Source organism: Mastigoproctus giganteus, chromosome 12, assembly GCF_048544385.1.
Source record: "Mastigoproctus giganteus isolate SK-2022 chromosome 12, ASM4854438v1, whole genome shotgun sequence".
Taxonomy (NCBI): domain Eukaryota; kingdom Metazoa; phylum Arthropoda; class Arachnida; order Uropygi; family Thelyphonidae; genus Mastigoproctus; species Mastigoproctus giganteus.
In genome coordinates, this window is record NC_143586.1 from 137,775,246 (window position 1) to 137,847,334 (window position 72,089).

Here is a 72,089-nt window from a genome sequence, read left to right on the forward strand (position 1 = left end):
CTGATAGGGAAATAAATTATAGGGTTTCAGAGAAAAGTGGTTGAAAGAAAAATTCTTAAAAGATAAGAAAAAAATGCGAATTTTGCTAGTTTTATACAAGTTAACTGGTTCTCTCCTTCAGGCCACTCATTAGAGAATGGTTTAGAGTTGGCATTTGAAAGGATGATGGGGAATATTCTAAAATTGTGGTGTTTATGTAGAAAAAGAGGGTTCTCTAAAGAGAAATGTGAGCTGTTGTTATTAGCAAAATGTGAGTGGGTCTGTAATTAATTAAGAACACTAGTTATACACTGAAGGAAATGATTACAGAAAGATAAGATCTTGGGACACTGCAGAATTCACTGAGAAGGTTGGAGTGGATTGTTTCGGATTTTTCAAAAGCAGTTCATGAGGCGTAAATTTCGTACTGCAGTTGTAAATTGTTTTTTCTGAGACTGATATCCCTATGAGGAAGGAGTCATTTTGGCCTTTTTTTGTATCGGTGTGAGAATAACAACACCCTCAGACCAGTGAAGAAAAGACTGGTTCGTTCATTGGCTATTTTGTTTTGCCAAAATAGCCTAGTTAATCCTTTAGAGCTTTAGTTATCTTTATGCATATTCTCAACAGACTATCCAATCTGCAATGAAATGTCTTTAATATATCAAAAGAAAACATTGAGTTTATTCAAACGTTTATATTGAAGCTGTCCATAGCATTAGCAGATAGAAGAGTCCCGTGGGTTAACAGTGATAAAATCCATATAGGTTTTCAATTATTGACCTAGTGAATGGAGACATCTTTTCCTCCACCCAAACTGAATCCAGTTACGATTGGTCACTTCCTGAGGCATGGACTATTAACTATTGCTGAGGACCTACTCACTGAAATGAATTGCAAATAATTGATGCGAAGTTTGAGATCTAATTAACTATGGACTGAAGCCAAGAATGAAAAGTTTAGACAAAAGAATAGTTCTTTGGAATTTTGCCTTCATCATCTCCACTTTATAGACCTGCTATACCAACGCTTTAAGAGAAAATAAGTTATTATTTAAGAAAGAAAAAAATTTGAACCTTTGCATTTATCTTTTAAAAGAAATCCAAGTTCTTACAAGAAGGTGGTTGTATTTGAGGCACGAGGATAACTCATCTTTATTAGAATCTCCTTTGGGTAGAAATGTGCGATTATTAGGATTTTCACACGAGATGCGTGTGGATTATTAGGATTATCTTGACACAGCACTCCCGCTGTTGAGTTAATACAGCAAAGACAACTTATAGGTGTCCGAAATACACGTGATGAACATGTCGAACTAGATCTGAGAAGGAAATTTCATTTTAATTTGATCCTTCGTGTCTGTTTGACAGCAACAAAGTTGAGAAATTCTCCAGTGAGAATAGTTTGTGGCAAAGTCATATCCAGAGAAGCGCATCGTAAACTAGTTAGTGAAAACAAATGAAAATGCTCATATTTCACTATATAATAACGATCATCTTATAAAAATGTGCTGCTCTAATTTTGAAAAGAACGAAAGACCATCAGAAGCTTGTTCATATCAAATTATTCAACACTTTAGCAATCCCTTCTGTCTGGGAAAAAATCAAAGCATGGAGTGAAATGTATTTTATACCAGAGTGAGAAATCTGCCGATTCCAGGGATTAAAATAAAATTAAAGTAGCTCAGCTTCATCTTTAAATAAACTTGTAGTGGACGCTAAAAAGGTGTAAGGGTAGAGAGAAGTTGGGGGGATTTCAAGGATCCAGAAGTACGGATGTTATTTGTAAAACAAATAGTTTCTCCAGTTTTCGAAATTACTTTTGGATTTTAAGAGATTTGTTCTTCTAGGATGACTGCATTGATCATTGAGAAAATTAACATCGAGTCTTGTTCCAGAAGCAATGGAACCCTAATTTTGTAGTCATGATAGATATTAAACCAAAGTATTTATTTTTTTATAGGATTTTTTCTGATTTGTTAAACCAACTGCACCTGGGCAAATAGTGTCAATGAACCCCAAGGTTGTATTTAGGTGTATCTTTGGTCTCTATAATGTCCTCTATTTCGCGGCTAACTTTGTCTCTCCTTCTATCTGTGATCTTGAAACTATCCGTATCTTTTTTATGACGTTTTAATAAAACACGACTTCTAAAATCATTTTTGCCGATCATATGATTGGAACTTAAAAGATGCATCTCTTTTACTGATCTTTGAATGCTTGACCTTTGACTATGTTGCCGATTTCGTTAAAGAATCTGAAAAGTAGCTTTTTTTTCCATACATTTTTGGATGGTTTTGGTTTTTCTTCTTCTCTGAAGCTAACCACTTTCTCTCGATTGCATGGAACTTCCCACTTGTACCAAGAAGAACTAAATCGGTGAAATAAATTCTTAAGTCATCCAGTTCAGTTGTTGATTTATCCTGTTATGCATGTGACCAAGCGGTGCTAGGCTTCGAAACGGTAAGGTACGAGCCTGAATAAAATCTACTGAATAAAGCAATTCGTCTCCATATCTATGGACTTCGTAATTAAACTTCAACAATTGTGAGCCTTAATGTTGGTGAAAAGGAATCTGGAGAAGCTGCGGATTGAGTTACATCGTTAGACGAGCTCACGGACAAATGTTGAAGAGCTGTGTTCTAAAGATTGGTTTAGAAGAGTACAATCCGAATTTCTTCCTCTAGAGAACACTATAAACTAGCATAAATATCTGACCAGGTGGTTTTGACAGGGGTTTTGTAAAGTTCAAAGAAGAAATGGACAGTCAATCAATTTTTGACGGGCATTTTATTTTCTTAGTAGATGAAGGAAAAAAGTTCCTTCCTTACACCATTTAATTATTCGAATACTAATACCAAAATTTTCTGATTTATTACTTTTTTGGTATTTTTCTTCTGTTCTGTGGCCACTTGGTGACAGAACTTTTTCCTCCTGAAAGATTTGAAACTAGAACCTTACCAATTGATAAGCCAAGTCTTTACCAAATAAACTGCGGAGTCCCCGGTATTTTGAGCACATCTTTTGGGAAACAAATGGTTGGATAACAGCATAATTTTGAATGAGGAGTAAAGTATTTCATTCATATAAAAAGGGTTTCAGTAACGCATTCAGAAGAATTGATAGAAATGTGGAGATTAACTAAATAAGAGATTCTGTTTACCAAATATCTACCAACCAGCATCTATTCAAGTTCTGCTTTAAATTCACTGAATTGACAATTATTCTTTTCATTTATTTATTCCACTTTCGATGAGCCTTTTCCATTTCAGCATATACAGAAATAAAATACATCAACCGTGTTCAACGGAAGCCATTAACTACAGGATCTTGCCTTCGTAAACCCAGATCTACGCCCCGATGAGTGTAAATAAGCGAGGGCAAAAGGTTAGATAGTTTGATTACTTTCTAGATGTCAAATCTTCATTTAATAGCCTCCATCTGCGCAATCAGTCACGTTTGAATTATGTGTGCAGGGGAAAACTGTTCGCAGCTATTATCTCTCTTTTATATTCGCTCTTTGGTATCTCTCGGTGGTGGGATGTGGGATTAGTACATGAACGTGCTCATCAATAGTTATTACTACGAATCCTTGACATCTTTTCCGCCTACAGGGGTGGGAAGGGATTGCGAACACTGCTTTCCACACGCGCACACGCACAATAGTAACATATCGCCGCTGCATTTTCACTCATTGCTTGGCGACCAGTGCAAAATAACTGCATACAGCAGCACCACCACATACCGGACAGCCACAAGAGAGCGCTTGCATCAATTCTGGTCACGTTTTCACAAGTTTCTGTCGAAAAACAGTTTATTCAGTTCCGTAAAATTACACACTCCCTCATACAAATTCCGCTCACTACGAAGAGAGGCGAGAGTGTTGCCCAATAGGAAATTCTGACCACATTTGGCAGGCTTTGTTCCTGCTATTGAAAGGGATAGAGGTAGGATGCAGGTGGCTGCGGCTAATTGGGTCTATAGAACGAGTCAGTCAGCCCTTGCGCTAATGCATTTCTTGCCAAAGATCAGACACGGAGTTATCTGAGAGATTTTGCCAAAATTGGTCATCCTAATGGCTCTTCTTTTAAAGTTTAAATGGCGCTGGAATCGACATTATTTTAGGGGATTTGTTTCGTCCGATGGATCAAGCAGTAAGGTTTTAGATGCTTCATAGCGAATTTGTGTGTTATGTCTTATTATCGTGAGGTTGAAAAAAAGCAAGAATTTTTATTAAGAATCGCACACTTCCAATTCTTTGATATAAAGAGTTTTAATATAAGTTACAATTTTAGCCAGTTTCAATTTCAATTTAATTTTTTTTAAATAGAACATGTCTGGGGACATAATAACCAGAAGGAATGTAAAAAGAGTAGATTACATAAACAATTGGAAAAATTAAATGTATAAATCAGCAGTTGGCTCTATGAAAGACAGAACAAATCATAGAAATGCTTTGCCTTCTGCAGTTTCAATTATAGAACTTAGAATTCTGAAGACCAAACACTAAAGAAACTACTAGGATTTAACTCCAAAATATTAGGCACAAGGCTACTGTTTGTCCCCTCAATAATGGAACACCTGTTCAAACAGAACATCACCCCTTTCTCATTTGATTACTAATCTGATCAGTTAGTCGCTCCTCTGAGTTGTCGTCAGCTCAAACGTCTGAAATTTCTGTGAAACGACAACTTTGAACTTCTTTGACGTATGATGATGATACGCATTACTTATAATGTGTGCTACCTACAGTCTGAACAGTGATTATACTAGTTGATGAAGGACAGAAGCTTAAAAGCATCAAATTGGATGAAAAGAACTTAAAATCACAGAAGTAGATTAAAGATGCCGAAAAGTAGCCTCTTGGATACTTCGGTTGATCGGCGGGTTTCGCTGACCATCTTCCATTAACCGTCTTTCTCTTGGTCAGAGATTTAAAAGTGAGCATGGAAAAACGTATTTTTGGGATTTTTGATCTCAAACCAGTTTATATGTCTGCGCAGTTAGCGCAGTAGTTATAATCACTGTCCTCCTCACACCCGGTGGAAAAAGCTCTGGTTCTCATCCTGGAGAAACTTTTATGGGTCATTTTTTCGCTCTATGGTTGAGTGAGTCCTTCTCAGGCGTGGTGATGTTTCGTCCAGCCAAACCGACCAGAGAAACGTGCAATTTATGGGTAGAAAAGATAGCTCTTGGGTGGTCCTAAAATAACAGATTCTTCTTTTCAAAAGAAAAAAAAAAGTAAATCCAGTTTATAAAATATTGTTCAGATGAACAGCCAATCATAATGGTAATCCAACTGTTTAGAGTTTTGATTTGAAAACTTAACATAGTTGGGTTGATGAGAAAATGCTCCTTTCCATTTCCAATATCGGGTTAGTAATTTTTGGAATACTCAAGAAAACTTCGTAATCATGGTGTGAGGTCAGCTAAACTCAGAAAATATCTTGATATAAATGTAGCTTGAAATGGAAATAGAAATGCAGCTTGAAATCGAAATTATTTATCATTTACTAGACCATTGAAAAAGATTCTAGTTCTAGTTCAGTTACTAGATGTATTGCGAAGAAAAATTATTACAGAGAGGTAGACAGAAAGTTGGCCTGTATATACAGGAATATGATTCTACCACTGCAAGCCATTAAACCAACGATTTCTACAACGATTTTCTCCACTCGTATTTTCATTAAATTCATTACATCCGCGTTGGTCATTATTGATCAAACGCTTTGGATCCTCAGCTATCATTCGCAATATAAAACTCAACAGAAAATCCATCACGAATTATGGCTGTAGATATTTTGTCATTGTCCAACCTGCCTAGAATATGCAGGCAGTTTGGTCTCTACCACTAAGATGGGTTCCTTGCCACACAATGGTCTAAAAAATAAGGTCATAAACCACCTAAAGTTTGGGTTTTGCCTCCTTAATTTGGTAATCCTCACCTGAAGGAAGACAGCTGGCCATTGGCATCGTCACCAATCAAAGAAGATAATCTGTATAGGCCAAATAGTTGGATTGGTCAGTTCGAATCCAGTAATGTGGTGTTATAGTGTAGATATGAACGTTGCTATTCAACGTTTTATTTACTCTTAGGAGTAGAGCAAAAGCTGGCGTTTACCTTGAAGGAGATATACCCTACTTCCTTGTATGTCCTTATTTCATTTAACATAAAAAAAAAGATGGAATGATCAGAGGGATTCTATCGAAGAGAAACAGAGTCCACATCGAATAAAAATCTCACATAAAGCATGTCACTGGAGGTTTTAATTCTATGAATAGATATCATTGACTGGTATGGGAAGTAAACTGGACTCTGTCTGCAAGACGATCTGATAGCTAGTTTTATCTTCACAGAACCGAAGTCCTTAAAAAAAAAGCTGTAAGGATGTTGGTAAATTAAGAAGTTTGGATCAGAGAAAATAGACAGAGAGACGAAAGGAAATAATTATAAAAAAGAAAGAGTCGATTGAAAGGATTTGAGTTCTAGAATTTCAAATATTAGGGGATAATCAGCAATAAATGGAGTTTATATCCCAAACAGTCACTACGACGGAAGTAGAAACTATTTCCCGGAACAAACGACCTCGGAATAGTCATCAAAGTGATATTGATTGGAGACCTTCGCCTCTTCTCGGTGCAATCAAGGGTATGCAGTGAAATGAACGGTATCGCTCTACTCGTAGAGTTTCTTGTTTGTCTGTGGGGCTCCTTTTTCTGGTGTTCAACATCACCAGGGACGTGATCAGAAGTTGTCATTTAAAACAGGCTTTTATATGTTCTCTCAGAGTTTAGCCTCCTATAAGAAGTGGTCTTTTTATTTGTTTTTTTATCCCAGACACGGCTGCTGCCCTTAGCCATGTGGTAGCATGTCTGTTAGAACCTGGGACCTCGCTACGAAAAATACATGACACGTTATTGTCGTATATTCTCGGGTAAAGTCGAATTTAAGCGCTAAAATATTGTCTAAAAATATTGGCGTACAAATATAGTATTCATTTTACATTAAATGTACAATAAAAAAAAATAACTTCTCTGATATGAATTTATCATGTAAATTGATTCAGATCTGCTATTGTCTTGGCGCATTATGGCCTTAGCTGCCAATGCGCCATAAAAAACCAAACCAAACCAAACCAATCAGATCTGCTAAGAGTTGGTGATTCTTCCGGAAACATAGGTTTTTCATCCCCCAGAGTAAGCAGATCAATCCTAGATTTCCCACAAACTACAGTTCGCAATGTACTGACACCTCATGGTCTCAGCTGCCTTCCCACTTATTCTAAACAAAGACAACCACTTATAGTACAGTAAAACTGTACAAATGACTCTTAGAGAAATTCTGTATTAATTTTATATGATCGTGCTTGTCCAAAGAGGGGCATTTATTTGGACAACTGGAACCGAAAGATGGTGGAAATATTCCGCTAATGTAAAAATTTGGTTTAATTAATGATCTACGCTTTTTTTCGAAATCTGATGTGGCCCGGTGATGTTGAATATTTGTTTTCTCATTTTGAATCCTCCCAGAGCTGTTGAAATATTTTAGCATTATTAGATGACACATTGTAAGAACAGGATTTATTAAACTGATTATGTGAAAAGAGTACTTCAAACTTCCCCGGTAGACTTGATAATCTCCAGATGTTTGGGGACATCTGGACTTAAACTGATCGTTGTTGCTTGTATTGAGATCGGTGTTCGGATTTTTGTTGGATTTGTGTAGATGGAAAATAGGATTTTTTATGTATTCCAATCTTTTTAATTTAATCTGCAATGAACTTCATTACAGTGTGGTTTGTTTCTACATCATTAATATTGTCAGAAACGCCATATAAAACGCAAAATTAATTACATGACGATATGGTGTATAGAATTACACTAACCTCCAAAACTGTATATGGACACCTAGACAACTGGACTCTCCGGGATAAGCAAGTGACTCGAACCGGTATATAAGCAAGGTACATGAACCACACAACTCAGTAGTTCTCATCATGGCACGTTTAGCAGAAGAGATTGATTTCGAGAGGGGTGTTATTTTCGGATATCACACTGCCTTTTCGATTTGGGCAATAGCCCACAACACTTTGGCCGACAGTAATGGTATCATGAAATCGAAGCATAATACTGCCACCATGTCTAACAACGCACAGAACCTCAGTCCACGTGATCAGAGGGCCTTCGGAAGGATGATACGATATTCCAATCAGATCTCCCCAAAACTTCAATCGGGAGTTTAAGGTGTCAATAGGGGTAGACTCCCTTACGAATACATTACGTACTAAACTCCACATCCTCGGTTTTCATGGAAGAGTGGTGGCGTATAAACCATATCTCACCAACCACAATTAGGATTCTTGCCGTGAATGGTGCAATGGTTCAATGGAATGATGAATCACGCTCTACCATGTCCAGTCAGTTTAACGGTGTGGATATGGAGGATGCTTTGAACGTCTACTGCATTGTGCCAACAATGAATTTCGTAGGAGGTGGGGTTATGTTGTGAGTGTTGTTGCTCAGGATGTGAACTATGTCCTTTAGTGGTTGGGTGGAGTGTCACAGGCACCAAAGATGGACCTTAAAACTATTGAAGTGACGTCAATGTGAAACCGACGTGTGTCCGGATACTTTTTGGAAGGTAGTACTCGTATATATGTGAATCAGGATGTTGATGATGGGATGTGACATTAATTAACTGAGTGGATCACGTCAAGCTGCTCAACCAAAACATGATTTATTGTCTCGCTTTACATATCTAAGAAATGTCTATACAACTCGTTTTAAATACATGGCACAACAATACAAGGGGTAGAATAACAACTACACATCTCTACAAAGTGTCGTAAGGTGGCGTTTTATAACCAACCAGCTTTTCCTTTTTTTTTTTTCCCTTTAAAGAAAACAGAGGTTACTAGAGCCTCAAACACAGATCTCTATCGAGGTTAAATTGAACCGATCCCTGAAGAAGAGAGTCTGTAGCCTTGGTGCTAAGGGGTAGCGAACAATTGCCAGGAACCAAACATTCCTTGAATGTGCAATAAAGCAGCTTACGCAGTACCAAAAGAGATTTTCATTTCCTATGACCACAGATCTCTCTTCCACCTCCTCCATCACCGGAGGTAGGAAAAAAGTGTGTAGTGAAAATGAGATTGCCACTTTTCTCTGACATTGTTTAGTGCAATAAGTTACACAGTCACTGAGCACTCCAAAATGTCTCGTTTCTCTCATTGAACAGCTCATCAGTAACCTTGACGACATCAGGTGCAGCACAGTGTCTTCCCCTTGAATGTAGAACAGTCCACATCCCTCCCTTCCCTCCCCCCTCTTCCAGTGTAACCACAAATATCGTCTCACACTCGGTGCCCGAATCCTTTGGTTGCACATGAAGTTCGCAATGCCCACATACATACAAAGCACACCGACCAGCAACAGTTCACGGTCAGATGTCTATTTACAGTTATTACCGGCCGTCGTATGGTGAGTCACCGCTGCCATATCCGCTGGAGCCATCATCTCGAACTCCGGTCTCCAGTTCCTGTGTCTGCCTTTTGATCTGGGCGAGGCTGTTATAGGTGTATGGCATAGAGGCAAACAGCACCCGCTCTTCGTAGTCGTATTCGCACAGGATCTTGTTGTCATACAGGTAGAATCGGTCTCCCACACAGAACCTACAGAGGAAACACAGAGGTTACTTGGATAATGACTCAATTTCCAGTGTGCTTGGCATTGGGAAAGTGAATGAGTAATTTAAACTTGCAAAATATGCGACAGACGCGCTCAGTAAAGATAAAATTGAAATTTTACTCTTATATTAACTATAGTTTGGGCTAAACATCCAAAAACCTACTCATCTAAGCATAATGGTAATCTAAGCTAAGAACAGCATCCTCAATTGATTGGCTCTACTGAATTGTGGTTAATTAAATGGATATATTCGAAATCCAGGTTTAAAACTATCTTAATTTATTTGATAGATAGTATGAATAAATGTGTTTTTTTCCCAATATTATCCAACGCTGCTTACATCCAAATTAGATCATTGTAATATAAATGACGTTGCGTATTACCAATCAAACGTATCACGTGTGTTTCAAATCAATCCATTTTGAACGGGTCATAAAACTGCACTGCATTGCTCCCCTTCGAACACCCTTTTCTTTGTCTTGATTCTTCCGCAGTGACAATTAAAATCATTGTTATTAAACGTTGGTCTAGAAATTACTTTGATGTTTAATGGACTGATGTTTGAATACACTATCTTTCTGACTTCTTCAAACATCTGATCTTTGTAGAATGCAGACTTTCTAAGCAAATCTAATCTTCATAGACTTACTAAAGTTCAGATCTTGTTGATTTCTAATAGTAGTTCTCAACATCTGTGTTAAGCTTCTGACTGGCGCTCCCTCTGAAGACGGGGGAGCGCCAGTGGAGGCTCATCTTTCCACGGAAAATTTGGAGGCTTCCTTAAGCCCAACACTAAAATGCATTGTAGCTAAGACCAGCTGCTGTATGTCCTAGACTGTGGAAATGCACGCAATCTGATAAAGACACGTGTCATCTACCTTCTTTTTATAAATATTGTACGGTTGTTTTTCTTGCTGTTTGTACGGTATTTCTTTTTAATTGATGTTTATCGACATCTAGCAGTTTCTGGTGATTGATCTTTAAACTTTCTTTCTTTGAAACTCGACTTTTCTTCTGTTCAGTGGAGTAATTTTCCTTAGATATTTTGATGTTCATAGCTCTGGCTGGCTTCGGTTTTCTAGTCACACGGACCCAGCTGGTCGAGATGTTGAGTCTTTTGTATTTATTAATGACTTCTCACAGGTTTTTCATTTACCTACCAGAATACCAGGCGATTCTAATCACAATCATGGTGATTTTCTTACGAAAAACCCTTCCAGGTGCATAGTCGAAGATGTGGATCTGAAGTCATCACCAAGTTGTGATGTTCTCTTCTCCATTGGAGCCTTTCTCTATTGGCCATTCTCAGCTTAGTGTTGTTTGGCAAAACAAGAATGCAAAATGGGATGATTTGCAAGCTTTCTGTTATTCCTTTCCTTGGTTGGATTGCTGTTTTAAATATTCTGATGTCAATATTTGCTCAGATCGTGTCAGTGATATTATTCTTGTAAGAATGAAATCCTTTATTCCACATTAAAATCTCGTTCTTTATTTTAAAAACCTTAGTTTTTTTCCAGTAAACATGCTAATGCTGTTCAAGGTAAGGATGTTGCACATTACATTTGGCTTGCATCCAAATATCTCGGTTAATTTTCTGCCTATACCAAAGCTTGCAACAATTGTAAGGCAGTTATTAATCCTTCCAAGTTATATTTTGAACTCGCTCAGAGTAGAAAACTTGCTTCTTGTCCAAAAGGTAGTTGAGCATTCTGGTCTCTTGCCAAAGCTATTGGCTGCAACTTTTTCCCATCTGTACTCGAAGCTCAGTTAAAACCTGATGGTTCTATTGCCACCTCAGCTAAAGATAAAGCCGACTTACTAGCATCCTACTTTTCTTCTAACTCTTGTACTGACCTACTTGGTAAACCACTTCCTAACATTCTCAGTACACTGCACTCATGCCTCCTGTGGTCTTCCGTCAAAAAGGTGGTCACAAGACCTTTGAACAATTTTGATGCCAACAGAGCTCCAGGTCCTAATTGGATTTTTCCACCGGTTCTCAAAACCTGTGCTCCCGCGCTTACTCCTGGTCTGTGTTGCCTTTTTACAATTTCCTATTCCACTGCTGTTTGGAAATTTGTTCATATTATGCCAGTTCCTAAAAAAAGAGGTGACAAATCCCTTCAATCCCCTCAAATTATCGTACCACTGCACTTATCTCTAGTCTTTCTACAGCATTGGAGAAATCTGTTAACCACCATCTCTTAAACTCTCTAGAAACCTTCCATCAGATCAATGTTCTCTAGTATGTATTCCGTCAGTGTCAATCCACTGGCGATATATTGGCTTATGTTACCCATCTATGGACAAATTCAATGGAAAAGTTTGGTTAAATTCAAGCAATTGCTCTCGACACTTCTAAGGCTTTAGATCGTGGTTGGCGGCGCCTCCGTAGCCAGGTGGGAAGGAGCAGCAGTGCGTAGCACACGCTTCTTGATTAGACCGGGGTTCAAGCCCGTCCCCACCAAATACGGGGGCGCCTCCGTAGCCAGGTGGGAAGGAGCAGCAGTGCGTAGCACATGCTTCTTGATTAGACCGGGGTTCGAGCCCGTCACCACCAAATACGGAGTATGCGGAAAGGTCAAGGAATGACCACCGCATATCCCGGAGCAATATGGCCTTAGTTGCTAATGCTCCGAAACAACAACAGCAACAGATCGTGGTTGGCATAAAAGTCTTCTAAACAAGCTTCCATCTTATGAATTGCCGCCTTTTCTTTTTTGTAATCGGGTATCCAGTTTTCCTTCTGACTGCTTACTGAGGGTCATGATAGATGGCTCTCTGTCTTCTAACTTCTCCACTTATGCTGGTGTTCCCTAAGGAATGCAAGCATTAGTGGAGAAGTTCTTTCAGTTCTTTCTCCCACTCTTTTCCTTTTATATATTAATGATTCTCTTCCACTGACTAGAAATGATATCTTTTGCTGATGATAGCACAATGCATTCCACATTTCAGTTTGAAAAACCTTGCCCTGCACAAACAGCTTTAGCTTCTCGAATATCCACTATCATTTCCTTAAATGCTGATCTCCAGGTCATTCTCCAATGGGGAAAAGATAACTTAGTTCATTTCAATCCTTCTCAAACTCTGTCTTGTCTTATAGTTCCCAAAAAAAAAAAGGATTATACTGCGCTTATGTCTATCTTTGATGACACTCAGATTTCTAGACAAGATCATATATCTCTATTAGAGATTACCCTGATTTCTAATGTCTCTTGGCATAAGTACATCAAAAATATTGTTTCCACTCATCTCAAAAACTAGGTTTTCTCTTTCGCGCTCGGCTATTTTTCTTCTGAACAGCCACTCACTCTGTAAAAAAATCTCAAATGCACCCTACCGTGGAATATTGTTCCCACACCTGGGGCGGTGCCTCATAACCTCTCTCAGGCTTCTAGATTCCATTCAAAAGAGGGAAGTCAGGTTAATTAATGACCCGTCTCATACAAAGTCTCTCCACTCTCTATTTCATAGACGTTTTGTTTCTGCGGTACTGTTTTCTATAGATATTTCCATGGGCAATGTTTTTCTGAATTGGCTTCTGTCCCAACACGTGACGCAGCCAGTTAGGATCCATTTAATGTTCAACTTTAAACTCACAGAACCAACTGTTCTTCTTCCTCATTTATCCCTTCAACTTCCGCTTTCAAGAACAGCCTCCCTTCAAATAAAGTCATATCTAGATGGAGATTTCAACCTCCCCTTCACACGTACTTCCTGAAAATTACGATCTTCAGAAGTTCAAGCCTAATGTCAACAAGTATTGTATTCTGCCTTTCTTCTCGTCCTCGAAAGCACGCACGGTACTAAGTACTATATGTTCTGATACCTTTGGTGTGTTTGGGAGTTGCATTTAAAAAAAGACATCTAAAAGCCTGTACAATACATCGGATTCTATCTCTTCAGTTTTAATTAAAATAAATCACCCAAACAACTGTCAATATAATCGACGAATGGCCAGAGTAATCTACTTGCATTAACAGAAAATTAAGATTATACTTTTATAATATTTGAGGATTAAGGTGTATAAAAACTTGATTTTTTAAGAGAGCTCCTTAAACTTCTGGTATCATGTGCCAACACAAAGTCATATCTAGATAGAGATTTAAACCTCCCCTAAAATCTGTGACTAGATAGGGGCCCCTGTGTTGGCACATGCCAATATGAATTTGATAAAGTTTGGATATGTTTACTCTCTGTCGATTAGTAACAAGGGATGTGGGATATTTCGTGGTCAACTCGCTCTTCTTAAGAGAGAAAATTCTCCGAGTTGAATTCATCAGAGGGAAGTTTTGAACCCAAAAGAGAGTGCGCCTAATATATCCCTCTTATGAATAAAATAGAATATCCAGCACATTTTCTCATCTCTCAAATAGGTGTGATTTTGAATTTAAATGTCCGCATTGACAGGAAGTCAGATATTAATATTTTAATAAATTCGAGGTGGGTGATAAAAATTCCTTTTTTGTCCATATATGAATAATACGTATAAAAATGCACCGAGTCTACATAATATCAACAATTTCAAAACATTCTTAAATGTGATACCGTATTTACTCGTTAATTTCTACAGCGAATTGTTTTCTTTTATTAAAAAAGCGGTTTTCATGTTACAAGTGAAAGGGCGGTCTGTTATGCCGCGTGTCAATTGGGTAAAACTGATGTTGTCTACAAAGAATATACTAAAGCGATTCCTTGCAAAAGTTAGGCTAGGAAGCACTTACCTGTGATTGCACTGCTGACAGGCAAAACATTCCAGGTGATAAACATTCCCACGTGCTCTCATGACCATCTCAAAGGCTGGAATGGTTTTGTTGCACGCGGAACACAAACCCGTAGTACCGAACAGTCTGAAAGAATAAATATTTGTTGTTCAGTAAGTAAATGAACAAAAATAACGAAATAAAAATAATTTAAGGTCAATATTATTTAATTGAAACGAAGGATTAACTTAAATTAGCAATATAAACAGTTTAAGTACTCAAGTTTTGTTTACTGCTAGCGTACAGGCATCTAATAGGAACAAAAGCCCACACATTCCATCCTTGGCCTCTTAGAACTCACCACGGATCTAGTACTTCTGAAAACCATCACACGGGGGGCCTCTCTTGTTTACACTAAACATCCACCACATATTTGACCTTTTCGCTTGGTCTAGGGCTAAATGAGCAAAGCGAAAAAGGGCCCACTGCTTCGGTGAGTGGAGTTGTCATTACTCACGACAATTGCCCTGTTTTTTTCCTGATATTCGTGGCTTGTGTTGTGTCACGTACCAAATCACGTTTTTTGTATTTCTGACACTGTACACTACAACAGAGCCTAAATACAGATCCCTTTCCACATGTAAGGAGCCTTTTTGTATTCTTATATTGGTTGTGAGTAAATCTCTTAGACCATTTTAACGGAGGACGGGGGTAATTAATTCTTCGGTGTTTATCTTTCGTCTCATATTTCGTAATTCGAAGGAGTAAAACGATTCTCGCAAAAAGAAGTTAATAGAGTGGTTTCCAGTTGCCTTCGTCATTCTGGTACATATTTAGTTATCCATTAACTTATGCAATAGGGAAATCTATTAATTACTATTTCATACGTCATGTAAAAACCCTCTGTTAATGATCGCCAATATCAATTCCATCATGTCGATTCATGTGACTCTCACGGCACCCATCTTTGGGACCTCGCGTGTTAAAGTTAGGACTGCATTAAACATTTCAGACATCTGGTTTAAAGGCCTAATGATCTGACTTTTGCAGCTGCTGAAGAGTTTCTCATCTCTTCAACGATGGCTGGATTGGTTTAAAGGGAAAATCCTCGCCCATTTATTAGAAATCCCATTCATAGTTTTTTTTCTGATGATAGCGCACTACATTTGACTTTCTCGTCGATAAATTTGGCAAAGTTTATGAAACAAGACCTAAATGTTGATGTATAAGTCACTCTTCACTTGGGGCAAAAAAGTTAGCCAACTTAAATTCTTTGTAAATCTAATCTTGCCGTATTGTTTACAAAAGAATCTTCTTCCACAAATCTGAGCACTGCTGATTCGTGGACATCATCAACAGCGCTCAGATTTCTGGAGATGAACGCGTTTCTTTTGCTTGGATGGACTGTGTCTTGTAATATCCCTGGCATAAGGAGATTACAAATATTACATCCACTGCATCCAAAAATCTAGTATTTTTTCTTTATTTTTTCCTATCGCTCTGGTTGTAGTTATTTTGATTTGGCCTCAACTCTCTACAAACCACCCCGAATCATAGTCACTGTTCAATAGCTGTTAATTAGAACCAAAATTCTCCAGAATAACCATTCTGATTTATTTTTTTAAAAATTATATCATCTGGAATGATCTTCTTCGTCCTTAATTCTGATAATTACAAGCTACAAAGATCCGGTCCAATTTCAACAAGGTTTTTGTTTTTCTGGTTTTTTGGCAGTAGCATTAGCCTACTAAGACAACTTGTACCAACAATCAAAAACTCGCTGGCTAAAAGAAAATTTTCTACAATCTAGTCTAAATCTCCTCCCCTGTAATTTGAATTTATTCCTCCGAGTTCTGTAATTCTCCATAACAGTGAAAATTCTGCCATCCTTCATTTTACCAATCCCTCTTCAAGCCTTATAAACCTCAATGAGGTCCCCTTCTAAGATGCCCGGTTGTTGCTCTGTAGCCTACATAATCGAAGTCTTTCCTCGTTTGGTTGCCCTTTTGCCGATAGCACCATGCGAATTACCCTTCTTTGGACCCTTTCAAGAAGCCCAATGTCTTTTTCAGATGAGGTCTCCATACTTGGACTCAGTATTCAAAATGCGGTCTTCCTTGTACAGTGGAATTACAAATGACCTCTCTATCTCTACAGGATATTATTCGATAAATCATTGAGAAGACACCATGGGCTTTCCTGGCAGCCTGTTTATACTGTTCAGAAAACTTCATATCTGCCTGTATCGTAACTCCGAGACCCCTTTCTTCCTCCACTGTTTTTAATTCGACCTCACCAAGTGTAAAATTATTTTGGGGTTGCTATTTCCCATGTGTAAGACCTTATGAACTGAAGGTTTCTTTTTGAATGGTCCCAGTTCGAATCCGGTCATCAGATAGAACATGTCATTCAACGTGCGCAGTTTCTTGTAATTTTGGCGTGTGCTGTAAAATTGCAGTCTTTCTGCACTACCAAACGGGCTATTGTCGAAGTTCAAACGTCCTTAACGACTCTGATTTCCTCCTGTAAAATATCGCGAAACCGCGCAATTCATTTGCAGTATGGATGCGTGTAATAGGAACACCGAATGACCCCACATGATTCGTGCAGGTACTTCCCATTACTCGCTTCCGCCGTGGCTGGATAATAACCCGCAGCAGGCATCGCACGGTGTTGACATTTACTTGGAACGCAGGGGTCGAGATGTGTGTTCAGCATCACATAGTCGCATTACGAAAATAACGCAATATGAGTTGTCGTGAAAGTTTGACATTACTCAGTCAATGCAGACCCGCCTCCCGGACATTCCCCCCGTAAAGGAGACCACATGGTGGGCGAAGCAGTTAGAGACAGACAGTTGGCCTCCCGTTCCCTTCCGTCATACTCGGCGTTCCGGTTTATGTATATGTATGGAAATGTTCTCTCTCTGTGTCTTTATCCTTGTAGAAAAGTGCATTTCAAGAGCTGTACTCTCTATTTCATTTAATCGATCTCCAATAGAAAAATACGGATCGAAAAACTATCGATGTCAAAGTTCCGGTTCCCAAATATGATATGGTTTTAAAAATTAACTCTCAGGTGCAGAGATACTGTTAGTTGTGTTAGCATAAAGCATCTATTGCCTTTACCATGTCCGTCCGTCCGTTTTCATGTAATAATTCGATTCCTGGTGGACAGGATTTTCATAAAATTTTATATTTGGCTCTTTTAGAAAGATTTGTGAAGTCATCCCAAATTTCATTAAAATTGGACCGATCTGACAATTATTTTGTTGTCCGTGTGTCGGTCCGCATGTAACAACTCGACTCTCAACTGATGGATTTAGATTTTTTTTTTTTATTTGGCTCTTTTATAACGGTTAACGTTCTCATAAATATCTATATACCGTTTATTGTAGCTGAATTGCTGTATATTATGTTTGTCACCGTGGGATGATTAATGGAATGAATGGGCAACATGGCGGATGCAGAAAAAGACCGCATTCTCGCATCATTTAGCAATTTTAATACAAATAATATAGTATAATAATGAACTTGTGCAGTTCCTAACGTTTATTTTTTGTATTATCTTAGTGCAATCAGCCTGATACAGACATTAGGGCTAACAGTGTTCAATGATTTTTTACACCACATTATAAATTATTATATTTATCACTTAAAGTTTGTCTAAAGCTTAAGTGAATTGTGTCTATAAATTGTGTGTAGTCAGTATTCTGTTGCTGAGTGTTTATGGATAAAAACCTCTAGTTTCGGGGGGGGGGGGATAAGAAAACTTTGTTCGAGACCAACTAACAAGGATTAGGCTTAGTTTCTCTCTCTTACTGGCCCTAAACCGGATTTATTCATCGCTGAACGAGGAAACCATATGTGTGTGTCCAGCATCAGGATATTTGTCAACGCTGTCTTGTAATCAGTAGAGAACTGCAAAGCCAAACTGCTCTTTCCAACATATCCTGCCTTCGTGGACATCACAGTTCATAGGAGCGCTGTCCTCCCCTCAATGATAGGAAGAATTTTTATGGGCCTTTTTCAAAACGTGGCTGAGTTAGTCGGTTTGAGGCGAAGGTAGCATGGTTTTTTTTTTCCTCGCAGAAACTCGAGTACGTGCTGGAAATTTTAGAAATGTTTCTCTAATCATTAAGATACAATTTTTGCGCGGTGAACAATTCGTGACCTTCTAACCGTATGAGCGAACCCAGTCCGTACCTACAGAACATACCATGATACCACCCGTAGTCCCTGGTGTGGTGGACACGGGACAGTCTGGATGCATGGCTTCATGAGTTTCACTCCACACTATCTCCTTGCCATTGGTGCAAAAAAGCGTAAATCGAGACTCTTCAGATTTCATGATCTTTTTTCGCTCTTGGCGTTGGCGGCACCGTTCCAGTCGAACCTTTGCCAAATCTCTGATTCTGTTAGAAATGGGTCTTTCTTTGCCTAAATTGAAAATTTCCATCATTTGCTGCACACTGCACCTTAAATTCTGACATACAATTTTTTAAATTCCTGCGGTCTCGTTCTTGGAATAGACTATCTGCTGCATATCCTTCTTTTAGAGCTACATTCTCCTTTCATCTTCCACTCATTGTATCCTTCTGAAATGGTTGCTTTGGACATATCATTGATATATGTAGTGATATATCTGACCCTTGATGAACCCCTTCATCTTTGCAAAATGACTAGGCGAGTACTTCATAAGGAACTTGGAATTTCTGATTTAGGAAGATTCAGAGGTGGCAGCAAATCTTTGAATCATAGGGAATGCAAATTTTGAAGTTTGCCATGGTGGTGTCGATAGCATTTTCTGTCTACGCACAATGACTAAACGCTCGTTTCTTAGGAAAGTGATCAGGGGATGGGATTCATCCCCTTGTACCATAAGCCATCTTGGTACCATATGATTCTGTTATGAATCACTGTTTCTTTAATTTCCTTAAGCAGCTGGAAAAGTTGATTGGTTTTAAAGATTAATTAAGGGAAGGATTCTTTAAGGAAGTTTATCTCCTTAGAGAAGGGACAAATCTTGACTTTTCCAGCTTAAGATTGGAGAAGATTTAATTTTCTCCCTAGTTCAGTAGAATTGCACAGGAAATTTGTCATTCATTTGTTTGATTTTTCTCATGATTAATCTAGGGTCTGTATGTTTTATGATCGTGAGAAACAGAACAGTAAGTTAAGAGGGATTAGATAATTGTGGGAAAAACGCCATGCTTTATTTTTTTACATCATTACAAGATTCATTTCACCAGCAGTTGGAAGTCCTGCGAATTCCGGAATCAGACCTGAGTAACAGTGGTTGAAGCTACTCTCTGATTTGTAATTTGCTCGTAATGATTTGTAATCAATCATCAGTTGATTAATATTGGATAATTTAATCATCTGTAATGTATTTGCTATTTGGAGTTTACAGAGTATTCGGAAGTGACCACTATTATGCGGTTTATGTAATGTCCCTCACTGCACAAGGGGCAGCAGCTAGTTTAAGCAGATTCTGCTGAGGTTGATCAGCAGAAGTATATTCTTATTACATAAGTGTAAGACCCTATACAAGCATATTCGTTAAGTGGAGATTCTGATTGTTGTCCACGTGTGTCTCTCTGGAGAGATCCCCATGCTGTGAAACAAGATCTTCAATGTCATTTATAGGACCAAAATGATTTAGCAAGATACAATAAGCGCTTCTAAAGGAGTTGGAAAACAAGCATAGCAAAATACGAACGGCAAACTCTTTTAAAGGAGTTTGTAGTGAGATGGGACTTGAGGGAAATGTAATTGCAGTACACACTCATCTTGAGTGAGGCCTCCATCAACGTCCATGCATACGACGTAACTATCTTTCTACTTAATTATTTGTGAACTAGTGGACGAAAAAGGTAATGAATTTATATCCATGGTGTTCTTGGTCTATTAAAGACTGCTGATTAGTTGAACGTAGGTCCGGTAAGTGATATTTTAGGTGGATTTGAGACGTCTCTTTTAGTTAATTCTGCTTACATAAGTTTTGGTATACTGTATGATCCACCTTCATAGTTTAATTTGTGCAGGAGAGTGACTGCTGCGTATTGTCTGCATGTTCTTTCGGTCCTCTATTAGGTGCAAAATGCTCTTTTAAACATACAGTTTGGAGCGGCCATATTTTTGGAATTTATAGCGTCTTGTAGGCTTTGGGAAGCACACTTAGTGGCCAGTTTGGTACATACATCTACCTAAGAGTGAGTTGGTTCCCTTTAGCCATCAGATCAGTCCAGATTCACTGTGGAACGGACTCAACCAAATATCGAAAGCGTGCAACGGATGCTGGTTCATGTTGGCTCAACTGCTTCCCACAGCTGTTGCACATTGGTTGGTTGGTTATCTCTACTTCGAAGACCTCATTCCACCTTATCGCAAAGGTTATCAATTGAATTGAGGTCTGATGACTTGGGAGACCACCGCTGTAGGCTGAATTCATTGTCATGTTCTGAAGAACATTTACCCATAGATTGATTCAGCAAATAATGACCTATAAGGCAAGGAACTATGAAATAATAACCAACCACTCTTAATCTTTGGATCAAGGTGCCTTGACGTTCGATGTCATATTAGAGCGTTAGCCGGTAATGGGAAGGCTGTCTGTGTTTGCTCCTTAAGCCACGTGTTTCATTCCTGAAGGAGAAATAGAATGGAGCGCTTGGAGGAAATCCTACTCCAGCTGTAATACTTTAATTTTCAGTTTGAATTAGATGCCAGTGTGTTATAGAAAATAAAATGAAATTAAAATAACTCCTGAAAACTTCTTAAATGTAATTCAGAAGTTCCTACCTGAGATAATCCCTTTTGCAGAGGATAAGATTTGCTTTTGTAAAAAGGGTGGATCCAACTTCTCCGAGTCGGCAATCACAGCAGGCGCATTTGAGGCAGTCTTCGTGCCAGAACTGGTCCAGCGCTTTCAATAAATACCTCTCTCTGATTGGTTTTTGACAGGCAGCACAGTCGAAACTTGGAGTTGAAACTTGTCCAGGACCCCCAACACCTCCTCCCGTCCCGGGACTTTGTTGTGGATCAGCTTTAATTTCCATTTAATCTGGGAAAAGAAAACAAAATAATTGGTTAGGATTAATCTGGATGAATTTTTATTAATTTATGACAAAAGAAAGTCCAGTTCTACTCGCTACTATTTCATCTAAGTACAGTAGGTTCCAAAAAAGTATACGTCATATAGATCTACTAGTCCTGAAGTAACTTTTTATTTATTTATCGTACGCCATTGAAATTGCCTTCCTTTCATTATGTTGTCATCTTGTTATAATTCTTGTATAATGGAGAATTTATGAAAGATCTTACTTATACTCAATCTTTACTTGATACTGGAGCTAGAAACCATTTGCTACACCCTCGACTGGAATAAGAAACAAACAAATGAAACAGTTTACCTGAAAAGAAGTAGCCAAAAATCTGTCAGTAATCCAATTTTCTACGTCAGGACAAATGCTAAGTGCCCTTCAAGGTTTCTTGCATTAGCGAGGCCATTTCGTTGGTTTCACCAATCTGCTTCAATAATCCCATTTCGCAAATGAACAACAAGTCAAAGGGAACTCGCATTAATTTGTGGACAAAACAGGGGTCCGACTGACTGCTGTGGATTTAATAGGAGGTCGGATGAATGAGTTTAATGATTTCGAGCAAAAGGATTAGTGGAGAACGGTCCAGTAAGCCTCGACAACAAAAGACAGGGGCAGAATTATTGCAAATTACAGACACCGAATCCACAGAAAAACATCCTAGTGACGCTGCTCGAGGCACAAACCTACACTCTTAATTACTACCCCTATTCGAACACGGAGTTTAATTAGTAAGAATAGAATGGCACGTTGGCGGATCCCAATTCCTCCTCCACATTTTTTACCACCTTCCAGGTGGGCACGTTAAGCGTATATATCTGCGCGCATGTGCACCCTTTCACACCGGTGTGCAAGAAGGCCAGTTGCATTTCTTCCCTCGCTAAAGACACCCATTTAATGTCTCGCTCTTATCGTAAATAACGTGTGATCCCGAGTCCGGCTAGCGGTGCCAATTTACCAAACGCGAGTGTGTGTAAATAATTCACGCCACTTCAAGTAGTAGCCGGGGCTATTTATGGCTTTTACAGCGGCCGTGTCAGGAACGCCGTTACAGTTGTGTGCCACCGCCCCCGGAGGTAAAAGGCGGGAGGCGCACTTGCAATCTGTCGCCCCGCTGTTTACGGTCTTTGCTGGAGATGTACGGGGGCCTCGCCATCTCATCAAGTAAATTATGAACGATATTCAATTACATTAATATAGAGGCGCTCACGACCACGCTGTTACTGCAATCAACGAAACTTAATGGTTTAACATAAATTACATTTTATTGGACTTATGAAAATTTCATCCAACCACCAAAGGCACTCAAACCGAGTAACGTGCTAGATTTGTTCATGAATAACTTATTTTCATTTGTAATAATGGTAATTTGGAGGGGGGAGAAGGAAACACGCTGGGGAGGGTTTGCTTGAAGCCAGAGTACGTTTCTGTCATTTTCTAAATAAGCCGCTATGATGAGGACATTTCGTAATGAAAATAGTGCTTCGGATCTTTTGGGTCGCCAGTTGTAAATGATTGCAAAACTACTTTTGCAAATTGCTTCTTACCCCTCTTCCCCCTTCTCCCCTTTCTAACACGTATATACATTTAGAAATGTGATCCTTTTTAGGTTCTTTTTGTTTTGTTGGCGTACATGCTTTTTTTTGCCTCAGCCTTAATAGTGTTTCTTTGCAGTCTGAAAAGTTTGTTTTTTGGTCTCCTGCGTGACCATCCATTCACGAGACGCATGAATTTGTATGTTTTTAAAATGCTCGGTCAAATTGCAATCAGTTTTGTTGATTCAAAGGTAGATTACAACGACAAAATATTACGTTTTCTATCTAATGAAAAGAAAGGCTCTTGGATAGCTGTTGTTGCTATGATACCGGTGGATGAATTTCTGTTTGGTAACAGCATTGGCAAAGGAACTTTGCTTCGCTGGTTCAAGTCAGGGATCGCTGGCATTCTGCTACCTCAAGCGATAGTTTAGACGTCTCTAAAGTAACCCAATTAAATGCCTAATTATTGAATCTGAATTACAAAAAACTTTTTGGAGTGAAATAAATAAAAGTTTTCGTTTTGAAAAGACCTGGGTTCGATTTCCAACAGTTTTCCGTTGGAAGGGATTTTCAAATATTTTTTCTACTAAACAGCTACTTGTAGGGTACTCATATAACCAGGGTGCCGGGCCAGGAGGGCTCATGTGGAAAGGCGGCCTACGTGCAAAGATTTCCATTGTACATAGGGAAAATGGTGGGGCAGATTCTTGAAATGCATTAATTGGGATTCACCTTGAAATTAGATTGGACAACCAGTGTGACTTTGTGGAAACTTTCAATACAGGCGCCTCCTGCTGGGATGATTACATAAAATCGTCTCGTTGTGCCATTCGAGGGTAGCCTACGACTCACCTTACCACATCAATGAAATGAGCCGTCAAACTCTGATATAGAACGAATTACTGGTTGGAATTTTCTATGATTGACATAATGATCTCCATACGTTTGAACGAGGACTTTTCCGTGGTTTTGAATCTTCGCTCTAGTTGAGATCGTGTATTAAAATTTAGTGAACGATAATGCCCTTAGAAAATTTGTGGCTGAAGAATGTCTGCAAAACTAAAAAAGAATCAGTCGATGAAATTAAATTTCATAGGGTTGCAGAATTTGGATGTCCTACTGTTGCTGACCTTCACCCTTTGAAACTTTCATGAACCTTGAAACATTCATGAATTCGTCACTCATTGTTACGATCTTTGTTGCTTACTAACCTCAAAAATTCACCTTTTGGCAGTTGGCGGATAGTGTGTAGAGAAATTACACTAACAAAAACTTTCTTAATACTAGAGTTTACACTGAGTGACAACTTTATTATGTACATCGTCTTCGGTGACAGTATGAGAGTTTCGCCACTTGTCACTCGTTTTGGAGAGTCAAGTCCTGTAGATGGCTGGAGGAATTCGTAAAGGCCTCTCCAATCGGAGTTGCAGTTAGCCGAACACAGGCAGAGGGTGTAGGATATTTCCAGTTCAGTTGTTTCGGGTTTTCATCTTGCACAACATGCAACTCGGCTAGTGAATACAAACTTCTACAAACAGAACACACAATGGTGTAATATGGTCTAAGTAACCGATGCACCTAACACAGGCGCATCGGTTACTTAGATGAAAACCATACAATCCTTGTTCATAAGTTGCAACCATAGAGAAGGCAATAGAGGCCTGTTAAAGAGTGATCTAATCATTCTTCAAACTCAGGACCCTTCTAAAGTTCTGCAGCGATTTCAGAAAAAAATACAAAATTAAAAACCTTAGCCGTTGAATGACAAATGGAGACATTCGTATACCCACATACATATAAACGTCATGACCAAGGTCAGGTTTTTTTTCCACCATCATCAGATGCAAAGATCGATACAACAAAAGAGTTCTTTGAAGAACAAACAAGGGTAGTGGATGAAATAGTAAACATATGGATCAGAAAGCAATCATAGCTATAGGTATAATAGCAGAGAAACTGTAGCAACAGAAAATGGACCGGCCATCTAATAGGACGCGAACACAACAGATGGGAACAAAAGAACAAGTAGAGATGAAGTGCATCGATTTGCGGGGATAAAGGCACAATGTAGAAGGTATGTGGCGAACAACCCGCAGTCTCTTTATTCAACAGTGATGGGGAAACTATGGAATATGACAGTCATAGTAACGTGTTCCTTATCAAGATGTCCTGTTTATCAATTCACTGTTTTCTCTTTAGACTCTATATTATTCGGATGTAATGGGATAGTTCAGGTCGATGATATAATTTATTTCCAAATGTGCTTCGAGATGAAATGGCTGCCAGATATTCGATCCTAGATGAATAACTTGCAAGTGTTACGTGTAAATAAAATGAGCAAAAAATGTAGCAAGGGTCGAGGTCTGTAAAATATAAATGGGAAATTTATATTTGCTAATATGCAGCTTCTGAGTACACGTCCCTAACCTCGGATAGGTAGGACCATTCTACTAACTACATCACTGTCTCAATTAGAGACAACTCTATCATAGGAGGTAGTGCATGGCTAGTGGTAGAAAGTGACACCTGGTGCCCTAAGCTAGGCATCGAGAAGAAAAATGAATAGAGGCACTTCAAAAAGAAAAAAATCCGAAGTTGGTTCTGACTATGTACATAGCAATGATTCAACGCTGATGAGAACTGTACACTATACACATATAATCCAGAAAGAGAGTAGTCGTCCTGCGGATCCAGAAGAAGCAGTAGTTGGTACAGTATATGTGGTGGTATTGACGAGACCCGGAAATGGAATAGCGCAGACAGGAGCGAAGCCCAAGACGGCGGAAGCGAAGTCGTGTAGGTATGATAGGTTAGTTTTCGATTGTACCAGGATTTCTTCCGGACCAGGAGAGGAATGCGGGAATAGCCGTTTGAATATTGAATCTGAGATCTTCTTGCAATGCACAGTAATTCGATATATGGGACTAGTCTTCGACACCATTACAGAAACACTGCTCAGAGTTGGGAAGTCCTAGTTTTTGAAGTTTGTCATTAAAAGGACCGTGACCCGTGAATAAAAATTAAACTTTCAAATCGAAAGAAAACAAGACCTTCTTTGGTTTTTTTAAAAGAAAAGTGACATTCGGGAAGAACCTTTTTGTGATTGCCCGAAGGGTGGTGGTATCCCATCTAGTCTGCCAAGTGTTTAACAATTCGTTGTAGCATCTACATTATTCCTTTTTGAGATCAATATTCAAATTTAGTGATATATCTAAGATCTTAGCAGGGATAATTTTTTTAAACTCTGTAACAGAGACCGTTAAATAAGAAGGAGATCCACGCTAAGAATCTGAAGAGCTGGGTTGGAGACAGTACGATAAACAGGAGTAACAGAAAATAGCATCGACCTCTGAATAGATATTAATTTGGACAGAAATTTAACTTAGTAACACGATGAAATCAGGCATCAGCAGCAAACAAAACAGCAAGACAAAATGATAGTAAAGTTGAAGCGTTTTCCTTGAAAGTCCTCATGTACTAATAATGTTAGATGAAATATTTAGCCCTTATCATATCCTCTAATCTTCGTGAAACACGCCCCACCAATTTTTGTAAATAACCTCCGACGTTTTCCGCATTCGGCCTTCAAAGAGGCGAAGTTCTGTTTTTTTGACAATCTCTCTTCGCACGTACCCAACAATCCAATTCATCTCGGAATCTCTCGGTAAGATTGAGGTCAGAGCTGTGGGCTAGGTTAGCCAGTTAAACTTTTTGACACTCATATCCTCAATCCACAACGCATTATTGTCCAGGACTTATAGATAGACCTGAACATTGATGGTTGTGTCCCAAATTCATTGGAATCAGCAGGCAGCTTTCTTCGGGGGGGGGGGGGTTTCCGTCACACCTAAATATGACCATAACGCTGTCAGATCATGACTCCAAAGCACAGCATTCCATTAGTATATGGTCCAAGAATGGTGGGCCTTACAGTAAACTAGATCAGGGTGATTAGTAGCTTGCGGATGCCTGCACAACTGTGGTAAGATATATCATGCAACATCCTGCGCACTGTACCGGTACTGACATTTTTAAAGTGTTCAAGTTTCCGGGCGAAATTGAATGACACCTTAAATATCGATCACTCCACTCATAGATACAAGAATTAAAAGTTTTATATTGAAACCCCAAAGTTGATCGAATATCTAGATAATTCTTTGAAAATATGGCGATCATCCGGGTCTTTTTGGATCCAGAAACATTGGACATGCCGATGATTATCCATTTTTCCCCTAAAAGAAGAATATTAGAAACGTTACCTTAAAATAAATTATTAAAGTTATAGAGAGTTACATCTCTTTATCCTTATTTAAAAAAAAAAAGAATCATTCGTGCATCGATTTTCCACATAAAAATAATTCTTAAAAACTTCTACATTAATAAGAAAAACTGTCTCGGAAGAGGAGCTAACAATAATTAGTTGAAACTACATTTTACGTCGTATTTTTGCACCACCCAATAACAGAATAGAAAATAATAGCGCAACATTGTTGGAGAATTCCACAGGAGTTTAGGAGAGGTAATTTGAGAAAATATCACCACTCATAATGATGTTAAAGATAAAATTAGCTGCGTGGCTTCTGCTCCGAGATTGGTTGAATCAGCAATGTCATTCCCACTACAGACCTTCGCTGACACAACCCGCTCACCCTTAAAAGGCATTTAAACAGTGAGACTGTTCGCGATAAAGTTAAAAACAAAATATTTAATTTTTCTCCGAATTAAAGAAGGATAATAGCGTTCTGTTGGCATCTGTGAGTGTCACTTGTCAGTGAATACAACACTCTTTTAACCCACTTCCTCCGCTATGAAAGGAATAACGAAAGAATATTGCCAGATTCTTAACAATAGGGTAAGTTGGCAAGCAAAACCTCATTTCGGTTAGCTCGCTATAGGCCATTGTTAGCTACACAGCACCCCTAACTATTGTGGTGGCCTCCGAGCCTCCGTAATTGTCATGTGCAGGTGTGACTCAGTCAGAGCCAACGTCAAAAACAGGTCCAAGTGCGCGACACGGCGTAAGAAACTTCTGGGGAACTAATTATCTGTGCGTTAGCGTGGATGGGCGTACTTACCGCTCGTGTCCTGTGTAAAAGGATTAATGAATCGTGAGATAATTTTTTAAGGTGCTGAAAGTGGTTTCATGGGACTGGATGATTGTATTATCATGCTCACGCAGCTGAAAATCTTCAGATGGCGGAAACCAACTGAGACACGACTCGGTGACTGCAGGGAGGGAAGGGGACGCTAAAGGAACGCTTACCGGAACGGCATGGAGGATGAACTTCCTTCAACTAATTTCCTCCCCCCTCCTCCCGCTACTTCCAGCCTCCTCCTCTTCACGAAATTTTAAAAGATAACACTTAAAGTGGAGAGCCAGTGCGTACATGAAAGAAACTTTAGCGGAGTCTGTTTACAATGGGAAAAACCAGAAGTTGGAATTCTTTCGGCTAACAAGGAAATGCCGAGTTAAATCCTCATCGATGCCTCCAGGGGTAAGGGATCTGCAATAAATGAATAATTTAGGAAACACTTCTCGTCATTTGATCAATGATGCGGTTAATTTCAAACATCTTCTAAGTTCTTGTCTGTTTCTTAACATGGATCGAACCGTTATCAGTTCGAGGAGGTCATTTTTATTGCACAATAGATGGTCGGATTTGCAATTTGATTAGATAGAAGAGTGAATGAGGTCTTTGAGATTTCCGAATTAAAAAAAAAAGAGAGAAATATAGAGACAAACAACAGTAAAATCAATGCAGATAATCATTAGACTGCGATTAATTCTTTCTTGGATTTGGTTGTTTTAGTCTTGATTATTATCGATATCAACTCTTGGAAGCAGAATTGTCCATAGCTGTACATGCGCCCGAGCTCCTATAAGTAATCCCCTTTCGTCTCGCTTCACATTAACCTATGGATGATGTGCACACAGACCTCTCAACTGAGTTCAGGGCGGCTTGTCCACTCTCTTCTAGCAGGTATTCAATTACATTCACAAGATCTAAGAGGTTCGGAGATTCAGATTTTCTGCTTTGTGACTTCGATAAATATATCCAAAATAAAACTTCAGCTAACAAAGCTGAAGAACAGTTTTTGTACAACACAATTGGCACTTACAAAAGCTACCAATGTGGAATGTACGAGACCCATCCCCCAAATCCATTAAGCACTTTTCCATGGTCATATACGTTCTTATCAAAACCCGCCATCATTATAAACGCGCCGGACTGTTCTGGATCTTAAATTCCCCTATCGTATTTTTCCTGGATTACCTTATCTATCATATCTGCTATCAGAACTTTCCTTACGTGCAATGGTGGTTGCTACCAGGCCGGACTACTTTCCACTTCAGTAGATCAAGGCTAAAAGTTTCCAAGAACTCCTTGAAATTTTCAATCCTGCATTTAGTGTTGGACAGCAAGAAGCTAAACAATCTTGGAATGGTTATTTTGATGGTTGTTATTAAATCTCAAATGTAGCTGCTCTTTTCTACGGTTTGATTGCTGAAGTATCTATTTTGTTGCATCGCGCTTTCGTGCGAATTTTATATGCCATCCGAATCAGAAAATAATCTCTCACACTTCCATCCTTGCAATCAAACTTTAAATGGTTTTTTGCAATTTGAACTTTTATATCCGAGCATATCAGAATGCTTCATTTCCGTATTTTGAACTGAACCTCACTGAACTTTCAGCATTATTCGTAAAGAAGCGTAAGTAGGGATGGACAAAGATTTCTCCATTATAAAGTTCATTCATAATTATATCTCTCTCTTTGAGGATATCCCATCCCATCACAAACAAAATGCGTATAATCATGAATTTATAATCATCCAAAATGAACCATATTAAAACCTAAATATAAAACGGATCTCCCTCTGCCTCCCAAATACCCATACTCAGAATTCTCAGTAGCTACTCCACTACTTCGATCTCTGAGTGCGTAACAGAATTTCAAAGAAAAAAACGCACTTAGGATATTTTATTTAATAAAATATTTGGTAACAAGAGATGCTCACACTTCGTCAGACTAATCCAAACGATTCACCATCTACACGTATATAGATTTTCATCATGCATTAACCTAGGTGGTGTATTACCACCCATTAAATAATCCACTCTCTTTAGTTTGGGTTGGACATACATTTAGATGGCCATTAAAGAAATATACTGGTTCTAGGAATTTAACCCGTCAGTAAGAGGATCAATAACAAGGGATATGCCATCGCTCTCACATGAATAAAATATTATTGGAGCCTAATGGAAGTCGTGTCACTCTCACTGCGTGTTCTATGAGGGTACTATTAGGGTTACTGGATCTCCTATCAGAGACAAGATTATCAGATGTGATCAAGGGGATGGCGTGTCAACAATTGGCAGGAAATCCATTACAGAGAAGGGCATATGAGGGTAACGTAATTATGTACGTAAGGAGATTGCAAAGATGCCAAAGAACTCCAATTAAACTAGAAACACGAGCTATTCCATATAATAATCAGGCCCGGTGTAGCGTCCCCCAGCAACAAGGTTACTCAGAGCAACCATCTATAATTACTCCAGGGACAGAATCTTAATGGAAACCCCCCCCCCTCGCTGCACACACATACACACAGAAAACACGAAATCTGTAATCGGAAAGCCAGCTGCACACGAAGTAGCTGCAATATAACCACCATTTAATTGCCTCCTCGTGCCACGTAACCTTCCCTTCTTTAGACTTTAATTTGTATCCACCGGGAGGATTATTTTATTAGTTTGTTTTCATTTATTAATAAGGAAAGGACCGGGCGTATTGCGTTTATTTAATCATCGTTTGAGAAAAGCCAAAATTTTATGGGGTTGGATGTGGGGGGAGAAGTCGAAAAGGAGAGGGATGGATGCTTTATTAGAAATTCATTGTTCGGAATTAATCATGAAGTTATTTATTAATTTGCACGTAGCCAGGTGAGGTTTGTGTGCTGTGTTTCTGCTGCATAGGCTTCGCTTAGCAGAAGCTCCACTCATTGGTGTTAATTAGATCGAATCTAAACAGCGATCTGTGGAATGAAGATGCTAATTAGAATCGCTATTCAGGATGATCACCTTCGTTGGGGAGGCGCCGCCGCTCAGTATCTTCTGCATCTTGAGCAATTAAAGTACCGCTAGGGCATCTATTGCTGATAGTCATTGATAAAGGTGATCCTTTTTCTTTCAGTCAAGTGATAGGAACAGCACGATGCTAACTCTTTAGCTAAAACTTCTTTGGCTTTCTACCAATCTCTAAGGACAGCTGTTTGAGAAAGGTTTCTTAACCTTTAGAAGCACCTCAGTATCCAGTATATGATCCAGTACTTCTTTCACAATGGTGCGGTACTTAGTCTTTTGTGTGATGGATGCGGTCAATCCATTAGACCCACTTAGCAATTCGTTTTATTACCACTTAGTCAAACAGATTCCGTCTTGAGTAGAAATTTTAGTTAGAGTGTTAGGTTAGGCCTTCATATCCTCTTCTCGGAAGGGTATAATGGCAGAATTCGAATTTATGTACGAGTTTGTGTGAGGGATCTCATCAGCGGTTCATTAGTTTGATTCAGGTGCTAATGGTAAAGCACAGGTTGGAAACAAGAGTCATCTTCGTTCTTGAAGATGTCTCGGATTCCCGATTTCTTCCATAAATTCTATAAATTGCATCCTTGATTTATGGTGGTTATCTCAGTGAAAATCTTAAATACCAAGCCTAAGTTTTTGGTTATTTCTTAAAATTTGGATTCTCATTGGGGAACAGAAATTTAAGGCATGAATAAGTATTGGCACCCCTGTGGTTTCGGTGCATGGAGTACAGAAACCCGTCCCTCGCATATAAACTATGGACAAAACATACTTTCACTTTGCACAACATGAATTTCCTTCCTCGCAAGGTATTAAATGACTTAAATATATTTTAAGCCCCCCCCCCCCTAATTCCCCTTACTAACGCCTACAAATAACGTCGTTTGACAGCCTTCCTCTTTTTCCCCCACTTAATCCTACCTTTCCTAGCGCAACTAAGAGATTGTGTTCTCTAAGCGTCCACTGCTCCTCCTCCTCCTCTTCCACCTCCTCCTCCCAGGCACACTTCACAAAGAACGTTGGGTCATTTTAAAGCCTCTTTCCTGCGTGAAGCTCATGTCGCCTTTTCCGCTCCGAAGCCCCTTCTGGAAGAAAAGGCGCAAAACCCACTTTACGAAGGCACCGGTGGAATGTGTGTTGGGCGGTAAAAACAAAATTGAATCTGCACTAAAGTGCGATAACAAAAATGCGTAGAATTCCCAAGTGAATCAAGGCAGACCTTTAGTGCTTCATATTTTAAATCTTTGTGGGCACGAGGCAATTAAAAGCGCGTTTTGTATTATTTTAGAGGCGGCTCCTCATTTCGCCCGCCAGTGTAACCGCGGCCGTAGTTACGGCGGGCAAATTAACATTCTTTAATTCTTCTCGAGCGCCGGGAGACGGCGAAGTTTCCGACATAATTATTGGTGGTCTCATCATTTCTTTTGTTAAGTCGTGATTTACGCCGCTGCCATAAAGGGTAGGCCGTTCTCCGTCGTGCTCCGCTGGAATGCAGTTGTCGCACGAGTTGACAAGTGTCCTCGTGCACACACACACACGCACACACAGTTGCAGAATTATCAGCTCCACGTGCTACCAGGGGGAAGCGTCCTGCTACCATTTTTATTTAGCCAACATTATTTATGATCCCGGATTCACCGCTGCGAAAGTTTTATTAAATACATGTAGTTTTTTATTCCTCTTCTCCCCCCCTCCCACTCTCCCCTTAGGCTTAGTTAAAAATAAAGAACACATACCAGTGTTCTGAAAAGTGTTCCCATTCGGCAGCGCCCTCTGTGGATGGCTGTTTGAAAGTGGATCTGCGAGCAGAAGTCTAAATAAGGGACGAACATATTTTTATTTAATGGCAGTCGCGTCTCTTTTACAAAGTACTTCTTATTCACCCCTCCTCCCCCTTATCCTGGTTCTAGAAAATTAATATCCGGCGATAACATTAAGAAATAACAAACATTAAAAGTTTGTTTGCATTCCTTAAGACTAAAAATGGACAACTTTATGGTCTTATTTATCTCTCTCTTTCTCCTCCCCCCTTCCCCTTATATATTTTTTTTTTTCTTTGAGGAACTTAAGCGGAAAGCCGGCGTTCGTAAGTTGCCTAATGTGAAACAACTTAAACAAAATAACTTTAATGCACTTTGTCATTTTAAGTTTTTGTAATACTTGGAGCGACACAGAAGTCAAGAGAGAGAGAGAGAGAGAGAGAGAGAGAGAGAGAGAGAGAGAGAGAGAGAGAGAGAGAGATGCAGTACTTGTAAAAAAATGGAAAGAATGGGAAAAATATGAGGCTATAAAATATTTCATGCCATCATATTTTTGTTTGAAAGGGTGAAAGAAAATAATATAAGTTTTATAGTTTTCTATTTCACCCTGCTGGCTTATGTATAATCTCTCTCTCTCACATATGCACGCTATAATCATTAACAGTGGCGCGTTATAGCTTCATAGGGCCCAAGGCAAAATGGAACTTGGGTGCCCCATCTTGTTATTTATTTTGTTATTTGGGAGCATTGGCAACTAAGGCCATATTGCTCCGGGAATATGCGGTGGTCATTCCCTGACCTTTCCGCATCCTCTGTATTTGGTGATGACGGGCTCGAACCCCGGTCTAATCAAGAAGCGTGTGCTACGCACTGCTGCTCCTTCCCACCTGGCTACGGAGGCGCCGGTGCCCCATCTATACCTTCATGGATCCTAAGACAAAATGGAACTTGGGTGCCCTAGCTATACTTTTATGGGGCCCAAGACAAAATGGAATTTGGGTACCCCATCTATACCTTCATGGGGCCCAAGGCAAAATGGAACTTGGGGGCTCCATCTAAAGAAAAAAATTAATAAAGAACATTTTCAATTTCATTTTATTGTGACAACAAAACAAACAAATTATATGACGTAAAAACTAAATATAAAATTTCATCAAAATCGGATTGGTAAAAACGTAATTTTCAAAATAATCTTCAAGTTCATTGACCTTGGCAGGTAGAAATTTCAGGTAGAAACAGTGATATTGGGACCCGTAGGCAGATGTCTTTTTTTTTTGCCTATAGGATAACGCGCCACTGATCCTTAACCATTTTTCTTTCTTCCACTCAAACGCATTTGGTCTCGTGGCATATTAAATAATAGATTGAAATCCTATCGTCAGACGATGAACTAAGTTTGCGAAAGTAATTTGAATCCTGTCCTCTACTTTGGGGTCATCTTAAAATGGTCACAATTATATTATAAGGACTCACTTGAAGATAGTCATTCTGTTTTCAGTGTAGCGGTATTTTAATATGCAGTTGGCTTCTAGATTCAATTGACGTGCTATCGTAGACTTTAAAGGATGTTTTCATCTTAATGGCATAATTATTTAAAAAAAGACTGATGTGCAAAAAGACAGCTTAAAAGAGTGAGCGCCCCTACCCATAAGGCTGCTTCATGAAATCCAGGAACTGGAGACGCAAAATAGCCACCGTTATTGTATTATCTCCCTTCTCTCCCACTTCTGTTGCAGGGCTTCTCAATCTAGGGTCACGGCTATGGTGACAGGGACTGCCAACATTTGTTAAACTGTGTATAATATTCGTAATTTGATTTGCTTTCTACCAATGGGATCTAGCAACGCAGTCTGCTACGTGAAGCTGAAAGCAAAAGTCTAATATTATGTGCTAGTATAAGAAAAAACAGAAGCAAAATACGTAGAATGACATTCTGAAGGATATTATTATGAAAGCAATGTGACATGCACACCTCTACATCGACCCACGTGATTCAGCTTTTTATTTAACCAAAGAGAAGCACTTCATAGAGCCACAAACCTTAAAAGTGCGACTCTATGGATACCGTGAACCACCTCCTGCACGTTCGAAAGATGACGTTTATGCCAGGTAGAGTGGTGCGCAAAATACACCAACAGTCTTTTGGAAATTAGCAGATTTTATTAAGAAAACTTAGTTTCTTAAGTGTGTTCATATTTGCTGAAATATAGTACAAAATCTTGTCCAGAAAAGTTTTATCGATGTACTCCAAGATGTTATATTAAAGAATCCCATCATTCATTTTGTATAACTGGACAATCGACTACTATAGTATATGAGGAAATTCGGCAGTTAAATGTAAGAACATGGGACAACCATGTCGTGAATTTACCCAGTGCCATCTAGCGATGCTTCAGTGGCCTCTCCATTTCCTCTCTCCATCGGTTTATCTAATCCGTGTCAAACAGGGTCCGATTACATCGCTAGTTTGGGCAGGTGTTCGCAAGTGCTAAGAGGACTAGCGTACACCGAATACTAGAGGGGGGATGAGTACTCGGTTATAAGCTGCCCTTTGTGAATAGTGTTTCAGAAGGCTTTTCCCATGTATTATGCTATCTCTGTAAGCCACATTGTCCACAACCGAAATTGAATCTTATCATCAAAAAATGGGTTTATCTACAGGAACCACACTGTACAGTCTGTAGACTTACAGAAACTTTCAATGTATCGTTCGAAATTCAAGGGGCCTCTTCCCTTTCCTTTAAAGTAGTTGGGCAATTTCTTTGTTCAGATTCCAGATGGTCATTCAGCAAGTAGACGTAAATGTCATTTCTTTTCCCCCTACCACCCATGGATGATCTCCACTCTCTGAAAGTCCATAGACCCTGAATAATGTGTTCACCGATTTTAATTTTCTGTGGAGACCATTCTACTGCATGACTGGATAGAAATTTCTTAAAGTTCGCTGATATTAAAAACTTGAAATCAAACTGTGAGCCATCTCCAACGACCGACATTAAACCAAATGTGAAAATGAACATAAATTTGCTTTATGATATTCAAACCTGAATTTTTAATTTATTAGATATTTAAATCAAATCCCCAGAAATGTTCTAAGCTTATTATCTCACTAAAAAAAAAACTCATGGCAGTGATGTTCAACTGCACCCCCTGGACCACAAGATGATGCGCAGCTGATATTAGGCCAGTCTTGGAAAGAATTAAAAAAAAAAAAAAAAAAAAGAAACCAAACCTTTTTGGGAGTGCAAGGCAATGGAAACAAGACCGACACATGCATTGCACTTTCGGACATGTGCAATCCACGTTTTGGGATGCATTGATTATAGGGTCCGGAGCAGCCTCGTGTCATCAGAGTTGAATATTCGATCATCAAAGCACACTAAAGCAGAAAACTACTGTTTGTCTAAATCCACTTTTTTCAGTAACTTCAAACAAAAGGGAAACTTCAAGTATACAGAAAAACGTGTTTGGAAAATTATGCAGTGGGAAAGTTGATTCCTTCCCAATTTTATGGATCAGGTGAGTTAAGGGGCATGCGTAGAGCTACACATTATCTCTGCTGGATCTGTGCATCATAAAACAGAAACTGCTGGAATCTTTCCCCTGCCAGTTTAATAAAATAATTCAATATACTATTTCGCATTAACGTTATCTGGTATAAGTCCAATATCCGTTTGACTGGAATATTTTTTCCAATGATCAAGTCACTATGTCAGTTTGTTAGAATATCCTGATTGTTATTTTATTATTCATGTGTTATTAGTATTCCTCTGTCCAGTAATAAATTATGATCCTCTAGATGGCTTACCAAACTAGAAGTTTGGTTTAGATTACAGAAGCAACTAACGCAACGCTTTTCAAGAGAGTGAGGGTATTGAAGCACAATTCGCTACAAGTCATAGATGTCACCAAGAATCAAACTGTTGGTGGGCTAACTGTTGAGCTGGGGTAGCTTAAATGGTCAATACAGAGTTTACCAAAGCTGCGTGTTCAAACCCACTTGATAACACAATGTCTTCCATGACACTGTAGGCACAGACGACTTTGTGGTACAAATCTCAGATATGTACCACAACCAACAACAATAGTGATACACGAAACATCTCACTTGTAAACTCTTGTGACCCCATTGGACAGTCTGAGCGCAATTCGAAAAGCTGTAAACACTGAAGTTTTAAACTTCTGTTGTCAACGGATGGCTCTTCCGGAGTATTAAAAAAAAAATCAGAAGTAATTAATTGAACACCGAATGAGTCTGTGTACTGACCACAGATAATATCACATCCTGATAAATTTTTTATAAATTATTTACTTTCGAAACATCGAATGGAAATATTAAGTTCATCGATGTTTGCTCTGTTTAGTTCATATATTACCCCACCCCCCCACTTACACACACCATTAATGAATGCGTAAATGAGCTAAAGAAGAAAGTAGTCCATTCTCGAAAATGTTAAGCTGTCTTCAGATATACCAGAAATTACAGCGGTGTATAATTACAATACTGTACTCGAGTTGTCAAGTATTGTACACTTATGTCTTCACCCTATCGGTTCATTAGGGGATTAATATAAACCCCAGAAATTTTAATTGCTTTCTTTATCGTAGGTACGCCCGTTAAGGAGGTTTAGATCCTATTAGCAGAGATACGCAACAGTGAGTGTAGTAAATAAGAATCCCCATATTTGTCGCTTTCCTTCAGCACCTGACGACAAATCCCCCCTTCCCCCTTCTTCTTCTTCTTCCAAACCTGACGTCGTCAACGACCGCTACTCCATATAACAATACAGTCGTCTTCGGTAATCCGAGTAGAGTGCGTTTTTCACTTCGCCCGGCGACGAAGGCCGAGCCAATTAGAACCCCTGGCCACCCCCTGCCACTCTAGCTGGCCGCGGAAGTACCGCGTGCCGTAGCGTCTCCTGGCACTTAACGAGACAGCTCCATCGGCGGCGGTAATGCAATTTGAGCGATCGCTGCAGCCCACCACAAAGCCGGGGCCATCAGGGTCCCCGACGAAAGGCGGTGTAGGGGAGAGACGGTTGTGCTGTCACAAGACCGACTCGCCCCTTTTAACAAGATGACGTACAATTGTCAGCAATCCTCGACATAGAAAAAAAAGAAAAAAAAAATCTTCGCTACTTTCGGAGAGCCACTGTTCCCTGACAGCTCTCAGCCATAGCCTCGGGCCGATGGCATCAAGCCTCGTTCCCAGGGGAGGAAGGAAAGAGAAGTGGTTCTCTTTTGGAGTTGATGATTAACAATCGGAAGAAGAATATAGACAGCATTGATAGTCGGCATGAGCCATAGACTGAGAGAAAGAAAGAGAGAGAGACTGCAAGATCGATTAGCGAAGTTTCCAGAAACTCCCCCTTTATACGAAGAATATATATTTAGAGAGTGATCTAATTTATTTTTAGACAGACTTCTTGAGGTAAGGCAGAGTTTCTTTAACCAGGATTCGACTTCTTCAGAATATATACAGAAAACTCAATCAAGACACTTTAATGTTTTTTTTTTTGTTTCGAACTACAGTTATTCTGGAAGATCTTCCACTGCTCTAACTCGGTTCAAAAGCAGAAAAAATATCGGAGAAAAAATAAATCAACAAAACAGAATATTGGAAACTGCAAAAACAATTTGAAATAAACCGAACTGTATTAAAGTTAAAAATCCACAATTATTACGTCACTGGAAAAATGACGAGCGATTATCACACTAGAGGGAGCTGGTACTTACAATCAACCTTATTTCTTTAAATACTACGCGTATAACTAAAACACGAGTACTTCTGACTTTGCATATAATATAAATTGCAATTTATTATTAAAAGGAATGTCAATCTATTTCTTCGCGACATATTTCTTTAAAATTCTTTATGTTTCCATCATGGTTACTCGGCGTGTCTTTCCATCGATAGAATTTCTCCAGTGGACTATTTTATTGATCCCTTGCCAGCGATCCAACAGGGCCTTTAATCTCTCTAATTTTCTGTGATCAGGCCAAAAGAGGGCGTGACCAAGTGTCTTGACAGGTTATGAGAAAGTAGAAGATTAAATATTGTCTGCCCATTGACGAGAACCACACGAGTCAAAGAACAGTAGGGTGTGCGTGTCTGGGGGAGGGGGAAAGAGCAGGGAGAGAATAATAAAAAGCCATCCATAAAGTTTGATTGTGAATAATAGTTGATGCCCATTGTGTAGGAAAATTACTTCGGCTCCTCTTCGTGCAGTGGGGGGTTAATTTAGACCACCACGACCACGTAGCCCAACTGGAACTTGCCTTTCGAATCAGATGAACATCCAATAAAAGAAAATCTTGGATTTCTTCTTTTGGACACTTGGGTTTTTAAATCTTACAAATCAAGAGAGAAGCAATCGTACCTTAAATTTACACGCTCGACGTATTGACCCTCGTAGCTTCCAGGCTCAAATTCGAAAAAAACTTCTCAAGGTCGTCCAATTCTTTAAATCTTAGAATCTACGTTTGGTAACACGACACTCTCCTGTCTGTTTTGTAATTCTGATCGCTCTAATGACTATTCTTAAACTATCACACCATCTTTGAAGTTCGCAATGCATTTCGTCCATTAGGAAACACTTTAATGCAGTCTCAACTTGAAAATGGAGTCAACACATGTACAGAATCACCGGACTGCCGTAAAGTTTTGAATTGAAGTGGATGTGCCCGAACAGGATTTCCAGTAATTATACGAGTCATTACCTTCGCAATACATTAGGGACACAGTGGGTAGGAAGCGAATACAAATAATGAGACCGTGTGAGTTCATAGTTTAGAATAAGCCTTAAGTTACTAACGCTCTTAATGTGAGTAAATCTAATTGAAACCAATCTACTAACTCTGTAATTGGTTAAAGTACTTGGGATGCACTGGAACCGGGGGAATCTAAGTAATAAACCACGGCCTGCAGATGCAGTTTGAGAATTGGCAACCACAGGGTTTGATATTGCAAATGACATCAACGTAACTTCGTCAGAGCAGTAAGAATGGGACGTTCTAAAAGGCCCTTATATCAAAGCCAGTTCTTTGATTTTGACCTTTATTGCGCGTGGAAGTAATATATGACTTTGGAAACTAAAGTTCGTGCCGCATTTGACAAGGTATAAACAGAATCGCAAATGAAGCCCATCTTTCACACGCATTTTGCATTGGATATTTAGAAAGCGGTGAAAAGTGGGACAGTCCAGGAGTGAATCCGCAATCTTACGTTTCTAATTGAGAATGTTTTTTTCTGTTGTAGACTAGAAAAGAGGTCAAGTGTAGAAGACACTGGAAGACAGCCAAACTGCCTAAAGGATATAACATGATTAAGAAACATAGCTAAAGTCTCACAGACATTAATGTACTGGATGTTCTTAGTAATTTAAGAGCACAAATGAATCTCGGACACAGCGATTAATCATTAAGCAGATTGTTGGTTATGCCATGGCATTTTGGAATACATTAAACCCCTCATAAAATTAAGTAAATCATGGGTTAATAAGAGTACGTGTTGTGTGAGGATCACCAACTATCATGCCGTATACGAAGTCTTTTGATGTATCTTGATTGCAGGTATCACCATTTGAAAATGGAATCGACTCACATGTGTCGGATCACCTTAAAGCGAAAATAAAGTGAGTGCAATTCACACGCACGCGCGGGCACACGATTTGCTGGTAATTATACGAGTCATTGTCTCCATATCTGTAATGCATTAAGGACACAGTGGGCAGGATGCTAATACAAATCGTAAGACAGAGTGAGCTTCGCTGGCGACACACACACAAACAAATGCAAATTGCCAAAGCTACGAACATGAGGCGGGCGGGGATCACGTCTGAAATCTTTGTGCTTTCTCTAGGTCGAGTAGATCCGTTCAATACGAACATGCTGGTAACAGCCTTACGCCCAGCTCATGCAAGGCATACACCCATTGAATGGACACTTCCGCCTGGGCGCCCTAAACGCCCAATATTATGTCACGAAAACGCTGCAGGACGTGTCGAGAATTTCTTGGCAACTCCAAAATATAACTGCCATTCAACCAGCCGATTCTCGAGAAAGGAAATGCGATAATTTGAAGGGTGTTTCATCTCCATTGTGGCAGTTGGTGTTCGCGCATACACCCACGATTTGCCCCTTTTTTTTTCGCCAACCGAAGTAGAAACAAGGAACTGAGGTGTATATTATAAGTGTGACGGATAACCTGCAGTACAGCAGCTCACTGTAATGTTCTCAACATCTGCTGGCTAGAAAAACCGACTCTTATAAGGCATACACCCCCCTTCCAAATTACGTCCATTGCTAGTCAATGGCCGTGAGTGAAGTGTGAATGCCACGAGAATGACTGCGACATTAATATCCTTCTTCATTTTCAGATTAAATATAATAAATACCCCTTAAGTATTAAAAAATAGTAAATAAGTTTCTAGAAACCGTCTGGACAGTTTAATTTCTCAAATATTTGAAGAAACACCAGCTGATAGTTGCCTGATGTGTGGTCTTAATAATTTTGGGAGTTAGTGTATATATTTTGTGCATTAGTAATAATATATGACATAATATAAATAGGAAAGCTGGGTGTACAGCAAACTCGTTCATAGATGAAACCAAGAGCTTTTTTTTTTGGCTGATATACAGCGGCATTAAAGAGATTAAACTTTTTTAGAAATGTCCCGATTTTTTAAAGATATTTAGCTTTTTTTTTTCTTTTTTTTGCAGCGCGCAACCCATGATGCTATCATAAAAATCGACTCGGTTAATTAAGGGAAACAAATTTTATATTAAAAAGTCCTCCCCCCAAAAAAAATAGTTCGCATAAAAAAGTGTAGATAAAATAAAGCCATTCTTTAACAGAAAAATCAACACTGAGGTTTTTATCTCTTTGGCGATAACTTCTAAATTATTGTAATATTGATTATCGTTCCTCCATTAACTTGAACCCACATTAATGTGTGATGCTGCTGCCGTCTCTCTCTCGTGCGCACACACAAACCGTGCCATCTGTGCAGCTAAAATCCAGTAAACGTACTATGCATTTGATTTACTTGTAGAACAGGAAGAGTTATTTAAGAGTTCCTTATTCGATGTCTTGATAGTTTAAGTTCCTTAAACGTAATAACCCCATTAATTATTAAGTAATTTCATGAAGACTTTCTTAACCCTGAGAGCTGTTTGGTATTATTAGTGAGGATTCAAAGATGGAAATTTCTCAGTATCATTGTAAGAAAGATCTAAGACAACTTATTGAAGTCCTTTATGATGCACCATTCAGAACGAATTCTTAATCAACCGGATCTTTTGTGTTTTAAGAGGTCAAAGATGCACCTTATCATATTTCAAACACTTTAGCGAGCGATGTACTGACAGCATGAAGTTGTTGCTCGTGCTACGTAAGACTATCGTGGGTTGGGCAACACAAAAATCGTTCTTTCCATCCAGTTTATTGTTGTAACCCTGAAATCGAGTGCACTCCAATCTTACATGCTCGAGTTCGACGAAGCGTGAGCAACAGCCACGTTCTGTAGGTTGCACGAAATGTTGGCCAGACATTGTGGTTTAGTGGGGGAGAGGTTTGTGGCTTGGTTGAGCACAGTCAAATTATAAGATGAAGAAGTCATCTTGGGTGCTTTTGAGGAGCTCTTCAGCGAGCAATTAGTCTCTTGTTTTTCCGGTTGAAAAAATGTCTTTTTCCTTTGATGGAATAGAGCCTTTTCTTTTCCACCAATAAATACGTGTTCTATTATTTAACTCCACATAGTTGGCCTAAAGTACAGAAGAAAACTCAACTATTCTTTTATTGAATAAAAATATCAGAATTTTTAAGTGTGTTTTGATGTGTAATGGAGGGGTTTTGAAATTAATTTTCTGCTTGGATAAGTAATTTAGAACGGGAAATTCGTGACCTAAAGAGAGTGAAAGAAGAAAAAAGCTGTTGAAGCAGACTTGTTATCTCGTAGAATGAGTTAGCCGTACCTTGATATGAGTATGTCACGTTTAATCCATTATCAGTACACGATATAACAGGATTAGTGAATGACTACGTCTTTCTCCTTAAATAAATGACTTCTCCCAAGTGCGCCTCTCCTTCTCTCATATACACATGGATATTATGAGACAGAGAGAGAGAGCGTGCATGGGTGCTACCGTCCAGTACCCGTTGTAGCCTTTCTATCTATTCAATCTCTCTCTAGGAGGGAAACAAACCACACACGACCAGCAGGCTTTAGTAGTGAATGATTTCCGTGTCAGTAGTCAGCTGTAGAAGAGTGGATGACATCATCTTTTCCGTATGAAGTTAATTATGGTGAGGTTGTTCGATGCTACAGCAAGAACGGGTGAGATGGCATTGCTCGTGACAAAGTGAAGGTTAGGAGAATCTACAGGGACCCATATGGTACGCGTTTTGGGATTAATTATCCATTAAGAGTGTACTGTCTCTTCAGATTGAAGAGACAGTACGTCGTGGTTAGAATAACAAGGAAGGAATAATCAGTTGGATCTGGAATTGTTTATTTTTGTTTTTTTTTTTAAATTAAAAGATCGCTTGTTGAGTTTTTATTCAATATACTTTCGAAGTTTAATCTTTTTTAAATGTTTCCTTAAAATAACGTCGTAAGAATAATAAGAAACTAAATTCCTTTAAGAAACTGACAGTATGATTGATGATGTGAGATATTCAAAGAACAATTAAGATACACCTTTTGAAAAATACATTAAAGTTATTAATGCAAATTTTATTTTAGAGATAATGACTGGTTTGAGGTTAAAAAAATGTGCCCCCTATATTCTTTAATTGTCGATAAACTTGTATAAATAAGCCTCTGTCTGCTTTTAGCTCTTTCTTTAACAACAGAGATCGCTAAATCCTTTTAAGTTTTATCTAAAAATATCGTCTCCCCATCCATCGCAAGATCGTTATTTTGTTTAAGGAAGAAATAATGCGCCAGCTGCTCGTTTAAATACTTGCGCGCGCATGTATTAAAAAAAATCAAAACATTATCTCCTCCTACGTTGTCAACGTTCAGCTGCTAACAGATCTTCGGATGGAGTTGCAATGCCTTTGATAAAAGATGAGAGGGGGAGGGAAACGGTTAGATTGCGGCATATTACCAACCATTGCGTCTCTCTCTCTTTCTCTCACTCTCTGCTGGCGTAATGGGAGACCGCATTTTATTGTTTTTCACTTATCGGACAGCGTCAGATGTATTAATAAAGAACGCAGATTCTACTACAGAGGAATGAAGTCACGCAGGCGCAAAACACTCCATTGTTTACTTGCGATCATTTCAAGTTCAGATTATCGGAGTACAGTGAAAGGAGGGTGTAGCAAGGATCACCATTTGAAAGTAAGGCCGATGCAAAGATCGCAATGCGAAGAGAGAGAGAGCAGAATCGATTTCAGAAGACACTCACTACTGACAGCGGGTTTGTCATCGCCCATCCATTCAATGTCACGAACTTTCCGCTCAAAATTCGATCACACAGCGTGCACAGACACAGACAAGCCTTCGTGTACACCCTCTCGCCGCTCATTTGCTTCTTACAAGCAGAAAATTCGCGACCGAAACCGCCGTAGCATCTCGACAGACCGATGTTCATCTGACCTGCGACATGGCGCGGGTTGTTCCCACCTAACCCAGACCGCAGTCGGTGGTGAGACCTTGAGGTGGAAGCGAGATCACGCGCGGGAAAGGGAACAGTCCGTCGAAACCCCCCTCCCTTCACACAACAGGGACACCGACGTTTGTCGGTCCGAAGGAGACCGTGGTTGGGTTAAAAAGCGGTTGCGGTTATGCGGGTTGCCTGGCTGCTCGCGGAGCTGCGACAGCCTGCCTGCCTGCCCACTGGTCTTGGGGAAAACAACGCACTTACCTCTAGTGCCGGGTAGCCTTCGCACAGATCATCCGTCCACTTGCCGTAAGTCCGCTTTTATGACACAAGTTCCGTCCCGATAGGTCACAGTGTACGCCGAGCCGACATCCGAAAAAGAAGTTACCTTCTGCTGGCTGCACGATCCACTCCCTCTCGACGTTTTCTTGTCTCTCACAAACCTCTAAAAAACCTTCCACCGTCCTCACTTGGATCTCTTCGACTACGTAGCGAGTGGCGCGCTGACGGAGATTTTGCTATCCTTCCCTTCTCTTCCCAACTGCTGCACTTGGGCGCTTGTTTGGGTTTGACACGTCACTGTGACGGCGGCGGTCACGTGCGCTTGCGAGAGAGAGAGAGAGAGAGGGGAGATAGAGAGAGCAATCGATAAACGAGTGACGTAGTCGTGCACGCATAGGAGAAACGCTCTCCTTCGGCTTCACTTTTATCCGAAACCGGTGCATTTGGTGGCACTAGAGATGGCTCTTTGCAGCACGAATATAGGGGAGGTTTACGTGGCCACAGCACACGGAGTTAGGCTTAAGAGCCGCGGTTATGAGGCTGTTGGAATAGCAGCGGCACTAAAACAAAGAAGAATTGAGTGCTGCACGTAAAACTAATGTTCAATGCGCATCCTTTGCTCCTTTACACTCATTTTTGAAATCGTTTGTTTACGAAGGAAATTGCGCGCTTTTTTAAATTTTTTTCTTCAGCCAAAGAGACGAATGTAATGAAAGTACTCTTAAATTCGTTTAAAAACCAACCGGATATTTCAGAGCTACACGTTTGTTTTTATTTGTGTAGGAAGCAAAGAATAGGAAGGACGCTTTTATCTGATGCGCCTCTTCTTATAATAAAGAGACACCCATGTTGGAATCACTTCCGGTTTGTGGAACAAAACTTCCTACTTCCGTTTGTATACTTTAACGGATTCATTGGGTTCGTTAAGAATTCAACAACTGAATAAAACGACCTCTAGTGATTAAAAATTCAACCCTATAACGAGTTCTAAAACTAAACTAACCCGTTTAAAGACATTATTACAGCCCTCATTTGACCTTTCCTCTCACAGATCTTATATCAGAAGATTTCACCAAGAACACGACCCCGTTAATAACACAAGAGCCCCTGGGGAAGAGGCCAAACTGGCTACAAGGACATCAGAAGCCAGTTTTCTGAGGAGCCAACTAATCGCTGCTCGTTTTCTATAATTAAGAAAGCCGCTAATTATTATTATTATTATTCCAAAAAATAAATAAAAACATAAATTAGATTCTCATCAAGTTACAACTTAACGAGAACCTAAAAATAAATAGAGAAGCTGGTACTTTCTGGTAATTAAATTCGTGACTTTTAACTTCTCTTAATTTTGCACTTAATATATTTTGCGAAAAATAATCTCCTTTCCAAGTAAATTAAGTAAAATATTCTGACCTACATAAAATTACACTTTGTAGTAATTTGGTAAAACATATAATTTTAATTCGATATATTGACTTCGTTTTAACTCAACTTTTTTTTTTTTCTTCAGTCACCGTTTGGAACCCTACTAAAATTAGGATACTTAACTTCTCGTCATGTGCCTCTTAAGGTCTTAATTCCAATGCCATTATTGATTCGATCGTGAGGCACAAATCTCATAACTTTAAGCTCATTATAGTAATTCAATAGCACTGCTACAGAGCTGTACAGACCGACCGAAGCGATTGTGTCTCCATCTATTGTTTAAAACGGAAACCATTTGTGCCAAATACTTGATATGTTTAAAAAATGCTCTGTAAATTTATATTTATGAATATTCAGAGGTATTTATGTCTACGGTCAACAGATGAAATGAATAGAGTATAATCCTTGCTTTGAAATACACTAATACTACGTAATTAGTGGAGCATACTTTGTCGTATAATATAATAGAACTCAATCGCCTATTTTGTATTTTAATCCATATTCATAAACAAAATATTAAAGTTCATCTGTCTAGATAATTTTGCTGGTTGACTGCAGTATAATATGGCGAGTTTTAGAAGAGAAGCAAACGAGACCAGAGATTCTGAGATCTTTGGATATTATTGTGGAGTTAGGAGGGCAAGGGTCCAAGAGGAGATCCTTGTGGGGCTTTTGGGATAACGTTCGTATATAAATAAATAAATATAATATTTACTCTGGCGCATAAAAATACAAACAAATCCCTTCACGGCTAAGGAAGATCAGTGATTAAAAATTTAAGAAGAATTTACATCATCAGACCCCACCATGGCGACAATGCCTTGACCACAATCCAAAAAAAACAAATGTCTTTAAGGAAATCCACCTCTAAGCCTTTCTTGTATCTCTTAGGATTTACCAGCACAAATTACTCCAATGATCCACTGCACAAAGATCCAAGATACGACAAGCAGACAATTTATGAATGAGATAGTGGAATGGGAGCATCATAAAGAAAACAATTGGTCATCTACCTTCGGTTATTGTGTTCGTGTTCTCAATTTCCCTCGTATTTTTACGATTGCCTTAACTCTGAATTGTCAGAACGCATTATAAAGTACTGTGGTAAAACTTTTAACTCCAAGTGAGATTCTGAAGATGTGCTTAATTGTAATTTCGATTTCCAAGATAAAACGCACTATTAAGGCACAGAAATATGATGGTGGAAGTAATTGGCTGTAACTAAAGACTCATTAACTTCAGCGTTCAAGAAAATTCACTTATCTACTGAAAGGCACTTAATACCGGGTCTACAAAAAACAACCCATCTAATATATTACATCAAGATAGGGAAATGAGAAGGAATTAGAAAAAAATATATGCAAACAAGAGATCTGTTTCTCCAGTCCTTTAAAACTAGTTCGGAAAATTCAATTCCTATCAGTTTATTTATTTATTTTGTTAAGAGGATGTAGATTGCTTTATAATCTAGTAAGGCTGATTTCTAAAAAGGCTAAAACAGAACTAATAATAGAAATAAAAATAAAAATGTCAGGTACATGGATATTCAAGAGATTTGGAACAAATGTTTATTAAAGAGCATACAGTTCTTTATTAGTAGATCCAAACTCCTTCTTTCTTAAAGCGAGGATGAATTTCATTGCTGTGTGAGTGGAATCATCTAGAACTTCGCTGGTTTAAGTTAATTTTGTTATAACGATTTTTGTCTCGAAAATGCCCTAAGATTTAGGGTCTGAAAAAGTCCACCTCATCCCCAATATTTTCAATACAATATGGTATGTACACAGAGTAGAATAAAAATAGGAAAAATTTATTTTCATTAAATAAATATAAAGTAAAAATACTTCTTGGTAGTTTGTCACATCCTTCCAAGTATGCTCATAGACCTCCGAGGTCTGTTCGTGTCATTTCAAGGTTCCTAGGTCGACGATTGGTGCAAATGGTGCTGAAACCGTTACGAAACAACCTAGAAAGCCTCCGAAGTTGACGGAGCGTGCCTTCCAAAGAAACGTCCGGTCAGAACACGGGTCAACGTTGTCGCAGCACACACATGCCCTCAGTGAGACGATTGAGACACGTCAGCAGCGGTACAGTGCTCAAGAGCTGCATAATATTGGTTATTACGGTTGTGCAGCAATCCGAAAGCCACTAATCACCCCATCTAATGTCAGATGCCTTCTAGCTTGGTGTAAGACCTGCCATTCTTGGGCCGTAGACCGAAGAATGGCAGGTGAAAGCTGTGTTTTAGAGTGACGAGTTACGGTACCTTGTCTACCAGTGTGACAGTCGTACATGAGTGTGGCGGATGCCCAGATAACGCTACTTGCTGGACTGTATTATCCCGTTAGTGAAATTTGGCGGAGGCTGCGTGATGGTCTGGGACTGTTTATCACGGTTTTTGCCGAGGACCCTGGTTGGTTTGGACAAAACCATGAATTCTGAAGTCTATTTAGTCGTTCTGAACAACAATGCGATTCCTATGGTGTGGCAGCACGTCGGAGATGGCCCATATCTGTATCATTAGGACAACGCGCCACGTCATACTGCTGGCGTTGTGTTGGATTGATTTGTGGATATGAACATTGGAAAATTGGACTGACCTCAATCCTGTAGAGAATCTTCAGATGAAACGGATCGTTGAGGAGGGACTACCCAAAACACAGTGCTTAACCAGGTGGCCCTTTGAAGGGCGAATGGTGGAAATTATCCGCGGTCATTTACAAAACAAATGGAGTTTTTCACTGAGACCAAAGGCTGTCATAAAGATTAAAGGTTTTAGCACACTTTACTAGTTTTCCTGTAAATAACGATTTGTCGATATGCAGGTGCCCGAATATTAATGGTACAGTAGTGTGTTCCAGGTAGTAGAACATCGGCCCAAAGATCGCCTCTGGACTTGCCGAGATTTGTCATTTTCTGCCGAGTTCTGTGGACATCAATGGTTCAGGTGTTATCTGCATTTCTAATTCCTTCCATCCTCACTATGAGGAAAATGAGTAAGGGTGGAAGGATTTAGAAATGCAGCTGTCTTGTTCGATCCCTTCTATTGATCTTTTTCGCTATTAACATAAAAACTAATACTCCATAATAGTGTCACGAAGAGAGGGCTGAATTCAAATTGCCAAAACAATTTCAACTTTTGAAATTTGACAGTAGAAGTTCCCCCGTTTCGAAACTACATTTTTATACGCAAAACAGAAAATGACAGGGGATTCATCACATTATATCGAATGAAAGAAAAGTTGCTTTCTCCATGTTATGTGTTGGCAGCTGCACAATTACGTTAAAGATTTACTACAGCCAGTAAACAATAACTGAGTTTTATTTTAATCTAACGGCTGACAGTAATTCGGCGAGCCCGCCAAGAGTTCGTAGTTTGTTTAACGACTTATAAAACTTGCGAGATATGAGAAGGAACATCTATGGCTTTAGGAGCTAAAGTACAAACCGTTCGATTCAGTTGTACATTTTGACAGCAGGAAAAATGGCGAAAATAAGCTACTGATCTCTCTTTTGGCGAGACCTTCAGTTTCTCGGGCTTCAAATTAAATTTGTTACACACCATAATTACGGAGATTTACGACAAATAATTGTTCCGAGAATTCATGGCCGAGGAGTGCCAATGCAGATGTTCAGTTCTGTCATGTCAGATTTGTTGTATGGGGTGTGGCAAAAAGATGAAATATGGGTCCGCATTTGGAAGTGTCATACGTTTCGACTTGGCAGTTAACAGAAAGATGTCGCTAATACAGCGTAGGAAAACTCGCATAGATTTCATCCATTGTGCTGGAAGATGGAGAGTTTAGAATTGGGGAAATGCAGTTGGTAAAGGCGATTTAGATTAGGTAGGGAGCGAAATCCCACCACTAAATGAAAAGCCAATGTTTCAGAACAGATAAACGGATGTTTAAATTTTCAAACAGGCTGTGGAAACTAATAAGAAGGCTAAGCAGGACCCTAGTGTCAGTCTTTACACTGTGCTGCCACTTTATTAGGTACACCTACCTAGTAGCGTGTTGAGCGTCCTTTATCCTTCAAAACAGCCTGAATTCGTCTAGGCATGGATTGGTCCACTGGATATTGAACAAGATGCTGAAAACGTTGTGCAGGAATGGAGTACCATGCAGACATGAGTGTGTCACACAGTTCCTTGAGATTCGACGGAGGTGTAGGCCTGCAGCGAACAGCCCTTTCCAGCTCATCCCAAAGATGTTCAATAGGATTGAGATCCGCGTACTGAGCGAGCCACTGCAGCAAAGAAAACTCATTGTCATGTTCCTGGAACCATTCCATAGTGATTCGGGCTTTGTGCACCGGCGCATTATCCTGCTAGAAGTAACCATCTGACTGAGGATAAACTGCAAACATGAACGGATGCACTTGATCAGCAACGATTTTTAGGTAGGTTTGTGGCATTCAGACGTGAATCTATGGGTATCAATGGACCCAACCTGTGTCAAGAAAACATTCCCCACACACTGCCCCCACCACCTTGCACACAAGTCGCCAAACATGACGGGTCCATGGATTCTTGTTGTTTTCGCCAAATTCTGAGCCTTCCGTCCACATGATGCACCAGGAACTTCGACGCGTCAGACCAAGCAACTGTTTTCAATCCTCGATAGTCCAGTGCTGGTGTTGCTGTGCCCACAGAAGGCGTGCTCTCTTGTTGTTCATTGATAACAAAGGTACGCGATGTGACCGTCAGCTGTTGTAGCCCATTCGCGACAAAGAGCGACTAGTGGTCCGTTGCGATATTTTGTTCTACGCACCAAAGTTGTATTCTGAAGTGATGTGCGACATTGTGGCACGTGTTTGCTTGCACAGTTCTAGCCATCCTCCTCTGACCTCTCTCAATGTACAAGCGATTTTCTTCCAGAGGAGTGCCGTTGAGAGGCTGTTTTCTGTTCGTTGCACCATTCTCGATACACCCTTGAAACTGTGGTGCGTGAAAAGTTCAGGAGAACTGCCGTTTCAGAGATGCTTTGTCCAGCACGTCTTGCACTTGCTACCATGACACGTTCGAAGTCCGTTAGATCACTCCTTTTCCTCATTCTTGCTACGGTTTTTACGCTTAACTGATACTAGAAAGGTTGTTCTGCTGCGTTTATATCCACAACTGTGGTCATGCGACTTGCAACGTTGTGGGACAACCATTTTTGTTCACAGCAGGGGTGTACCTAATAAAGTGGCAGTACAGTGTGTCTCAATAATCTATCCAAGGTGAGATTCACCCTCGTTGGTAGCAAGTGGACAGCGTTGCGCTACCGTCTTACACCTTGTGTAAAAGTTATGGATTCGATTCTTGTTTTAGAGCGCAGCTTCACTTAGTTAATTTTTTCTTTCTTTTATATATATATATATATATATATATATATATAAAAATTGTATACTCGCTGTACAGAAATCTAGTAGGGGCCCTTTCGCTCGAATTATAGCCGCGCATCGCGGCATGGATTTCTTTAGGTGTTTGAGAGAGTCTGTGTCCATATTTGACCATTCTTTCATCGGGGTATTTGCAAACTGCTGTATTGTGTTAATTTCTCCCAGAATTGCAAGCATGTTATCGGACCAACAATTGTGCTCAGATCATCAACACGGATTCAAAAAGGGTCACTCGACCGAAGATGCTATAATCTCTCTTCTGAAATACATCCAGGATTCTCACAGCAAGTATGTCTTGGTGGTGTTCGTGGACTTCGAGGGCGCATTCGACTCCCTTTGGTGGGAGAGCGCCCTCGGGTCGCTACGTTCAGCCATGTGTGATAATCATATCTACCAAATTATGAGATCATACTTTCAAGACAGATAGATCAAGGTTTGTGCCAAACACCTGACTTACAGCACGACTGCTTCCAGAGGGTGCCCGCAGGGTTCAGTCCTGGGGCCTCTCCTCTGGAATGCAGTCTTAGACCAATGGCTGACAAAGGAAAATGGAGATTGCCTAAAAATTGCATATGCAGACGACTTGGCGGTTGGCGTTACTGGAATGTCGAGAACAATCTTGGAACAAAAGATCCAAACAATATTGGATGATTTATCCAACTGGGCCAATCTAAATAAGCTCAAAATTTCCCCTCAAAAACTAATTTCATGGTTTTTCGAAAGCAATTCAATTATGGCAGACCTCCCAGAGTTATCCTAAATGGCTCACAAATCCCCTACGTATCCAGCACCAAGTACTTGGGACTTACAATCGATGACAAACTAAACTTTCATACTCACGTATCCAAAATTTCTGAGAAAATTAAAAACTTCACGGCTGGAATTGCAAGGATTTCCAGAAAAGAATGGGGCCTCAGCAAAAAGACGTTGTCTTTATACTATCTTCCTACCGATTGCTGCGTACGCAGCAGGTGTTTGGTTTTAGAGGGTCTCAAAAACTAAGACCAGGACTAAACTTCTTTCATTACAGCGTTCGGTGTTGCTCACACTTCTACAAGCTCCTAGGACAGTGTCTAATAATGCTCTACAAGTTCTAGCAGGAACCCTGCCTCTGGACCTTTATATCTCCTACAGGGGTATGATCTACAATCTCAAAAAAGGAATTTTGAAAGATATTTTTAACATCGTAACAGATCCTACGAACAGAATAAAAGAGGAAAAACGAAGACTCTGGAAGGAACTCACCGCTGTTTGGCAGCAAAGATGGGCTGAAAGTGAACACGGTGAGGTTACACGAAGATACATTTCAAATGTTGAATTCGCATCATTACCCACAGTCTCAAAATGGTTTGTGCCCAGCATGACTACATCATATTTAATGACTGGCCACGGATCGCTCAGGGCTAAACTCTTCGAAAGGAGCCTTGAGCCTGATCCTTTCTGTCACTGCGGAGCATCTGAGACATGGCAGCACGTTCTCTTTGAATGTAATGATTATTCGAATGAAAGACAGGAACTGCTGAGTAAAATAAATAATCTCTCAGAAAATAATGTACATTTGCTCGTCGAAAATTGTGATGTCTTCACTACATTTCAACAGTTCTCTGCGGCAGTTTTCAAGAAAAGACTTGCGGCTAGAAACTCTACTGTGGTGTCATAATGATCCAGATTAACTCACTTTTGGGAAGAACATATCGGAAGATAGCCATCAACGCAACAGGAAATGACAGGTAGACCCCTTTCTCCTCTAAGTGATGCTGGATGGGATTCCAAGAAGCTTTGTGTATAAACGGGCCTAAATTATTAGGAAGCTAACATTGAAGAATTGTAAATAATTGCTTATCCGTACAGTTAAGAATATCCATACTTCTGTGCACCCGAACACACTTCTCTTATTAAAAAAAAATAAAATAAATAAATAAAATAAAATAAGATCTTCTCCCCATAAGAAGAATCCTGCAATAATCTGAAATGCCATCAAGCCAATTGAACACAAAAAACTCCAATTTTTGCTCTCTGACTGATAATTTATAGCTACACGTATAGAAAAACTTTCTGCAAGAACGCTAGTGTTACTGCGAGTGCTTTAATGCATGCTGGGAACTTCCTCTCCTGCCTAAAGCTCAGGAATACCATGTGAACTTTCTACATGGAAATCGCATCGAGGAACTTCTATCGCCCAATACTCTACAAGCTCAGATTCTACTGGGGAAGAAATTAAATCAGACTATATATTTCCTGAACAGTTAGACTACTGGACAGTCTTTACAATTGTACAAAACAGAAATACGTGTAACTATTGGTAAGTAACAACTAATATTGCTGTAAAAACGACTGTAAATAATTCTCAAATTCTGTTGCTAGAACTGTAAAACAGAGAGACTGGTAAATCTCACTGTAATGTAAATAGTGATCAATGTTAACAGTTTATTTCCTTGTTAATGCTAAACTTAATAGGATAACTGCTATACATAATGCTCCTGATAACTGCAGGTCTCTTTAAAAATGTTTGTCTTGGCTGTGTGACTTCAATGGGTTTTTGGAGCTCCAGCCTTGTTTTTTTTTTTTGTTTTTTTTTTTTTTTTTTTTTTTGCGGGCTCCCAGGCCTGGGCAGCCTGTGAGCGGGATAGCGGGCACCCACTGGTATTGCACTACCTCCAGTGGGTGCGGGATTTCGAGCACTTTGGCATGTAAGAGAGAAAAAAAAAAAACCCAGGCCCGGCTACTCGTGCCTGGGGACAGGCACCAGAGAGCAGCTGCACAGGTATTGGCTGCTCCTTTGCAGAGGTCCTACATTCAATACGGATCCACTAGGTGGAGATGGGCTATGCCCAGGGGCCACCCTTGATACCAGGACACACACACGTGTTTTGTACTGTGTTTCCTCAACTGTATTGTGAACAAAATATATATATATATATGCTAGGGTAATTATATATGAGAATGAAAATGTACATAAAATTGTATATAAATTATTGTATATGTTTCTTGAGATTGTACATAATATTTGAGTGTGTAAATAAATGAAAAAAAAAAAAAAATGAATGTATTGTGTTCGGTTGAGAACTGCGAAGCCGAACTGTCCATTCAAACATATCCCACACTTTCTCAATGGATTCAGATCTGGACAATTAAGTGGTCAGGGTAGATGCTGGTAATCTTGGGAATGTTATTCGAATCATTTAGATACGATTTTTTTTTATTATACAGTTAATAGGCTTGTGTTTAGCAAAGCCCTAGCTAGGCTAGGAAATTTTATTAATTGTCCCTGTCTTTTGGAATCTCATATACTCACTGGGCAAAAAAAATTAGAAACCTTCCTTCGATATCTAGTACGGCCAACTTTATATCCGAATTAAAGCCCACACACATCATGACATGGATTTCTGGGTGAGTGGATCCATAATTTACCATTCTTCCATCTACTGTATTGTGGTCGGTAGAGAACTACGAATTCGAACTGCCCTTTTCAACATTCTCACTATTGGATAAGGATGAGGAGAATTAGGCGACCAGGATAGATGCTGGAAATCTTGGGAATCATTCAGATACAATTTTTGCATGGTGGATAGTTGCATGGTCCACCTGAAAGAATCCTTCGTGATCAGGATAAAAATGAAGCATCGCAGGGCGAAGTTGGTCTGATAAGACATGTGGACATGTGTTTTTGTAAGGGGCGGCTCCTAGAACGTTAGTTAAACTCCGCCTCGTAACTCTGGGCCAGAAATGTGTTGGTGTAGGTTTGTGTATATTGTGCGTGTGTTCTGTTCTGGCCTCTTGGCTACCCAGAAACATCAATCACCTGTACAGATGATTCTGGGTACTCGTCCATACCAAGGGAAGGTGGGCCAGTCCCATTGATGTTGCCAAAAGGTGGGCCAGATTCCTCTGGGGTCCACTCCAAAGAAGGGGGAAAAATAAAAATATCGAGGTGTAAAAAAAGAAATAATAATAATAAGTAAATAAAATAATTATAACAAGAAATAAAGAATAAAAAATTCAGTGGTAAAAAAAAAGAAAATTTATATCAATAATTAAAAAATAATAAAATAAAAAATTCCGTGGTGAAAAAAAAAGAGATTTTTTTCAGCTACACACGAATGAAGAACACGTGAGTGAAAGTAAGGAAAAAAAAATTCATCCCGCACACAGGCCTCAGTAACAAGTACCACCGCCCATGTGCAGGAGAAAGAAAAGAAAGAAGAATAAAAATAAAACAAAATTTTTAGTTACTGTCTACTGCTTGGGTTCTGTATCTTGTTCTCCTATGTGAGAAGACTCTGGCTGTAAGTTCTGTAATGGTGGAAGATTATCAGGATTTTGGAGGAATAGTTCCAGGTGATTCTCAGAGATTTGCGTAGCGTTGATCAAGTCCTGTCGAAGGTCGTCATAGAGGGAGCATTGAAAGAGGAGGTGCCACCAGTCCTCTCTACTGTCACAGTGGCAGAGATCCGTGGGGTAGAGTCCCAATTGGTGCAATTTTTCCATTCATCGAACCGTGGAAGGTCAGTACGTATGTGGTCTCAAGTGACGGGTAAAACCATTTCTGCACGGATTTCGAAGCAGGTAGGTAACTTCAGGTAAAAAATCTGATAACGGCCGCGGGGTTGTGGTGTCCTAGCGGGTCTGTCTACAAGTTGGTTGTAGCATCGTTCGGTTTCTGCTTTGGGGTCTTCATCGAGGTTCAGTTCAATGTCTAAGATTTTCGTCGGTATTCTCATGCGTATCCTGAAGGTTAGCCCCCGGAAAGCTACATATAAGTCGAATGGCAGTGTCCTAGCATGTACCTAATTATCTGGATGGTTGAGGTGGAAACAGTACGGCAGATCCTGCAGGTGGCGAGCAACATTGACCGTTGTATGGATCCTAATTTTCTGCGCATCTTCACAAGTCTGACCCCATGAAACCAGGCGCCCGCCGCATAGGTCACAATCGGGAGGAATACCGCCATGTAGCACAAGAGCAGAGACATTTTGAACAGTCCCCACTCATTTACGGTTATCCTACTAACTGGTCCTGAAAGTTTTGATTTTATTGCCAAGGTGTATTAAGTGCTGAAGGAAACTTAATTTGTGATCGATGACGACTCCCAGGACCGTGACCAGGATCGAACGACTCCATTCGAGTGTTTCGTTTTTTTTTTCAAGAAAGAAATGGTTTTCTTATAGACACACGACTACCAAATCGCAGATTCTTCAACTCCCATCGAATAGTTCGGTTTGAAATGGACCTTTCTTTGCCTCAATTGAATTTTTCAGTCATTTGATGCACATTGGACTTGCTATTCTGACGCATGTTTCGCACATTCTTGCGATCTCATTCTTGAAGTGCAGAGCTGCCGTATTTCTTCCTTTTAGATTATGATTTCGTCTTCCACTCATTGTATGCTTCAGAGATAGTTGGTTTCGACACGCCAATTATTTCCTTTTGTTTTCTTAATTGTGCCTCCTGCTCCATCACTAAAACCGTTCAAAAAATTGAATGGGTCACCTGCCGTCCCCCATAACCGTGTCAACTACGAAGCCCCAGAAAAGAGTAAATTATTTATTTGATACCAAGGAATTTGTGATCATAACCATGTGATAGCTTATATTTGCATACCGTAATGCAAACTGCAAAGGTTTCTAATTTTTTGGCCAGTGAGTGTAGCACTCAAACAAATTGGGATTTTTTTTCCCTTGGCTATACTTGCTCCTACACTCTTCCAATTATTTACGATCGTAATTTTGTTTCTTTTGCTTTAATGGAATAAATTTCCAAATATAATTCTGAACTCCATTAAAACCTTTCATAAAAGGCAGTATTCTGTGCCCAATAGAATAATAGGGGCTTTCTTTCATCCGGAAAGAGAAACACGGAGTGGACCCCAGAAGAGTTTCCCTTTTCTGTTTGCTCGCAGTGATGTGGTTTGAACTTTGAACAGGGATTAGCAATGCATCATGCGGACTGTTGTGTTCACTTGTGTGAAATTACGGGGGAATTTTATAGTCTGAAAGTGCATCCAGCTGCATAAAGTGGTTTCTTAATGGGTTAGGGAGGCTTGTGTTGACAAAATCATGCGGACATCAGTACACTGAAGTGGTCCTTTATGATGCCACGCTAAGCATCCAAAAGAACAACGTTTGCTTCAGTACTGGCATTTAGATTATTCATCAGAATAAGAAATGTCACGCTATTCGAGTCTACAGGCTGATCTCAAAACACTCTGCTGCATGTGAAAACTGTCCATCAGCTGCTCTCGTGCGTTTTAATATCTCGTTCCAATACGTTGGTTTGTATTGATGTATATCGGTCTCTGAGCTAAAACTGGATTCGAATATTGCTTTGAATATCCCTCCCCCTCACCGAGACTGTCTGCGTCTAATTCTCTATTCCAATTTTTGAAAGGAGGCTTTTAAATTTTATAAAATTTTTATTTAGCCCGAAATTAAATTACATTAAAATTCAGTTAATTTAAGACTGCTGAACAAAATGGCCAACGATTTTCATCCCGTTTATGACTCTTATTTATAGGCTAGTAATTTCAGATGTTCCCATTTTATGCCGATAGGGCAGAGTATATAATAATAAGAAAAAATAAACTTCTTAAATCGCTTTCCCAAATTTAAATGGCCGGAACCTATGCGATCACCACTTCTCTTATGTATCTTCTCCTCCAAATAAATCTTACGTTTGCATTACGATTCAACCTGAAGTAATAAAAATAGTTTCATTTCAATCTGCCATTTTGAAAGAAGATAGGTTCAATTGCCACTAATTTTAATGAACACATATTATTCACTAGAATTATTGCATGTACTGAAAAACTGGAGCTCTTTTTATGCCAGCGTGAGTTACAACCTGTCTGGAAACCTTAATGGTCAACTCAGAATGACGATGATGAATTATGATGGTGAATCCTCTTTGAGTAGACGGGGATTCAAGCCCCTGACTGCTAAATACGGTCGATCTGCCAACCCACACTGAACCAGCATGGCAGATTATGGTCCATTTCCCTCATCGTGAATCGTTGAGGAGGCTTCCATCCTGCAGTGGATTGATAATGGCTGCAGTTTACCTTATTTATAAATCCAATTTATCGTTTAAAAACAAATTCCGTTTGCGGTGTGTCTTAGCAATTAAAAAAAAAGATGTATGTTCCACTTCCAAAGACAAGACAGAATGGTCAGAGTAGCATGGTTGTGGGAAAGCCAACTCCATAAACTCCACTCTCCTAAATCACCATGGCCTAGGTGACTGAGAAGAGTGGAGTCCACCATTTTGTTATTCAAGCTTAGTTTCCACCACAAAAACAGCGGTAGGTGCATTCCAGTGCTCGTTACTTCTCAAACCTTCATTCTAGAAAGAATAGTCCGTTTCGCAGATTATTTGTACGATGATTGGATGTTTCCCTTCTGGTCAGTGGTTCAAAATGAAGGACGGAAAACCCGAACCATTGACGTAGCTATTTATACAGCTGGGAAAACATTTACAATCATATCATATGTTTTAATAATTGACTGTCTTTGACAAAACTTTATCAGGTTTCGAATTCGAGAGCAAAACGGCAGGTAGAAAGTGTATAACATTAATCTAAATTTCTTTTCTGCTTTATCATCACAATCTGATCAACTTATTTGGCCAATTATTCTATTTTCCTTCATTTCTAGCTGTATATTTTAGTCTAGGAAAAAAAAGTCAAGTAGTGATATCCCGGACACTAGCTTTTAACACCATATTCCTTAACTACTTTCTTTCGGGTGATCTTTTGCTTGCTTTCCAAGTTCTAGTTACGTGGTCTTCCAAAAGTCGCCTTTGGTGTTGTTGATGAATGAAACACAGAAATTGAAGATGGTGGAAAAGGTTCCACTTAGAAAGAACTACTAAAACAAAACATGAAATTGAGCCTTCTTTAGAAGCGCTGTTTTTCGCCGAGACCATTTACTGACACTGAACAGAGTTAGCATCAACTCAGTTCAGTCATAAGGCATTGGTTGAGATAAAAGACAACTGAAGATAGAATCTTACATGTCTTAAATATTCTAGAAGTTTACTCACAGAAGAAGAAAATGGGTTTCAAAGTTCTCCATATTCTCGATAATACACCGAAACCCAGCCGTTATTGCCATCCACACGTTGGCATAATTGGTGACAGAAAAATACGACATCTGTAACTGCCACTCGTTTAGAGAGATCCGAGTTCAATTCCTGTGAATAACCGGAGGAATTTTTGAAGTCCTCTTCAATCGAGCCGGTATTCATTCGATCTCAAACGAAGGAATTAGGTATGTGAAGACAAACTTCTACAGTTCCGGTGTTGTTAAAATCATTATCTGAATTTTTATAACTCATTGAGTCGCAGATAGAGGTGTTGACAGGAGAATTAGTTCATAAAATCGAATAGTAAATATCCCCGAAATATTTGACATGTGGAAAGGTCGACGTTCAAATGATAGCTTCCAGGTGCCCTAGATCCCTATAAGAAAATGTATAATTTGTCAAGAGTAGCCAATTTCTTACGAGCATTCACGGCTTCGGACTTCAGAAGTCCAAAGCTCTGAATGCTGGTAATAAATTAGCCAAACCTTTCCTTCAGGAAAGGTTTGGTGGCTGTTCATAACTTTCCAGAACAGAAGACTTTGTTAGGAACAGAATGAAATCTTTCCTGATTAGTATTTGTGCAATTTATAGCGAGTTCTGCAGATTTCCTTTGTGGAATTGAGTTTTAAGGAGTTGTTTTAATCTTCTCGCCATCACAAATACTAGGATTCCAAAATATAAGCGGGAAGAAAAAAATAAAGGCATTTAGAGTAATCCGTTCATTTCTCGCTTACACTTTTCAAGCAAATGAAACACTCGGTTTTGAGCGTGTTTATATGATTAAGATTCTGTGGTGTTTCTTCAGGGTTCACTAGTTTTGCTAACTTTCAAATTAAATTACTCCTAGGTAGGGGGATGTCTCACAACCGCAACCTCGTGTTGAACTGTGGCTTTGCATCTCAGCAAACTCTACAGAAAAAAGTATTTAATAAACAGGTAAAGTTGACACACTAAAATTAAGAAAATTGATAAGGAAAAACGAGCTTTAGTTTCTCAGAAGCCCGGTAATTCAATTTATTGTTATGTATGCAAATTATTTCCACACCCTACACAGTAACGTATACCAAGGTCGAATCGATTCAGAGCTAGTTAGTTTGAAAATGAACGCTCGTACCGAAGAGAGGTATTTAAAGCGTACTGTAGCAAAAGTTAAACTTTTAGGCAAACTAGGGATTGCTTTCAGAGAGCGTGGTGAATCTGTGATGACCACTTGCAAACGCTATCTTTATTTATTTCAGATAATTTTAAGATTTCCTTGGATAATCGGGGTATGTTACTACACCAAGATCTATAGAAACTACACAAATGAGTTGAAAAGTGTCAAAATGCATGGCGATGTATTCATGGCAACAATGATCTGCTTTTTCATATATTTTACCCCAATATCCCGATAAAAAAACCAGCTTGGTAAAATAGTGATATCAGTAATCCATCGACTACAGATGGGACAAATTCATAGGAGGTATGCGCGAAGAATTTAATATTCCAGGTTTAAGATGTCGAACTGAAAATTAGAGACAAAAATCCTCATAGCATTTGCTGTTAAGTATTCAACTTTAAGGGACACTTTCGTTATGAAGACGAGCGAGGACTTTTGAGTAATGTCTTATGGGTTAGAAGATGTGGCAGTTGTGCTGTGACCAGTTAGGGCTGTAGGTTGAGTGTTGCAGCACTTCCTAGCTGTACTACTGCAGCCGAGCCTTAATGTCAAGGGGTGTGTGGGGGATTCAGCTGTCTTAGTGTAACATAACAAAGTATGAAGTAAAAACTGAAGTTTGAAATTTAGGAAGAACCTTCCCCCCTTATTCCTTTGCTGGTCACACCGATGCCAACCACTTTTGATAAATCTGGAAGGCTTCCAAGGGCATATTATATAACCTGCACAGGTTATATATATACCCTTTGAATTTTGTCGGAAACTATACTACTGGTTCTTGTACTGGAGCCTGTTTTGATTATCTCTAATTTACGTTTATTTTTTTAGTTTACACGCCACGGTGAGCCATTTGACTAAAAACATAATAAGCGTGTAATGATCTAAAGAATAAGGAGCACAAAAGCCATTATGAAATGGCTTGATATACAGGATGTATATCTTTCGCACACAGGAAGCTTTTAGGATGAAAAATGAGGAAATAGCCATTTTTAAGTGGATGGAAGTAGGTTTATAGTTGACACATTTCATTCAGTAGGTGACACCTCAATGTCAAAAGTATCAGAAGAGAAGCTTAATACAAGGGTTGTTCAAATGAAACAGCTCGGGGAACTCCTGGTTAAAGGAAAGCATCCCCGGCATTGCGACATATCCGTCGTGTCACCCGAGACACACCCTCGGCATAGAACTGTGCTGGCTGCTGGTGAAACCAATGTATTGCACCTCCCCTTCCGAATATATATGAGCGACGACTTTTGAGTAACATCTTCAGTGGATGGATGTTTAATCACAGGTTGGTAGGCCAGGGCTATAGGTTGAGTGTGGCAACGCACAGGGTCATGCGTCGTTGCCGGCTACTTTCCCAGTTTCAGATACATTAAATGCATAAATTTGTAGTCAGACACACACGCATTTAGAGAGGAATTGGTGTTTCCTTTTATTTAAATTTTCAATGAAATTTAAAGAAGTATTACAAAAACATCGTAAAGGTATAGATTTCTTCGTTTGTTTTTTCTTTTCAAATGATCAGGAGCGGCGCCTATCAATGTCCACCAACAGTCTGTCAGCATACTGTGATTCCACCTTCCTTAACGATTTCTCCATAGTTGCAATATGATGATGTTGGCCCTGTCCATCCACTAACGTGAACAAGGTACCCGGGAAAAAGTCTAAATGGTACTGGAGGAAATGTATCTTTAAAGAAATGTTGCAACTAAGATCATGGTAGGTTTTTAATAAATTCTCAGTCAAATTTTATAGTTCACTGATTTTTTGTTGCCCATAAAATGCTGGCATAAAGTTTCTTGTAGGAGACCACTTCTTGTCCTGATCACGTACAGTATTCAACTAACATAAAGTTTGCTCCTGGTTCAGAGCGTTTCCCTGACCAAGCGATTCCAGTGCGTTATCTAAAGTGATCTCTCTCTCTCTCTCTGAAGTTTTTGGAAGATGACTGTAGATTCTTTTTTGTTCTAAATACATTTTCTTGTTTTATACTCGAAAATAATTCTTTCGCACAACAAGAAGGAAGCAAAAGCAGGGAAGGAAATTCACTTCTTTGTATATTACTGCTAACTCAGGCAGTTTGCTCACCTTGTGGCATTACTTCTCCCTCATTGTTGAGAGAAGCGAAAATCTAGAAGAAAATGTGATCCTAAGACTAAAAGGAGCAAATGGAACCCAAAACCCAAAAAACTACAGTATCGATTGATCCAAATATATGTGAACTACAACATAATGAACCTGATTCGTTTTCTGTAAAGCGACAAAAGACAGACATGAAGACAATTACTACTCCCATTTTCCTAATTTTGCATTCAACAACTGACCAATCCATCGGTAAACCACCACTTTTCTTGAACAAGAATACCTAGAAAGCGCGACAGGAGCTCCCAAGAATGTTCAAGATTAAGATCAGGAGACCTGTTGATAGAAGCAAATAACATCAGACAGTCCGAACGGGCAGAGAAAAAAAAAAAAAAAAACGGCCATCGTCGAATGGCACCTCAGTCTATCTGATGATGAGTTAAAGCAGCAACTGCAACAGTTGGATGTCTCTACACAAACCATAATCTTAATTTTTGAAGTCCTAAACCACCACCAAAGATCAAAGCAGACTATGATTGTTATGTTAAGATATTCCATTCCAAATATGCTTCAAGGCCCTTGAGCTGCTTAAATGCCACAAGCTTGGTCACTCCCAAACTGTCTATAGCGCCCTCGCGGGTAGCACAGTTGGTATAATCGCCGTCCTCTTTACACGATGGAGAAAAGACCCGAGTTCGAATACGTTTAATGATACGAAGAATTTTCATGGGTTTTTTCAGAACGTGGCCTCAGGCTTGATAGTATGGTTTTTTCCCGGAAACTCTGGTGTTTCTTCTAGAAAATCAACCATTGAACTCAAATTCCAGGCTTATTATATATGGCTTAATATGGCCTAAGTTGCTGATGTTCCTAAAACCTATAACAAACTGCTACTCACCTCATTTTCAAAGATTGAAAACCGTGCATGAAAGACTGCCTGCAAATTTTGAAATACAATACATAATATAATCCAAAATACACTCAGTATAAAGAAATCATGGGATACCTTTAGTAACGGGTAGGCCCACCTTTCGCCCAGATAAGGGCAGTCACACGGCGAGGCATTGAGTCCACTAGTTCACGAAAGCGTTCCACAGGTACTTCCATCCATGCTTGCTTGCTGCATGGATGGAAGTACGCTGTCCATAATTCCGTCGCATTTCGCGTGGAGGATCCAAAGATCGAACGACCCTTTCCAAAGCATCCCAAAGATGCTCCACAGGGTTCATGTCCATTGAACGGGGAGGCCATTCCATGGTGGTAAAATCCGCGGAATGCTCTTCGAACCATGTTCTGGTCAACATGGGTCTGTGGGGAGGCGCATTTTCCTGTTGACAGAGTCCATTGCCCTGTGGGTGTACAATGACCATGAAGGAATGCAGATGGTCTGCAAGGATGGATACATAATCTGGACAGTTCAAAGAAGGTCCCAACGTGTATCATTTGAACACTCCCCAGACCATTACTGACCGTCCGCCTGCCTGAACAGTTCCTTGTGCATTTGTACCGACGTCGCTCTCCGATTGGCTGAAACAACCCGAGACCGACGTAGACGGCTACATTCATCCACTACCTTTCTCCGCCCAGAGCGCTGTCCACAATGAGATGTTATTCCAGAATTGTCGTATTCCCTAATACACTCTTGATATTGTCGAACGGGGATAGTGCAATTTCTGTACCAACTGCGCGATAGTGACCCATGCTTCGGGCACCGACTATCATTCCGCTTTCAAAGTCGTTTAACTCACGACGTTTATACATACTGACATCGAATTACCGTCTACGTGAATGCAGTGATGCATTGTACCTATATACCTGCCAGGCGGTGGGTTCGTCCACTAGCGAGAGGGGTTACAGCGTCGCGATGCCCAGGAACCAGGTAACCCATGAATTCTGTCCTTTCAGTGTACAATCTATACAGTATTATGGATTGTTTCAAAAACAATCCATAACACTCTTCATAACTGGCCCTTTATCTTAGATGATTTGCAACATGCACCAAGTAGCACCAAACTTACTGTACCAGAACCGGACGATATGCGTTACATTATAATAGCCCAACTTAATGGATTTGCTCTTCAGTTACTTCTATTTCTTTATAACAGAACCTTCAGAAAATCCCCTCCAAGGCAGTTGGCGCCATGTCGTTGTACGAGTCCTGACTAAACCAGGAAAAGACTCCATAATTCTTCCAAATAATCATCGATTCATTGCTTTCACATGGAAAGGATCATGGAAAAAAAATGATAAACGCTCGATTAAATTGGCACAATTTACTGGCAAGTCAACGTGGCTTCCACAAAGGAAGACCCACCTTGGATTTATTAATATTCACAAAAACAAAAAGTGTGATGCATTTTTACGAAATGAGCACTTCATCTACGAGAAATTTGGCATAGGAAAGGCCTTTCACACAACCAGCCGATACGTTACATTAAGAGATTTAAGTCCCGAAATTTAATCTCAAATTTCTTACACCACTATTTCTTTCAATCCATATAAAAATTATTTATCCCTTCACTTTAGAGGACCCTCAAGGCTCAATACTCAGCTCTATGCTACTCTACTCTATTTAACATAAAAATAAATGCAAAGTACCTGTCTCCAACATTCACTGCCACCTTGAACGCACATGACTTCAACATCTATTGCCATTCTCCAAACATGGGAATATTAAAAAGGCAATTACACAGAGCCATCAACAAAATGGTCTTATGGACCTAAAATAGTGGTTTACGCTTTTCACTTCAAAAAAACTGTTCCAATATACTTTTGTAGAAAACGTAAAGGATACTTTGTCAATCCTTACTCATGGAATGGTAATGCACCTCTCTAAATATCGCCTCCTAATACTCAAGCAATTCTTCCAGGGACGTATCACATTCCACCATAGCATATCCCGACAAAACATTCAGCAACTTAAATCTGCCCTACCAGACCAATATGCTCGGTATACACCAATTCAGAGATGACTCCAAATCTGAACGTAGCGTTGGCACTTTTGCAGTCTTTTCCAACATCATCGTAGCCCGAAGACTTCCAAATGAATGTAATTACGCCTCTGGACTTTATTCCATCAAAATAGCCTTAGATTACATTTGGAACAGATCTCTGTGCCACTGTATCGTATATACTGCATCCATGTAGCAGAGAAAACAGCATAATTATCATCGCCCTCGTGGGTAGCGCAATTGGTATAAGGCCCAAAGTGACTGATGCGCTTAAAACCCTACAGTAAACAACCAGCTATAATGCAATCTGTAATGCCTAAATAATTTTTCTAAGAGCAGAAAGTTCTGATTACCACGAGATTGGTGCATTATGGTGTGTGTAGTTCTTGCGCGATAAAACCTTAACAACAACAACCAACATTAAGTTTTTTATGCTATTTTTGTGATGGGATCGAAGAGCTGACAGTAACACTGTTGAAGTTTCTATTCAGGGCTGGAATCAATACTTCAGGACATTTATCGATGTTAAGGAAATCGAGATTTTGGAAACGATTTTATCGTGAATCTGGTATTAGATATTGGAATCTAGAGCTGGAAGATGTAGATTTATTATAATTGGTAAAAGATCGGATTGAAAAGCACTTTCCATTATAGAGTTCAGCGACTATTTGAGATCACCAGATCCAGTTAGTTGTTTCCTCTTGTTGGGAGATCATTATGGATAACTTGGATTCCCACTGGTCGTACATTATTAAGCATTCTTGTTTGCAGATGCAAAAGTTGTTGGGGTAGATTGAAATCACCACAGATTGCGTGGGTAGAAGAGTGACGCGGCTCACGAACGTGCCATAATATCATCAGGTATTTCCAAGTCACATCCCAGAGGGACGTATATAACTACATTCGCAATGTGAGCACAGTTGATTTCGCAAGACCCAATTAGCCCTTCGAACTTTGTGGGATGACTAATGCAATGCTTTGTGATTAGCACCTGAGGTGCTCTGCAGAACGACCGACTCTGCTTCCTCTTATCAGGCAGCAGCAGATATAAGCAGTACAGGGTGTAACTCAGATACTTAAAATGCCACAATGGAAAAACTTTACTTAAAAAACTAGACTCTATTGTTAAAGACATCAGCATGTATGTTAAGTTTCACTTGAGACAGCCACGGGATTATTATTTAAACCTCAGGTGGAATGTATGATGAAATCAGTGAGAGTGGAGGTGAAGAACTTCTTGTGAAATAGGAAATGCATTACAAGATTTAAATTGGACCTTACAATCAACTGGTCAAAGCCCAACAACAGGAAGAGATTATATAAGTCTTATCAAGTTAAATTATAAAATAATTTATAAGATACTGAAATTCATTAAAGGCTGAAGGATATTAACAAAATCTTCGTTAAAATGGCCATTGTAGTATTGATGAAACTCACTATAGGCCTGATATACACTGAGTTGTTGTTGTTGTTATTTGGTTTTTAGGAGCATTAGCAACTAAGGCCATATTGCTCCGGGATTTGCGGTGGTCATTTCCTGACCTTTCCGCATCCTCTGTATTTGGTGGTGACGGGCTCGAACCCCGGTTTAATCAAGAAGCGATACACTGAGTGATCGCTGAATTATGACCACCCCTATGAAAACTGAATGCGACCCGTTGACCACGTGAGGTACGAGAGCGCGCAGTTAGTCGACCTACGTAGTATAGATAAGGTGTCAATGGTTCAGTAGGCAGTAAAATACCGAGCGTGATGGGTAAAAGGAAGGATTTATCGGACTTTGATAAAGGACAGATTGTGGGAACTCGACGAGCTGGTGACTCGATTTTCCAAACGGCTAAACTGGTGGGGTGTTCGAGAGCCGCCGATGTTCAAGTGTACCAAGACTGGCGTCAAAACGACCAGACGGCAAACCTGCAAAGGTCAGCGAAAGGTTGATGTTAGATGTGACCGCCGAGTGGGACGACTCGTACAGGTGCAGCAGTGTTGAAGAGTTGACTACACAATAGAACATGGGCCAATCCGGAACAATATCTGGCATGACCATGTGTCGCACGCTCGCACGTATGGGCTATACCACCAGACAACCTCTCCTAACCAAGGTTCATCGGCGTAAAATACTCGCTTGGTGCAAAGAGCATGTAAGTTGGACGTTAGAAGACTGGAAGAAGTGTGCTGGTCGGATGAGTCACGTTATTTACTCCTCACCGTGGATGGTCGTGTACGGAACTGGCGTCAACAACGTGAGGCTCTTCATCCATCATGCATGGTATCAAAAGTGCAGGCCGGTGGAGGCGGTTGTATGGTGTTAGGCATGTTTCACTGGCAGGAACTTGGACTCCTGGTGCATGTGGAACAACGTATCAGTGGTCTGTGCTATCGTCAACTGCTTGCTGACTGTGTACACCCCGCTATGTTACACTTTTTCCCGAATGGCGATGGTGTCTTCCAAGATGAAAATGCACTTGTTGTGCAGGAATGGTTTGAGGAACACAGTTCTGACTTCCAGCCTATCGATTGGCCTCCGAACTCTGCCGATATCAATCGCATAGAGCACTTGTGGGACACTATGGAAAGACACATCAGGCGTCTGGATACACCAATCACCTCCACACCTACATTACACATAGCTTGGTTGGTCATACTTCCCGAACGCTCCCGACACCTTGTTGAATCAGTGCCATGTGAGATAAGTGCTGTACTGAGGGCAAAAGGAGGATCTACGAATTATTAGGTAGGTTGTCATAATTCAGTGATCACTCAGTGTATATGTTAAAATAAATCAGTATGTCATACATTAGTGGCTAGATTTTTTCGTAAAATTTAACTCTCTCTCTCTCTCCATATTCAACAACTGCGAAGTATATTCAAAACTGGATATTTACCCATCAATCTCAAGGTAACTACAATTTATCCCTTATATAAGAAGGTAGTAGTATAGTGGCATTGGCGCCTCCGTAGCCAGGTGGGCAGTGCGTAGCACACGCTTCTTGATTAGACCGGGGTTCGGGCCCGTGACCACTGCATACGGAGGATGCGGAAAGGTGAGGGAATGACCACCGAATATCCCCGGAGCAATATGGCCTTAGTTGCTAATGCTCCTAAGAACCAAATAACACCAAGTAGTGGATGTGATGCAAGAAAGCAAGTGTTATGAGCTTATGTAGCATCAGCCAAAAAAAAAAATTTACAAAACAATTCCCTCTAAATGTTTGTCCAGTTCCTCCTTAAATTTATTCAGCCTATCAACTTCCACAACGACAGAGGGAAGTTTGTTCCAGCAATTAACCATCCGCTGGCTAAAGGCAAATTTCCGCACATCTATTCTACATCTGTCTTTCCTCAATTTGAATTTATGCCCCCTTAGGTTTGTAATCTGAACAAGTGGAAGAATCCCATCAGAATCAACTCAATCAGATCAACTCGCAGATGCCTAGTCTTCAGCCGCTGCAATTTGCAGAACTTAAAACACTCTTGGTAAGAGGATCCCTTCATTCCCCTCTCTGTACACGCTCAAGCAAATCCACATCCTTCCTAAAATGAGGCCTTCAAACCTGTACGCAGTACTCAAGGCGTGGCCAGACCATTGCCTTATAAAAAGGGATAATCACCTCCTTTTCCCTGTTAGCAAAATTCCTATATATCATTGACAAAACCCCATGACCTGCCCTGGCAGCATGTTTGCATTGCTCAGAAAACTTCATATCTGACTGCACAATTACTCCCAGGTCTTTTTCATTTCCTACCACCTTAAGTGTAGAACCACACAGTTGGTACGTTTCTCTGGGGTTACTTCTACCCATATGCAGTACTTTGCATTTGTCAATGTTAAACTTCAGTTGCCACGTCTCAGCCCATCTGCCCAAATTTTCTAGATCCTGTTGCAGTAGCACACTGCCATTACTGTCATTAACAACCCTACCAACCTTTGTATCCTCTGCAAACTTCGACACTAAGCCTGATATAGGTGATAAGAATAACCCTGCCTCTTTTAGGCCTATCCAAAAAACTAGCCCAATGACTAAAATTGTGGAACATATTGTTTACAGACAGCTAATTGCCTCCTTCCACAATAAATTAGGTTTTATTAATGCAAAGTCGACGATCACAAACTTACTTACAATGGAACATGACATTAGGGAAGCCCTTGACAAAAACAGACAATTGGACGTCATGCATATAGATCTTAAAAAAACTTTTGATTCAGTTTCGCATAAAATTTTATCTAATAAACTTGCTGATGTGGGTGTAATATGACTTGCTCTTACTTGGTTTCAGGACTATTTTCACAATCGGAAAAGTATTATTTGTTATAATGACGTTCACTTGTAGCTCATTAATATTCAGAGGGGTGTTCCACGGGGTTCCTCTCTTGGCCCTTTACTTTTTAGTATTTTTCTTAACGATATATCTGCTTGTCTACAGAAAGCCAAATTCAGTATTCTTACCTACGCTGATAACACGAAATTGTATAAAGAAATTAATCAGTCTTTGGATTGTGAGGAGCTACAAAAAGGTATTCAATTAATATACCAATGGATTAAAAGTCATGGACTAGATGTTAATATTGATAAATGTCATGTCATTACCATTTCAGATCCTCATAAACAATTTGTCATCTGTTATAATTACACTTTAGAATCTTTGCATATTAATAGAACTCATGAAATAAAAGATTTAGGGATTTTAAGAACTAGTAATGGATCTTAGACAACTTATTAATAAAGTAACTGCCAGAGCATCTAAACTTGGCTTAATCAAAAGGGCTTGTTTTGACTTTGTTGGCCCTGATATCCCAAAACTTGCTTATACATGCGTCCAATTCTGGAGTACACAACACAAGTGTGGACCCCTTAAGTTATTATTATATTTCAAACTGTTTTTCACAAATATAAGGCTTTTTGCTGATTAATAATAAAAAAAAAAAGGTGATGTGAGACTATCATGTTGGTTTTCGAAATCTACGCATAAAGATTGGTGAAAAACAGAATGTTGGCTACTGCTATCAATCAGCTCTAGAAAAAATAGATCACGAATTTCCTAAATCTTCTTCCAAAAACAAGACTAATGAATTTAAATTTCATCAATGTTGAACGCTTATATTGGATGATTCAAATATCAGTAATTAAAATGCGTTAATTGTTTTTCTATCACATTATGTAATTGAAACAACTATGATAGTAATTGTAATAATAAATATTTTAAACATCTTTTTTTTATCATATTCGATAATTCAAACACTTTTTACAAATGTTTGAATTATCCGTTAAAATAAATCGGGTTAATTTGTAAGACAAATATTTCAATATTGACAACCTTTATTATTACAATTACTATTAAGACCAATGTTTGAATCAAGAATAAACTAGTTAAACATATTTTCTTGAGGGAGCAAGGAACTACCCTCTCCCGGGCGGGGGTAGCTCCCTTAGGAGAACCTTGAAAGTTCAACACCCCAAAACGGGGCATTGAAATTTCAAGAAACGCGAAGTGTAGTGGTCTGTAACCTCGTGTGTGTGACCGACTGTCGATTTTAGGTCTGTGAGGGGAAACCGGAGTACCCGGAGAAAACCTCACTCCACGGCCTGAGATCGACAACTCAGCACCGAGTGGAAGAAGGCAGGAAAATTTCCTGAATACCTTCTGCTGGATTCGAACCCAGGCCCTTCCACTCGGCGAACAAGCACGCTACGACTGTGCTACCGTGGACCGCACGACCAGTGGGCGCAAGTCAAGTTATATGCTTTACAGTTTCCCCTAATGGTGGGATCGTGATAGGTAAGCAAAACTGAAATATCTCTCTATACGTTTAAAAAGTTTTCCTCCTAGTGATATTTATTCGAGCCAATGGGAGAAAAGAGTGAGGCATTTACGTCACTACAAATGCAGTTAATTATTGACCACTGCCTCCATAACGTTCACCAACCTCGTGCACGTGATTTGATATTCCATATTCGTAAATACAGTAGTTTAGTATTTTGTAAATATTTCTCATACGTTATGAAACCCGAAGCAAAAGGCCTTTTCCTGAGTGACCTATACGCAGGTAAATAATTATTTAGTGATTGAATGCCGCGCACTACAAATGCACAGGAAAATAATTACACAGATTATTTCCTGATTAGATATCGATCATAGTGACATAGTGTTTTTTTGTCTGGCGGCACTGGGGGTTTCCCCCAATTCGGTGTGGAATACAATACTCTGCATAGGGTCAGGGTGTGGGTTGTGTTGTTCCTCTGACCGTTTAGCCTGTGG

General features: G+C 39.6%; 1 protein-coding gene across 1 annotated transcript; it reads right to left on the reverse strand.

Moving 5' to 3' along the window:
- Positions 1-8,726: 8,726 nt before the first annotated feature.
- Positions 8,727-45,033, reverse strand: LOC150077451 (LIM domain only protein 3-like). Its single transcript, XM_090386041.1, has 4 exons — positions 44,733-45,033; positions 21,172-21,433; positions 14,390-14,515; positions 8,727-9,649 (listed from the first exon to the last, which is right to left on the reverse strand). Exons 2-4 carry the CDS (start codon positions 21,426-21,428, stop codon positions 9,442-9,444), a joined length of 591 nt encoding a protein of 196 aa, XP_090242167.1. The 5' UTR covers positions 21,429-21,433; positions 44,733-45,033; the 3' UTR covers positions 8,727-9,441.
- Between the last annotated feature and the right edge of the window lie 27,056 nt (positions 45,034-72,089).

Bases quoted from the DNA above. Each gene is read 5' to 3' on its own strand.
- LOC150077451 (XM_090386041.1), bottom strand. From the start codon at position 21,428: ATGGAAATTAAAGCTGATCCACAACAAAGTCCCGGGACGGGAGGAGGT. The intron at 14,516-21,171 runs GTAGGAACTTCT...TTATTCTTTCAG, and splicing joins TGCAAAAGGGATTATCTCAG to ACTGTTCGGTACTACGGGTT. The intron at 9,650-14,389 runs GTAAGTGCTTCC...TTTCCTCTGTAG, and splicing joins TGTCAGCAGTGCAATCACAG to GTTCTGTGTGGGAGACCGAT.